Source organism: Taudactylus pleione, unplaced genomic scaffold (genome assembly GCF_031769625.1).
Source record: "Taudactylus pleione unplaced genomic scaffold, aTauple2 ptg000040l, whole genome shotgun sequence".
In the NCBI taxonomy this organism is placed as follows: domain Eukaryota; kingdom Metazoa; phylum Chordata; class Amphibia; order Anura; family Myobatrachidae; genus Taudactylus; species Taudactylus pleione.
Window position 1 is genome coordinate 18,286,278 of NW_028284442.1, and position 72,089 is coordinate 18,358,366.

The window sequence follows — 72,089 nt, forward strand, 5'->3', positions numbered from 1 at the left end:
GGCTGAACTTTTCTCATGGGTGTGTTAATTATTATTTTTAAAATGTTGACAGTTACATCCAACTCATTGATAACTTAATAACTTGAAGATTTAAACCCGAGCAACACTGAGTACTTCAGCTAGTATGTTATAAATTATGTAAGATGGCACATGCAAGCCAGTAAATGAAAGTTGGGAAAGGGGTCCTTGACTGAACACCCTGAATATATATAATGGGAGCTGCTACCTGTTGAGACTGTTAATGCAGACACAAAAAAAGAAGACAAATCACATATGCACAACTCCAAATTACTAAATATACATTTTGCAATAAATAGAGGTTTTTAGCATAATCATGGTTATGGGCCTACCCACTGTATCCAGGTAACCTCTGTAGGGTAGGTCCCTAACATACAGGCTTCAAATCCAGGGCACAGGATACCCCCAAACCAGCTCAGTCGAGCTACCCCAGGGCATCGCTCTAATGAGAAAGGTGAAGTGAAAAGTAAGATAGATAAGAGCAGCTACAGCTGCATGTATAGAGTTGAAAAGTTAAATTACATATATAATAAACAAACAGTAAAGTATTAAAATGTGCAAAAAAGGAGAAATGTGTTATAATGCGATGCCCTGAAGCAGACCAAAGCAATCCAGGGGACACACGCCCCAAAAATCAACCCAAAGGTGCACTACAGTATATAAAATATAAATTGTAGGACTTGCCTTCATTGTGCCTAATACAAGTGTGCATTCACAATGCCAGACTCCATGCGCTAAACCAATGGGGGTGGGGTGCTAGTCCAGGCTGAAGGTGTCTCATGCCTTCAGGTGTGCAAAGAAACACACTAAATGGAATATATGGGAAAGGGGTCCTAGACTGCACACCCTGAATATATATAATGGGAGGTGCTACTTGTTGAGACTGTTAATGCAGACACAAAAAAAAGACAAATCAGAGATGCACAACTCCGAATGAAAAAAAAAAAATAAATATATATATTATACAGTTTGCAAACAATAGAGGTTTTTAGCATAATCATGGCCAAGGTTATGGGCCTGCCCACCATATCCAGGTAACCTCTGTAAGGTAGGTCCCTAACATACAGGCGTTCAAATTCAGCGCACAGGACACCTCCAAACCAGCTCAGCCGAATGGAGTGGTTGGGGTACTGGTAGGAGGTGTGTTAGAAGAGCTGCTAAGATGCTAACTATTTTTAAAATGTTGACCGTTACATCCAACTCATTGATAACTTAATACCTTGAAGATTTAAACCTGGGCAACACCTAGTATGTTATAAATTATGCAAGATGGCACGTACAAGCCAGTAAATGAAAGTTATCTGACTAAAAAGACCCCTTTTAATAGATAACACCCCCTTTGGATGATGTATCTGCGTGTCACTCTTAGAGTAATATAATATTAATGGCATCACCTCCTGAGGTTGACTTACAGTATGTGTTGTGGTGAGACAGAACCATTGAAAATTATGCCTCCAATACCTGGGAAGAAATAGCCTTTTAGTTCAGACCAAAACTATGATCTGAGTTAGATTTAGTAATATGCAGAACAGGATAAAGGGGATAGATGATATCAAGGGAATGGAATAGACCGTGATGCATAGTGATAATCCTAGAATTAGAGAGTGTCAGCACTTGGCCCTTATGCAAAGCCTTTACCGAGGATTGTTTAACCAAGTGTTGTGTTAGGAAAAAACAATGCAATAAAATGTATGCTTTATTTTATGAGAGATGGTCAGACACCCCTCCCTACATCTAATACGTTACATTTCCCCCTTCATCTCCTGTGTGCTATGCTACAATGTGTGGTATATCACGGTGTGCTGTAATAGTCTTTGTCTCAGTCACATTACTGCAGTACCTTTTGTGTATTGCACTTCAGTATTCCAAGTTGCACCACCCTGTGCTGTTCTCCTGAGACTTTGTTAAACACCTCTGTGCTGTGCTCAAGAATCCTGTGCTGCCTACTCAGTCCACCAAGCCATTCCTTAGTACCTCCATACTGCATCAGTGCCATTCTTCCCGTCTCCCTAATTCACTTCTTTTGCTCACCCAGGGGCCATTTCTTGAGTAATATCTGCAGCGAGTCCATACCTCCCTGCAAAGGTCCCTGTCGAAGGCCAGTGTTTCGTTAGACTCTGCGAAAGCAATGTCAAACTAGAACTGACCAAAAGGGTCCCCACATTCCAGTGTGGTTTCACTTGTGTCATTTTTGCCTCCATGCAATAAGTGATGAATCATAAGGGCTGCACTTCACATTTCAATAGTTCCCTGGCATCTGGATGTAGACATTTCTGTTGTTAAAAGTGACATTATTTCTTACTTTAAAAAACATCATAAATTGGAAACAATGATGACATCACTTTTATTCCATATAATTGGTGTTCATTTGAATTTTTTTAATTATTTATTTAAAATATATTTATTTTTCAATACCCCACTAGACCACAAGGCAAGATTTCCAGAAGTTGCAGATGATGATAGGACATACAACAGCCTAGTACTGCCAGCGAAGATGAATTTGGGTGCTGCACAGATACAGCTCACCTCTCTAACAACACCAACCATAGGATCTGATGACCAATTCTGAAGTTGATTCTCTATTAAACAGTCTCAGTGGGGAAGGACCCGACAGTAACCGCACAAAAGGAGTTGGGGATCCTGTCACTCTGGTTACATGTTACATCGTCTCCAAGAACAGCATCACTGCGTGTGCGACCACATTTCTGTAGCTACAGTATGATGAGACCATTTTGAAAATGTTACTAGACTGGAAATGAAGCGGTCCTGCTGATGCTTTGATGACTGTTACTGAGCACCATAATCTGACTAATGCTGTTTCTCATTTGACCAATTGTATATTATTAAAATGCAATATCTTATGAAAACAGCAAGGTAAAATTTGTGTGGGAAATGCATAAAAAATGACTATTAGTGGAAAAATGGGGTAAGCACAGGCATGAGTAAATCCTAAACAACGAAGACATTTACATTGTATAATATTTCAGCAATATATTAATGAAAGTATTATACCTCTTTGTCTGAATATGGGTTCTCTTTATTGAGGACATGAAGATCTGAATACATTTAAAGTTACATTTAAATGAAATTCTAAAGGTTTCACAAACTTTTTAGCACCACTGTAGGCTTAAATTAATTATCAATAGTCTTTGATAAATGGAGTATGGAGTTTTATGAGATGTTTGGGAAAGTAGTAGAATAAGACTGAGCAGGAAATGTGCAATTTTATGCTTCCTAATTAAAATTGCCTGTTCTGTGACCAACTACATATCTGTAGAGGACGTAGTTGACATCCTGGCGGTCGGGATGCCAGCGCTCACAATACCAGCGCCGGTATTCCGGCAGCAGTCAGAATCCCGGCAACACAATCCCTGACCAGTGTTAGGGTGAGGCTGTTGGGGAGGGTTAGGGTTTAGAATTAGGCAACTTACCTTTTGAGCGTCGTGATTCTGACTGTCGGAATACCGCTGTGGGTATTCTGATCACCGGCATCCCAGCTGCCAGGATCCTGTACCCAACACAGCTGGACCTGGCAGCACATGAACAGAGGTAGAACACCAGCAGATCATTAATAGCAGGTTACTGAGGGTAAGAGAAATGCCAGACCACTGTAAACCTCCCTCTGACTGGTATGTGGTATATTAATTTGTTATGGAATGCTTACGTAGTATGGGGGCAATGTTAGTATAATATATGGGTAATGTTGGTGTAGTTAAAATATGGCAATAAAGTGTGGGGAACTGCTTGTGTAATATATGGTGGATCTGTTGAGATCGGTGGAGAGAGTCATGTCTATGGTCTATTTGTCTTCATTCTAGTTCTGCTATCCAGTGATCTCTTCTCAAACTAGTTCCTTTATAAGATTCAAACCAGGAAGCAGACTTTGAAAAGAATCTGAAGCACATAGTAATCTCTGTGAATGGAAGCTAGATGCAGAAGCCGGTTGCACAAATGTGACACATGGGAGAATTGATTAAAGGGTGGCGCATCTAGTTGCACCACACTGTGGGGACTACTATACAGATTCTGGGCTGGGTGGCTGGGTTTTTTGCCCTAATGATTAGAAAGAAAATTATATACATATGACTGTGTGTATATGTATATATATATATATATATATATCATTTGAGTTAATAAGAAAGGTTAGTATGCATTAATGCAAAAGGTTAAAATACTCATCTACATAAATCAACATATTGGAATATAATGCCTCAAAGACATTACTGACATGCCCAAAGTGCTACATTTATATTATATGTAATTAGCCTATGTAACTGGAGAAATATCTGAATATGATTGTAAAGTATGTGAGTGGAGATCCTTTAGTGATCTTTTATCTCTTGCTGGACAGTCCATCTGTTCAGCGTTCTAGTTTGATCTGTATGCCAGAGTGATGCTTTTTTCTTTGATTTGAGGAGAGCTCAGCCCAGCCCAGACATTCCCAGCTGCTTTCTCATTCATTTCAGTGAGGTTTCTGCATGTAGCGAACACACTGGAAACCCCATTGAAATTAATGGAGTATTGAAATGAACTGAATGCTTAAATGAATAGGAAAAGCTTAGTACCACTGGTCTTCTGGCTGCAAATACACTGCTTGTATGCGGTGTTGTAAGAAAACAAATATGTCTTGCATAGAATGGAGCATAGCACTATGCAATAGTGAAGTAAGGGCCTGATTCAGACGCTCTCGCAAGCGGGTTGATGTTGCCCAAGTGCGCATGCGCACGACGGAGGCGGCTCCGTCGTGTGCATGCGCAAGACCCAATTAACGATGGCCAAGCCGTCGTTGTGGGTCTCGCACCAAAGGGGGCGTGCTGTCGATGGTGATTAACAATACGCCGCCTTTGGTGGGCGTGCCGGGGGCGTGGCTGCCCAGACGGAGGCGTTCCCATGGGAACGCCTACCGTCTGGGGCCGGCCCCACTGACATCACTAGTGATGTCAGTGGGAGTGCTTTTGGCTCTGATAGAGCCAAAAGCACTCCAGGGCTTGCGGCAGCGAGACCCTACCGCAAGGGTCTCGTCGCAAGCCCGATGGTCGCGATGGTCTTGACCATCGCAACCATCATTTTGGCTGCTCGCTATAGCTATAGGTGGTCACCCACAGCTATGCGAGCAGCCAGGAGGCCGCTCCAAAAGGTAGGAGGGACGGCTCTGATTCAGAGCGAGCGCTCTGTCAGAGCGTCCGGCTCTGAATCAGGGCCTAAGACCGAAGGCTGACATTTAAGCATGAGGAACATTAAACCACAAGTGTTTTGAGTGTTGCCAGTTTAATAACGTGTTGGCTATTGCCCCGTTAAGTTTAGCTGGTCTTTAATGGAATGATGTATGTAAATCTGTCTCTTTGTTCCAGTTTTTCCCACCCTCCCTCTTTTTTGTTTGTTGACTGTCTGATGGTGGTTGTGGTTGCGGAAAAGAACGACACTTGGAGTTAGTTTATGTTAATAGGCTTAGTGGGTGCGCTCTCATTGAAGTGGAGTAAGGCGACAGCCAATTGTCCTGGACGGGAAATGGCTATACCACCTGGACCGGTGGTTGTAGTTAAAGGAGAGTTGATCACGTGTGTGTTTAAGATGTTGGTTGTTATTGTTCTGTGCGTTCTTTTTGTGCCATCACCATTATTAGTATTAACTTATAGTCTAAAAATTTAATGACTTGTCAAAAAGTAAATTTGACAAAAATATTTAAATGCCAACACTGTTGTCTGTATCTTTATTTTAGAATTGAAGTTACATTGTATCTAAGAAGGTATTATATGGTAACACGATAATACACGTTAGTGAGTTTATACACGCATGTTACTGTACTAGTGTGTCTTGCATAGCACATTGCCGTGTGATAAATAAAGTAATACTCCACACACAGTAGGGCAAAATAGGATTACTGTCCATACAACCCCTGTGCTTAAAATATACCAATGCTTATGATATAAAGCACATTGCCACCATTCTGTATATAGCCCAGTGGTATTGTACGCAGCAAGATGTGCTATGCTAAGTAATATGCACAGGATTCCCAACAAGATGTAACATGCCAAGTAATATTTCATGCATGATATGATCTATATAACAAGATGAAATATACCCAACACATATATAATATGTCCTCTAATTTATACACAATATTATATGCAGCATGGTGCCCAATAATATGTAATAATCCATGTAACTTGCCCAGAAAGAAGTCCTGATTTGCCAGGTACATTACAAATCTATCCAGAAAGATGCATAGGAACATCAGTAAAATGCCCACTACTCACTCCCTTCAGCTAGTGCCTTATGGTGCATACAAACGGTCAGATTTGTCAGATGAACGAATTGAACGATTTACCAACGATTTGAACGATTTTTGCCTGTATTAAAATGAATGGAATCGTCCAAATCTGACTGCAAACACATCAGATGTCAGATATCGTTATCTAACAAACTGGAACGAGTATCGTTCAACTGACAAACATGTCAGATTTTCTTTCAGATATGAACGATTTTTAAAATCGTTATTGTACAGATCTGAAGGAAAATCTGACTGTGTATGCACCATTAAGGTGCATACACACGTAACGATTTTGTAACCAACGATTATCTGTCAGATTTTCTGTCAGATTTTCCCTTGAAAAGTGAACGATTTTTTGAAGTGTAACGAACGTTTTTTACAATGATGAACGAAAAATGTTCCTTCCCTTAATGAAAATCATTGTTAGACAGTCTGAAATTAACTACAAATGGGAGCGCGCTTGAACGATATTCGTTCATTGTTATAACTCAGAAACTGAACGATTTTTTGAACGATAACGACGTTGTTATAGTTAAACCGTTCAAAAAATCGTTACATGTGTACGCACCTTACAGGTGCATACACACAACGATTTTTTCAACGATTTAACTATAACGACGTTTATCGTTTAATCGTTGAAAAACTCGTTCAAGTTTCTGAGTTATAACGATGAACGATTATTGTTCATGCGCGTTCCCTTTTGTAGTTCATTCTGACTGACCAACTGAACGATTTTCATTAAGGGAAGTTACAAAAATTGTTTGTAGTTCAAAAAATCGTTCATTACACTCTAAAAAATCTGACAGATAATCTGACAGAAAAACGTTCATAAAATCGTCGGTAACAAAATCGTGTGTGTGTGTGTGTGTATGCAGCTCTAAGCTGAGTACACACCTAAAGATTTTTTATCCAACTAGTTGATTGGAAGGAATGAAAATCTGGTAACGTATGGGAGTAAATGATGATCAGCAATTTGCTCCTAAATGCCAGAAAATAGATGAAACTGGTCGTAAGACAAGTCCGTTAAATGTTTCATCTAAACAATTTGTTCAAACAACAGTTTTTGTCCAATTTTCGGCGTTTGGGAGCAAATTGCTGATTGTCATTTGCCTTCATACCTTACCAGACTTTCATTCCAACCAATCAACTAGTTGGCTGGTTGGACAGAAAATCTTTAAGTGTGTACCCAGCCTTAAGGGCCTATCCATTAGCAGATAAATTGAACGATATATCGTTCAATTTATCTGCTAATGGATAGGCCCTGAACGATGACATATGCGCACTCCCGCGGCCGATAAATTTTATCTTTAGTCTCTCCAATATGTTGGTGAATTATCGCATATTGCTGCCAGATATTAGAAATATCTGGCAGTTTATATGCGGTGAACGACTAACGATATTAACAGCACCTACAAAGCGCTGCAGAGAAAAAAATCCACTCCCTGAATGATGTCATGCGATATCGTTCGTCTTTTGCAAAAATCTGTCATGTAAATGACAGATATCTTTCAGCACAGCCACCGGAAATGTTCAATAGATATCTTTTGTCTTTCATCGTTCATAAAAACATCTGCTAATGGATACATCACAAGTAATACGATTGTCATTAGCTACTGGTTGCTCATTGGGGGTTTTAGAAAAAAAATGTGTAACATTTGCCATGTACATCAATCTAATAGAGGAGAGAGATGTCCAGGTATAGAAACAAAGCTGACCATTAGCTGTGTGTCAAACATGTCTGCTATATATTTATCTTCTCTGTTTCTACTTACCTTTTGGTATCCTGTTTCTGGTGGGACAGTCCTGAATTTGGGAGACTTTCACTATCCATAGTGACAAAGTGGGTTTCAAGTAGACCCCAGTTTCCCACAGCTCACATCAAGCGGTTAGTCATTCAGTCATCTGCTAGGCATGCTTTGATATCGGCCGGAGAGTGAAAGTACACGACAACAGTTTTGTGTGTTACCAAGATCACTCTGAAGTTTATTTCCATGTGCAAGGGGTCGTATAGCCTTCTTATTTGGTCATCTAACTTCATTATGAATATGCATTAGTGATTTTCAAGCAAAATTTATATACATTGTCAGTAGGTGGCAGTGTTACCTGAATTATTACTGAACAAAGGCCCTCATTCAGACCCACTCGCAAGCGGGCGCACGTACGTTAGGCGTACGTACAAAAATATTTAAATTCAATGGCTCGCTCGTATTTTCGTTCGCATCTAAAATTCCTCCCTAAACTCTGACGACCCCTCCTCTAACTAACGAGCGTACGAAATAGCGAGCGTACATCCCCGAAATGGCTTGAAAGGAACGCACGCACAAGTATAAACAGGAAGTGGCCTTGTCAGATGTCGATTACCTGCTCCTTTATTCTGCCTACCTCCATCAATCGTATCATGCCAATCAATGTATCAATTAGCTTAATTGTTTGTTTTTTTTCAACACAATGCAAGAAACTTTACTCTTGTCCGTGTTTGTGTTTACCCGCAGAATACGTACGGATGAAACATTCGCTTTTATTGTTCAAAAAACATGTGAACCACAATTAATCAATTGTTCTATTGCTGTGGATCGCCGCATATTTCCCTGGGTTCATTTCTTTATTTAAATTTGCTTACGCATGTCACTGCATCAAGCCTATCATAACTCTCAAGAGATTTCTGGCCCTGTCGAACACATGACTCATACACTAACCAATCAAATTGCTCCTGTTAATTTCCAAAATACATTAGCCAATCAGAAAATTTTTACACACTTTATCAAAAATGATTTTTAAGAAAAACACCATTGCCATCATGAGAGCCTCCGCATTCACCAGGCGCGAGCTGCTGGTGCTTACGGAGGTCATGGATCGCCGGATCACCAGCCAACCTCAACCCATGACCAACCGGCAGAAGCGCTCCGCGTATGCGGAGGCACGGTCCCGCCTGCGGTCCTTCGGCTCACGCTGCAACATCGGGCAGCTGGAGCGCAGGTGGTCCGACCTGCAACGGCGAACGCCCCGCTTGCTGGCATGCTTTCGCATGCAGATCCTGGAAAGTAAGTGTTATGTATTGTGGTTTTAATGTTTGTGTTTGTGGGGCAAACTGCGTGTGCATGTTTTCCTGTCTGTCCTATTTCTTATTTGTACTCATATCTGCGTGTGCATGTTTTCCTGTCTGTCCTATTTATTATTTGTACTCATATCTGCGTGTGCATGTTTTCCTGTCTGTCCTATTTCTTATTTGTACTCATATCTGCGTGTGCATGTTTTCCTGTCTGTCCTATTTCTTATTTGTACTCATATCTGCGTGTGCATGTTTTCCTGTCTGTCCTATTTCTTATTTGTACTCATATCTGCGTGTGCATGTTTTCCCTCTATTTCTGATTTATTCATTCTACTCCTATTTGGCTTCTTTTTTGGGTTTTTTTTTTTTTTTTAGTTTTGGTCCCCGGATTTGTCCATAAACTAACCGCAATTTCTTGGACATATTTTAGGGGGACAGCCAAGACTCCGCCGTCACCGTCCGTCCAGACGGCGTTCCCGGCCACTATCCCCAACCCCCAGCCAACACTCCACCCCAAATCTTTCCCCTATTCCCCACTCCTCCCCATCCTTCCCAGACCCTCTCCCGGAAATATCGGGCCTCCTTCCCCTCCGTCCCACTTCCCCCTCTCCTCCACCCACCCCTCTTCCAATTACCCCCTCCCCGGAGTCCATCATAACTCCTCCCCATTCTTTGGGGAATGACGGATCCTCCGAGGAGGATCATGGAGGCATTTCCGGAGCTCCCGTTTTGGCTCCCGGTATGTTTTTTTTTTTTTTTTAAAGCACAAACTGTTTGTATGTAATCATGTGTCGTGCCTTTCTTCGTGTTTTTGTGGCTTGACTTTTGGTGATTTTGCAGGTTGCCTTTACCTCTTCCTGGTGATTTCAACATACACATATCACACCTGTGGGAATTTGTACATAGGCCTTGTATTTTTGCCAGCACCCCCTTTTTTTTTTTTTTTTTTAGGTTTAGGAGTGATTTCGTTGTGTTTTTGTTTTTTTAATGTGGATTCCCTATTGTTGTATTAACCCACACACTTTTCTCACCCACAGAGGAACAGAGGCGTCGGCAAGAGGTGGCGGATTGTGTTGGCCAGATGCGCCAACATGTAATTGGCATTCTGGTGGCCCTCGACCGGCTGTCTGGCCTCCTTCGCCAGTAGTTTTTTTATTTTTGTTAACGTTTCAAAATAAATTTATTCAGACAAATATACGTTCTGGCTCATTTTTTAAATCCAAAACCAAGATAGTTTAGCATGACATAAGTAGACTGTTCCTGCTTGGATTTCCCTTTTTTAAAAGTTAGATTGTGTTTTGTCTTTGTATGTCAAGCAGACACAAGAAACACATAACAGTAACAATGTCATTTCCCTTTTTGGGTGTAGTGTCAATTACATATTTCTACATTTTACAGGTTCCTAGTTGGTGCGCAAGCTGCTTAGGCCAATCTTACAAATCCCAAGGTTGGCCCAGGCTTCCTTTTGGTGTGGGTTGGGAAGCTGAAAACATATTTCAGTTTAGCTCAACTGGCGTCAGTACTGGATTACCCCTTAGTCAAATGTAACTTGTGTTAACCTGGTTACACTTGCTGTTAACGTTCCAAAAAAGGAAGACCATTTCACTCTCCAAACATTTATTCACAACATAACAGAGAAAACAAAGTGGTCACTCCCAAAAAAAGAACACAGTGATAAATTCAAATACAACACATACCAAGAAATAATTAAATAAAAACAAAAAATCAAGAACTGGTTGACGAAGGACCATGCCAACATGATTCCACAAACATGGCGTTGCAATATGGGTTCCAGAATATATGCCCAAAAGGACCAGATCCAGGTTTGGTAAGGGTAGCAGGAAGTAGTGAGCGTTGGAGTGCCAAAGATTATGTGAACAAACAGAAGATGGTGAGAAAAAAAACACAAAATTAGATGTTCGCAAACAAACACAAACACATTAGGTATAAACACTGTAGTTTTGTTACAACTTACCTAAAAAATCTGGCCACCACATCATCGCGTATGGCCCCCCCACATACTGACCTCCGACCAACCTCGGGGGGGCCATCCTCAGGTAAGGCATCCTCTAGCTGCATTGGGACACCACTCCTTATGGCAATGTTGTGAAATATCCCACACAGGACCACAATTTTAGACACCATATCCGGCACATACATGAGCTCGCCACCAGAGCGGTGGAGGCATCTGAATCGGCCTTTTAAAAGGCCGATACAGCGCTCCACCACTTGCCTGGTGGCTGTAAGTGCGGAATTATACGCACTTTGTGGCCCTGGTGTGGGAGCCAAATAAGGAGTGAGCAGCCAGGACATGCAAGGGTATCCACTGTCTCCTGTGAAAAAAAATAGACAACATCAGGAACACTGTGTATCAAGCTTAACATTGTTATGTACTAAAGGTCTCCACTTACCCAGAAGCCACGCATCACCAGCTTGTAGGTTGGTTAATTTCTGCCATATCCCTGATTGCCGGATGACGAAGGAGTCATGAGCACTTCCTGGTAATTTAGCATTCAGGGACAGGATCTGGAGGGAGGCATCACATACCACCATTACATTCAGGGAGTGATAGTGTTTACGGTTTCTAAATATTGCCTCCAGCCGTGCTGGAGGCTGAAGTGGTATGTGAGTACCATCCACAACCCCTATGATGTGTGGGAAGCCAGCTATTTGGTAAAAATTAGCCTTGGCCACACTAAGGGCACCCATATCCAAAGGCATTTTAATAAAATGATGGAGGTGCTTGAAAAGTGCCTCCATCACTGCCCTCAGGATCCGGGAAAAGGAGGATTGGGAGATGCCCGCCACTATTCCCACCGTTGTTTGAAACGATCCTGAGGCACAGAAATGTAACACCGCCATAAATTGCGTCAGTGGTGGTATTGCTGTTGGACTGTCAATTTGCCGCTCAAGATCACTTTCTATTAATGAGAGAGTGTCTATGATGATTTTGGGAGGTAGACGGTAGCGTCTTAAAACCTCATCATCGGGCATTCCAAAAAGGGTGACACGTGTTCGAAATATCTGGGGCCTTGCATGCCTACGATGCATACGCCTGGGACGAGTTTGAGGTTGGTCGTCTTCCGGGAGCAGGGCCAGAACAATTCGCCCCAGATCTACCTGAAATTCAAAGTTTACAATGTAAGGCTTTTGAGCCACCCCAAAAGTAACATAAAACAACTTAGCTTTATGATACCATCCATAGCTGCTTACATGCCGGGGTATTGTCATGATACGTATAAACTGTAAAAAAGCCAAAAATGAGACATCAAAAATTTAGAGGGTGATTTTATGTTTGTCAAATTGGTGCAAGCCAACACATAAAATAGGCGAAACACACATTTGGCCATCGATGAAAACGACATTGCACACCGTACGTCAAATAGGGGTCAAATGGACCCCGAAAAGGGAAAAGCAAAACTGGTTTACATGATGAATAAGCCTCGAAAAATGCGTTAATTAGTTCGCAAATGCAAGTCACTACACCAACAGTCAAAAATGCGTTAATTAGTTCGCAAATGCAAGTCACTACACCAACAGTCTAAAATGCGTTAATTAGTTCGCAAATGCAAGTCACTACACCAACAGTCTAAAATGCTTTAATTAGTTCGCAAATGCAAGTCACTACACTAACAGTCAAAAATGCGTTAATTAGTTCGCAAATGCAAGTCACTACACCAACAGTCAAAAATGCGTTAATTAGTTCGCAAATGCAAGTCACTACACCAACAGTCAAAAATGCGTTAATTTGTTCGCAAATGCAAGAAAAATAATGGACTTACCAAAATCGAATATATAAGATTTCCAACAAAAAGGTCTTTGGGTCCGAAAGCCAAAACAAACTAAAATAGATGAAATTAGTGTAAAAAAAAATATATAAAACAAAAAACAAGAAGTAGACACCAATTGGCCACAAATTAGACTGCACAAAACTTACCAAATCAGGAAACGATGGCAAAAAATAAACCAAAAAAATGCGAACGGAAAACCAAAACAACTGTAGCAAAACAAAAAAAATACAAACACCGCCAAATCCTCCAACCGCAAACAACCAAATCCAACCAACTTAACCGCCAACAATCCAACAACGCAACCTCTACTCCACACACACCAAGCCATAAATAGTGTTTATTTTCCCGCACAAATTAAGGATGAATCATAGGGACGCACAATCAATGATGCGGCCGCAAACTAAGGACGCATGTATAAATACGTCACGAAATCACATTTAATTTCTGGTTGATTTCATTCTGGAAGCAGAGACATGGCTTCAGACCAGGGAAACAATGGCCAAAAATCCGGCGGTAAGGCCTTCATGCATTTTGTCTCAATGATTCTTTTAAAACATAATATTGTGCAAGTTGTGAAGTGGCTAAAACTGCATATTTACCCAAATAGGTGAGGAGGATGACATGGAAGAGACTGCTGGCCCCAGTCAACCCGCCAAAGCTGCCAAAAAAAAAAGGCAGCCACATTTCACAAGCAAGGAGATGGAGGTTTTGATCCAGAAGTGCGTTGACATCCTGCCCCAGGCAGCCAGGAATATGAGCCAAAGCCAGAAGTGGAGAATGTGGGAGGAGGTCGCCGTTGCTGTCAATAGGGTGGGTGATTATGTCCGTCTAGCCCGGGATGTCAAACGGCGGTAAGTAAACACTTTCCCATCCTATAAACAAACCCCATTGTAAAAAAAAGGATAATGGTTCCAATTTCATTCCACAGATGGGCAGACTTCAAATATCGTCTCAAGCAAAAACTTGCCGACAGGGCTAGGCATGCAAGGGGGACAGGTGGGGGTCCCACCCCTGTGTCATTGGAGTTGACAGACTTAGAAGAGCTGGCACAGGGGTGTGTGCAGGCTGTGGAGGTGTTTGGCGTGTCCAACATGGATACGGACATGCCAGACTTTGCGGCTCCTCATGTTGGCCAAGGTAAGTCTTGTGATGTCACCAACTCTGAAATGCTATTGTGCCAATATGTAGATTCTAATGTGAGTCTTTTTGCATTTTTCCTAACAGAGACAGAGGCGGATGAGTCTGCTCCAGAGGGGAGCCTTGGCCGCAGAATTTCTGCTGGCTCTGCAGGGGAGGAACCAGTACATCCGGCTGAGGACCCTGCAGAAGCCAGTCCAGGGCGTGCCCCCTCGCAGGCAGTGGGCCTCCTCACAGAACTCAATTTTAAATCGGATTTCCATACGGAGATTCTGCAGAGGATGGACGCCAGTCTGATACGGGTGGCTGAGGCCCTGGAGCAAAATGCTGCGGCCAACGTGACCATTGCTCAGGCCCTGGCGGAAAATACCAAGGCCAACATCCGCATCGCCGATGCCCTGGAGCAGCTCGTTCGCCAGCACATGGTGGAGCCGACCTCCCTTCCTGCCGGAACATCCGGATCCTCCACCTCTGGCACAACATCAGCCAATCCTCCAAATGTGCCTAGCCCTGTGCCTAGTCCAGAGGCCACAACATCTGCCTCTGGACAGGCCAGCCCGATGGCATCCCGGACCCGGTCTGGCGCCCACCCTCACCCAGCCAAACGGGCGAGAAAACGGTGACAGCAATGGCGACTTTTCCCACACTCCTTCTGTGCTTGGCTCATATTCCTTTCTGGTCAAAACTTCCCTCTCCTTTCTTGTGAATTTTTTTTAAATTTGGTATTTACGTTTATGTTACCAGTTATGGCTTTTTTTTTTTTTAACAAATATCTTTGCCACAAAAAAAAGCCAACAAAATATTAGGCCAATTTGTTTGTGTTTAAACAATAAATTTAAAACAAAAAACAGACATTGTATTGTGACATTATTGTACAAATGGGTTACATTTAATCCTGGCCCTAAAGGCAAAAACTGACCCTCTTAAAAAAAAAAAAAGGCCTCTTTAAGGAACGTTTAAAAAATCACATAGCGATGCAAATTCCACAGTAAACCAAAAAAAAGGGGAGCTAATTAAAACATGATGACATTATTGTTACAATAGGCCATAACCAACAAATTGTGGCCAAAATAAAACACCAAAAATGTACGCTAATTGATTGTGTAATCATGACATTAGCCGCTCTGATTTCCACCTGCGTACGCTTTTGTGCTATCCCAATAAACTGCTTTCCAAACACATACCAAGCCGGTTTTCAATCCAACACTAATTACTTTACTGACCAGCCGCGATTAATCGCAGCACCATCCTTGAGTCCCGGGACGGAGGAGAAGGCCATCGCCAATGTGGTCGAGTAATCCTGACCCTAAGCTGTGCGAGCATTTTGAAGGGAAAGCGGATGTTCCAGTGACGTATGAGACGGTCCGAACACATTTGACGTTCGCATCTGCTAATGTATGTACGCCCCAAAAACGCCTCGCCACGCCTGCGTTTTTTCATCTCCACCCCTGTCAACACCCAAAAACGCCCTGTTCTGTCAATCACATTTGACATGTCACTTCCTGTACGCTATTTTAGGAACGAGAGAAAAAAAACTCGCAATCTGCCGTATGCACATGCGCAGTGTAACACCGACGCATGCGCGGTTAGTCAACATCGGAACGCAATGAGCGTACTGTTGTTAACGTGCGGCTCTGAATGAGGGCCAAAATCTCTAGTGAATTTAAAACTTGCTAATTAACAAGAAGTCATAATTTATTACCTACAAGGACATTCATTCGGCCTTGGACAAGGTAAGTCGCAACAAAGCACAACTGTGAAATATAATTAGTTTACATACTTCTAAATACTTCTTATCTAGTGTGTATAAATCAAACATAATCAGTCTATACATTCCTGACTGGAATTTAACCTTCAATAAAACAGAACTTATCATATATGTACCTTTTTGTTATCAATTGAACAACACAAAATGGAGTCATGTACGTTCAGTGTCGGAACTAGAGAGTGGTGGGCCCAGGTGCAAGAATATGCTTTGTGTCCCGTCCCCCCCCACCACCCCACCCATTCCTGGCACCCCAACATTTTTTCACCACTCCTCCCCACTAGTTAAATACAGTGTCTGCCCTGCTGCCCAGCCTTATTTTTTCACCACCCCTCACTGCCCCCCCAGTCAGTAAATTCAGTCTGTCCAGCCCGAGTGTGTCAGCCTCGTTCTCCCGCCAGTGTGTCCCAACCCCAGTGTGTCAGCCTCGTTCTCCCCCCAAGCCACAGCGTGTCTCTGCCTCGTTCTTCCCGCCAGTGTTTGTCCCAACCCCAGTGTGTCAGCCTCTTTCCCCCCCAGCGCCAGCATGTCAGCCTCTTTTCCCCCAGCCCCAGTGTGTGTGTGTCAGCCTCTTTCCCCCCCAGCCCCAGCTTGTGTGTCAGCCCCTTTCCCCCCCAGCCCCAGCATGTGTGTCAGCCTCTTTCCCCCCCCAGTGTGTGTCAGCCTCTTTCCCCCCCCAGTGTGTCTCAGCCTCTTTTCCCCCCAGCCCCAGTGTGTCTCAGCCTCTTCCCCCCCCCAGCCCCAGCGTGTCAGCCTCTTCCCCCCCCCAGCCCCAGCATGTATCAGCCTCTTTTCTCCCCCAGCCCCAGTGTGTCAGCCTTTTCCCCCCCAGCCCCAGTGTGTGTCAGCCTCTTTCCCCCCCAGCCCCAGCATGTATCAGCCTCTTTTCTCCCCCAGCCCCAGTGTGTCAGCCTTTTCCCCCCCAGCCCCAGCATGTCTGCGCCTCTTCCCACCCCCCCCAGCCCCAGTGTGTGTCAACCTCTACCCTCCCCCAGCGTGTCTCACCCTCTTCCTCCCCCCAGTGTGTCTCAGCTTCTTCCCCCCCAGCCCCAGTGTGTGTCTCAACCTCTCCCCCCCCCCCAGCATGTGTGTCAGCCTCTTTCACCCCCCCCCTCCATACCACCTCCACTTACCTTATTTCTTCCTCTTCTGCTCCTCTCGATCCGCGGCTCCTCTCGATCTTCTTGCTCCGGCAGCCCTTATTATGACATGGCGCACATGACGTCATGACATCATGCGCCGTGTCATAACAGGGGGCCGGGCCGTGGCGGGTGTCTCTCATGTTGGTGCCGGAGCAGCCAAAGTGGGCCCGCTCCAGCTCCAACCATTTAGGTAATGGGGACCAGGTCGGCGGGCAGCGGGCCCCGGTGCAAGGCACCGGCTGCACCGCCGCTAGTTCTGCCCCTGTGTACGTTACATGGCTCTCGGCTTTATCAATAGAAATAGCGGTGCCCCTTCCATGCTGGCCATGGTGTCTTTACTAGCAGCACAATGTGTGGCACTGTTTCTTGACAATATTGTCCAATCTTATAATATGAGGCCATTTCAAAACCAATTTAGATTCCAAAGCATGTACAAGATGTATATTGCTATAGAAATGTCTGTTTTCAACTGCATAATGAAATAATATTAATTTAAAAAATGTAGATATAATGCCCTAAAAAATCTTTATGAAGATGCATTCAGAATAAACATTTAAAATAATATGGATAATTACATAAAGTTGATGTATTTTCTTCAGTCACAGAATCTACTTGCAGATCATGTGAATTGAACATGCCAAGAGTTTATTTTATAATGTTTTAATGTTGAGGAATTTAAAGAGCCACTTGTCTGACCATTTATTTTCAGAACCTACCACTAGATGGCCCTCTCAGACAATGCCTAAATAGAAAAAGTCAGTTATGTTATTGTTATAACTAGAAATGAGAATTATGCAATGAGTATGGTAGCTACAAAAGACTGTTCTCTGAGATAAAATGCAATATTCAGGAAGACTTGAACAACTACATTGGGTAATGCATTCAGTATTTTGTTCTTGTAGCTTCTATTACAACATGTATGCATATGTAAAGGTGTTTCCAGTACTTGGGGCCTGATTTAGAGATGCATATTATGTTGATGTTTATTGTCGGCAATCTGTGCATGCGTCTGAGTCACACACTGCAAATGCATCAAGTTACATTACCGTCGGCAGGCGCAGTGAGGATTTATTCGCAAGTGATTGGCAGGGACCGTTTGGGGGAATGGTGACAAAAACGCATGCATGTTGCAGACCCCCAAAAGGTGTAGATTATAGTTAGATACTTGTACGGTGTACAAACAAAATTGTGACAGCAAAAAAATAGCAGTAGTTGCAAATATATTTTAATAGCATTACAATAGCAATTACATTACAATTTTATTTTGTTGGGAAAAAAGAAGAAACTTTATCCTTGGAAATGCACCATTGGCTGTGATAATGGCGATTACCTTCTTCAGTGTATGTGAAAGTGTATAGTATTTTAATACTGCTACCAAAGAAAGAGGAGGCAGGATGTATCAAATTTTGCAAGGAAATTCTGATACATCCCGCTCTTATTGGCCCCCGCATGCCGGCATTTTGGATAACCGATATGCAGGATTCTTACTTTCTGGGACAGCTCATTCAATAAGAATTGTCCCAGCGTTGAGGAGACTTTCAGGGCAACTTGTGATAAGAGGCCCATAAACTTCTATAGGCAACGGCATCTATTGATGGCATTGCCTTTGAGGGGCAAGCTATGGAAAGTTACACTGTCCGGAGCTTGCAGCATTCGGGCACATCGCACCCCCATAGAATCCTGTGGGGACTGCTGTGTTGTTGGTCTGCAGCGGATATCTCCTATAGCTGCTGTAGACCCTTTTTATTACATATGGGGAAATGCAGTAAATTTATTGTGGTAAACTGACGTTTTCTGAGGTTTGGCCACAATTTTTAAATAGATACTACATCCCATCCTAAGAAATTACATGCATTTCAGAGCATCACCAATTACTAATATGCATTTTTATTTGTTTCTGATTATATAGTACAAAAAAATACAAATTTAGCTCCCAGCTGTAGTGGCCATCTTATTTGTGAGAAACATAGTTATTTTTTTGTTTCCACAGCACTGTACAAAGAATATACAGTGTAATATGACATCATAAGTGCAATAGAGTGAACATTGATATATCTAGGAACAACATAAAGCAATTAAATGACAAACTAGGTGCACAAGGGCACAATGCAAGGGTAGGGCAACTCACTATCTTGTAGAGCAAACTTTGGTAAGTGGTGTGGAGGGTAGGCAGTTAGGCTCTTGATAAGCTTGTACAGAATGTAAGGGCGAGAATACAATATTGGTCTCACTGAATGGACTTTGAGACAAAGTATAAGGAGCACAGGTGGCATGGAGGCAGTGCTAAGGAGAGTACAAGAGGAAAGAAGTCCCTGTCCATGAGAGCTTACATACTAAGGCAGATGTTCCTAAACTTCGCCATCACAGTCCCTGTTTTCAAGATATTCATGCTTGAGTCCAGATGGCTAAATCAAATTGACTGATTACTAATTAAGACAACGGAAGGAAAGACAAACTGTTGAGGTGGCTGGAGATCACAATATAAAACCTACAGATGGAAGGGAAAGGCGAGGTGCAGCACATACAGCAGTGCAGAGAGAGGGGGGATACTACTTACCAAGGCCGGTTGGAGGGAGCGGTTCAGCAATCACCCCCACCGCTCTGCCCACTACCACTGGCCGCGCCTGTTGATCAGCGCAGATGCAGCGGCACATCAGGCAGTAAGAGAATGGAGACTGCTGCTGCAGGCACCGCCAGTGGTAGTGGGGCGAAAGCAGAAGTGTTAAGGTGCGTACACATGTAAAGATTTTCTGAATTAATTTTCGTTAACGACGCCGTTATCGTTAAGTTGTTCAAAAAATCGGCCAGTTTGAGAGTTATAACAATGAACGAAAACTACCAATGTGCGCTCCCATTTGTAGTTGGTAGTTTTCATTTATCATCCCTTCTGACTGTCCTGCATGACGATTTTCATTAAGCAAAGGAGTTCTTCGTTCATCGTTGTTAAAATCGTTGATAAAATCGTTCATTACACTTCAAAAAATCGTTATATTTTTCAAGGGAAAATCTGAACAAAAATCGTTGGTTACAGAAATCGTTACATGTGTATGCACCTTAAGAGATGGGAGCGATTACAGTGACCTGCCCCACCTTTCCCCTGCACATGCTCAGAACGGGTCATGCGCAGTCTCCTCGCCATTGGAAATGTACTCAAACCATTAGGTTTGTGTACATCTCTGAAAAGGCCCAATGTCAGTATAAAGGCACTATCCAAATATTTAAATATCAAATAATTTATAGAGAAGGTAAATTAGGACTGTAGACAGAATAAATGGTTGACAATTATTATTACTTGACCCGATTTATACTCTCTATAAGATGTTTTGAGGTTTATATATTTAGATAGATGGCCTTCTTCATACTAACATTATAATTGCAATCATAATAAAGGTTGAGTCTCCCACATCCAATATGCTTGGGACAAGGGGTACTTTGGATATTGGAATATTCCGTATTTTGAAATATGTGCTTACGATAATTAAATATCTTGGGAATGAAACCCAAATCTAAACACAGAATGCATTTATGTTTTATATACACCTTTATACACAAAGGGCCTGATTCAGAGCCACTCGCTAGATGCGATCGCTCGCACGATGTGTATACTAATCGTATAGGCAGTGCTACTGCACATCATTGCATTAGCACGCCCAGTATTTCTCAGAGAGCGATCACATAGTGTATGCAGACACCCACCCGCCTGTTTTAAGACACCCACTTCTGCACGTCATGTCCAGGAAGTGTATGCAACCATTGGTACATCGGATGCTATCGCATCGCTTGAGGTTAACCATACCCTGCAGCAAGCACTGCAAGCACCTCAGTGTAAAAACAAGCCAGGTGACGTGTACTATGATGCTGTCTTATAATTATGCACACCTCTAAAACGCCATTGAGATGCTCAGGCACGCCTGCGTTTGCACCTCCACTCCCCCGTTTTAAATGGCCAGCCCCTGTTATCACCTACAAACGGCTTCCCCTGTCACTCACTATGCTGGGCTGTCTATGCGCAGTGAGCCAACTTTCGCTAAGATATGCGCATGTGCACAATGCATACACAATGCATACCATTGATAGCAGCGAGAGTATGCATCTTAGCGAGCAGTCTGAATCAGGCCCACAGTTTGCAGGTAATTTTATACAATAAGTTTGTGGCACAAACACAGTTTGTGTACATACATGAAATTTCTTTGTTTCATATACACCTTATACACAAAGCCTGAAGGTAATCTTATACAATATTTTTAATTTGTGCATTAAACAAAGTTTGTGTACATTGAGCCATCAAAAAACAAAGATTTACTATCTCAGTCATGCTCAAAAAATTCCATATTTCGGAATATATGGATATGGGACTCTCAACCTGTATACATTCTATTTACGTGTGTGTGTATATATATTATATATATATATATTGTGATAGGATCACTGGTAAAGTGGTCTGTGGCAGGTACATTTGTCCCAGATTCCTGTCTTATGTGTTTTAAACCCCCAGGAGAAAGTCTGCAGTGTAGCAGGCTTGAGTCTCGGCTTTTTGAAAAGCCGGTTTGGGACCTGGGGGTTGTGGGTGAGAGGAGAGGGAGGGCTCCACCCACGGCCACTCCAGGTTTTGGGCCTTGCAGCCTGGTGACAGGCTTGTTAGGGTTTCCACCTGAGAGTGGCCAATATAAGCCTAGTTTGTTTAAGGCTGAGTGTCTCACCTGGGAGAGCAGGCAGGGAGTTTGCTCAGAGACACTTGAAAAACCTATCTGTAAGTGATGTGCTGTGCCTTTGTTGCTGGTGAGGGCATTAGGCCCTGCCAGGTTCTTGTAGTGAGGGAACCACCTGTAAAGTTAGAGCCCAGCCAGGGCTAGGATTTATGTTTATGGTTTCTTTTTGTTTCTGTTTTGCACAATAAAGACTGGCGCCGACCAGCTTGTACTCGAATCCAGTCTGGTGTACTGTTTCCTGGCTGCTGTGTGTGTGTAAGGAAGGAGTCCCCTACCCAGGAGAGGGACCCCCTAATCTGACTGTGTCACAATTTGGTGGAGAATGCGGGCAACCACACACACTGAAGTTGCAGCAAGAGGAAAACTTTCCATTTAAAAATTAAAGGGACAGACACCCAATTTGTGAGTGTGGAAATAACACTGTGTCCTTGGAGTCCCATAGAGGAGGCGTCAGCCAATGCTCAGAGAGGCAAGGTTCAGCTTCCAACCTACACCCCAGGACAAAATGGAGGAAATTATTAAGGCCTTGCTCCAAGCTAGAGCAGCTCATCAGGAAGCTACAGCAGCTCAGCAGGAGACTAACAAACTTCAACAGGTCTCCATCGCGGAAAACAGCCAGGCCATAAAAGAGGTGATACAGCACCTGGTCGCCCGACCCAGAGATGTTAATACTGGTCCTCCCACCCCCACTCACTCCGTACGAGCCAGTCACTTCCTCCAAAAGATGACTTCGGGCGATGATGTGGAGGCCTATCTCACCGCATTTGAAAGAACGGCCGAAAGGGAGAGTTGGCCCAAGGAGCAGTGGGCAAGTCTGGTGGCACCTTTTCTGTCTGGGGAGCCACAAAAGGCCTATTTCGACTTATGCCTGGCTGATGCCAAGGACTATAAAAAACTAAAACAGGAGATCCTAACTCGCTAGGGAGTCACCACCTTTGTTCGTGCCCAACGGGTCCACCGCTGGGAGTTCCATATGGACAAGCCTCCACATTCACAGATGCATGACCTCATCCATCTGTCCTCAAAATGGCTACAGCCCGAGACACTGACGGGACCACAGATCGTGGAAATTGTCATGATGGACCGGTACCTGCGATCGTTACCTGCGACTCTGCGCAAGTGGGTGAGCCATGCAGACCCTAAGTCCGCGGACCAGTTGGTCGAGCTGGTGGAGAGGTACGTGGCGGCTGAGGAGCTGATGAGTATGCCCCACCGAGCCCTGATGGCGCACCGGCGAACTCCCACAGACACTGGTAAGACTGTTCCAGGGGAGAAGGGTGCTGGGCGGTGGAATGTACCTAAGACTGAGGGTGTAGAACCTGGAGACAGGCCTGCCAGGCCAGGAAGGTTCTTGCCCCATAAACGACTAGACATTAATATGACTCAGTGTTTCCGATGTGGTGGCTTCGGCCATATTGCCGCTAATTGTTCACTTACAACTGAACTTATGCAATGTGATACTGCTCATGTCTACCGCAGGGGGTCTTTCTTTGCACAGACAGCCTGTACGGCTGACCGGCAGGCTGAGACTGATAAGCACATGTGTGTACTCACTGTAGATGGCAACCGAGTAGAGGCACTGTTAGACTCTGGTAGCTTGGTGACACTTATGAAAGCTGAGCTGGTGAACCCCTTGAGGCATAAGGGGAAAACTGTTGGTGTGACCTGCATACATGGGGATACTCGATATTATGTTACTGCCGAGGTGAACATCGAGACACCATGTGGTTCTGCTATAGTTTCTGTGGGTTTGGTGCATGGTCTGATGTACGATGCAATATTGGGGAGAGACTTTGCTCACTTCTGGAAGTTGTGGGAAAGCCGTTTTGTTCCAGAAGTGAACAACCCCGACCCATATGAGAAGGTTGTCGATGTAGTGGAGGAGGGAGTTTCTTCTGAGTCAGAGTTATTCCCTTTTTCTACTATGATTGGCGAACTAGAGAATGCGGAGCGTGACTGTGGCCCGCCAACTGATGTGCCTCCCATTGAAGTAGGAAGTGTTGTTGGGCCAGTTGATCATCTGCCTGATTTAGAGGTCAGAAGAGAGGTCTTTGCCGTGGAGCAGTTGAATGACCCTACTTTGGTAAAAGCCAGGGAGAATGTAAAAGTAGTTGATGGTAAACCCGTAGACCCTGATAGTCCTTTGTCCTATCCCCACATGGCAATGTGTCAGGATTTGTTATATCAGGTGACTAAGAAGGGGGAAGATATTGTGGAACAACTAATAGTTCCCAAAGCCTACAGAAGAACAGTGTTGGATCTGGCCCATGGTCATATAACGGCAGGCCATCTAGGGGTAGAGAAAACCACTGAGCGAATAATGCAGAGGTTTTTCTGGCCCGGGCTCCATAAAGAGGTATCTGACTTTTGCGCATCCTGCCCTGAGTGTCAGTATCATGCTCCCAGACCACATTTTAAAAGTCCACTAGTCCCATTGCCTATTATAGAGGTGCCGTTTGAGAGAATAGCGATGGATTTGGTTGGACCCTTAATGAAGTCTGCCAGGGGACACCAGTATATTCTGGTCATAATGGATTACGCTACCAGGTACCCGGAAGCGATCCCGTTGCGCAATACGTCAACCAAGACCATTGCCAGAGAGCTAGTTCATGTCTTTAGCAGGCTGGGTATACCTAAGGAGATTCTAACTGACCAGGGTACACCGTTTATGTCAAAAGTCATGAAAGAGTTATGCCGCCTGTTCAAAATTGAACAGTTAAGAACTTCGGTTTATCACCCCCAAACTGATGGGCTGGTCGAGAGGTTTAACAAGACGTTAAAACACATGCTTAAGAAAGTGGTCGACAAGGATGGTAGGGATTGGGATTACTTATTGCCGTATTTATTGTTGGCCATAAGGGAGGTTCCCCAGTCCTCCACCGGGTTTTCACCCTTCGACTTGTTGTATGGGAGACACCCAAGGGGGTTACTAGACATTGCCAAAGAGACATGGGAGGGGCAGTCTAGTCCTTACAAAACGGTGATTGAGCATGTTTCTCAAATACAGGAGAGAATTGCTGCGGTAGTGCCGATAGTGAGAGAGCACCTGGAACAGGCTCAACAGGCACAGCAGAGAGTATACAACCGCAATGCTCGGTTACGCAGCTTTGCTCCTGGGGACAGAGTGTTAGTGTTGGTTCCCACTGTGGAAAATAAACTTTTGGCTAAATGGCAAGGGCCCTTTGAAATCTTAGAGTGGGACAGGTCAATTACAAAGTTTACCAGCCGGGGAAAAGAAAGCTGGAACAGATATACCATATAAATCTATTAAAGCCCTGGAAAGATAGAACGGTACTGTCGGCCGTCCGAGCCCCTCCAGTAAATCCAGGGCCCTTAGTTCCCGTAGTGACAGTGGCAAAAACCCTGTCAGCAATTCAACAACGAGAGGTCAAGGAGTTTCTGATCAGAAATAGGGTGCTGTTCTCTGACGTACCTGGGAAAACCTCGGTCATTAAACATGACATAATCACTGACCCCGGGGTTAAACTTAATCTAAAGCCCTATAGGTTACCAGAAGCACAAAGAGAATCGGTGTCGAAAGAAATTAAAAATATGCTAGAGTTAGGGATTATTGAAGAATCACATAGCGAATGGTCAAGTCCCATTGTGTTGATTCCAAAGCCCGACGGGAGTGTGCGTTTTTGCAATGACTTCCGAAAGTTGAACAGTGTTTCAAAATTCGATGCCTACCTGATGCCAAGAGTGGATGAACTGATTGAGAGACTAGGGACGGCGAGGTATTTAACCACTCTTGACCTAACCAAAGGGTATTGGCAAGTACCGTTAACCGAGAGCGCCAAACAAAAGACAGCTTTTTCAGCGCCAGAAGGCTTGTTTCAGTACAAGATGTTGCCCTTCGGGCTACATGGGGCACCTGCTACCTTCCAAAGAATGATGGACAGGATTCTAAGGCCCCATAGACGGTATGCGGCTGCTTATCTGGATGACGTGGTCATTCATAGTCCTGATTGGCAGTCTCACTTACCCAGGGTACAAGCAGTGTTGGACTCCATCTATAAGGCAGGTTTGACAGCCAACCCAAAAAAGTGTTGTCTAGGCATGGAGGAAGTAAAATATCTGGGATACACCATTGGCAGAGGCCTGATAAAGCCTCAGCTCAATAAGGTTGATGCCATACAAAACTGGCCACGGCCTCTGAATAAGAAGCAGGTGAGAGCCTTCTTGGGAATTACGGGGTACTACAGGAGGTTTATACCCAACTTTGCCACCATGGCAGTCCCACTGACTGACCTGACCAAAGGCAAACAAAAAGTCATGGTAGAATGGAGTCCTGAGGCAGAGAAAGCTTTTCAGGAGTTGAAAGTAGCGTTGTGTTCCCAACCAGTCCTGATGACTCCTAATTTTGACAGGGAATTCATAGTACAAACCGATGCATCAGAAGTAGGTATAGGAGCGGTCCTGTCCCAGAACAAGGAGGGTGAGGAACACCCTATTTTCTATCTAAGCAGAAAGTTGAATGTACATGAGAGAAACTATGCCACAGTGGAGAAGGAGGCGTTGGCCATAAAGTGGGCGTTAGAGGCTCTCAGGTACTACTTGGTTGGAAGAAAGTTCAAATTGATCACTGATCATACCCCTTTGAAGTGGATGTCCGAAAATAAGGACAGTAATGCGAGAATTACGAGATGGTTCTTGGCGTTACAAACTTTTAAATTTTCAGTGGAACACAGGCCAGGAAGCCAGCTGGCCAATGCAGACGCGTTGTCACGCGTTCATTGTTTGGGGGCTTCAGTTGTTCCGCCCCACAGGTCGAAACAAAGGGGGGGGATATGTGATAGGATCACTGGTAAAGTGGTCTGTGGCAGGTACATTTGTCCCAGATTCCTGTCTTATGTGTTTTAAACCCCCAGGAGAAAGTCTGCAGTGTAGCAGGCTTGAGTCTCGGCTTTTTGAAAAGCCGGGTTTGGGACCTGGGGGTTGTGGGTGAGAGGAGAGGGAGGGCTCCACCCACGGCCACTCCAGGTTTTGGGCCTTGCAGCCTGGTGACAGGCTTGTTAGGGTTTCCACCTGAGAGTGGCCAATATAAGCCTAGTTTGTTTAAGGCTGAGTGTCTCACCTGGGAGAGCAGGCAGGGAGTTTGCTCAGAGACACTTGAAAAACCTATCTGTAAGTGCTGTGCTGTGCCTTTGTTGCTGGTGAGGGCATTAGGCCCTGCCAGGTTCTTGTAGTGAGGGAATCACCTGTAAAGTTAGAGCCCAGCCAGGGCTAGGATTTATGTTTATGGTTTCTTTTTGTTGTTTCTGTTTTGCACAATAAAGACTGGCGCCGACCAGCTTGTACTCGAATCCAGTCTGGCGTACTGTTTCCTGGCTGCTGTGTGTGTGTAAGGAAGGAGTCCCCTACCCAGGAGAGGGACCCCCTAATCTGACTGTGTCACAATATAAATATATATATATATATATATATATATATATAATATACTGAGGAGAAGCTTCTGACTGATGTAGTCGGCCAGAGGAGGAATGTATCCATTGAGCTGTAGGACACTTATTAGTGCGATATCATAGGAAATGTGACTTTTATGCACCCTGACCACTAATGCATTAAACAACCAAGTCCATATTGTATATTATTTTGTACCTCTGGAATAAGATTGCAGTTGCTCATAACTCCTGTCGAAGCTGGTTTAGTGGCAGAGACAGAATCAGTGTAAAATTAGCTTGGAGTGACGCCATCTTGCGAATGGCAGCCAGACTCCATCTTAAAAATAAGAATCTCCACGACGACATTTTGCGAATGGCCGTCCAGCGCCATTTTAGAGAAACTCACACTTAAGTACATACAGTGATGCTGTTATTAGCATCATGCGATCGCATATTTCACCATACCCCATACACACATTAAAAATACGCACCTTAGCAAATGCATAATATCCTGCACGCGAATGCTGTTTATTAGCTGCATGCGAATGCATCTGCCCCAAGTTAAAAGTCCTCACTACATAAATCTAACTAGCGTCTTTTCCCAAACCCCTAATACTTACACACTGCACACTCACATAAAAGGTTCCATAGCTTCAAAGTGTAATATTCAACGTTTATTGATTTATTATTAACATTGTGAAATAAAGATTATTTAATATCTAAGATTTAGTATATGATAAGTAAACCTTTGTGCGTTAGAAACACATTTCAAAGTCTGAAGTTTAGAAGGTATAGGCAGGACTTAGAAGGTATAGGAAGGATTGTACCAGAGGTTTAATCACGTTATAACACTCCCTACATTACTTTCATCTACTTCTTACTCCCCACTAGGGCACCTAACACTTGGTGCTTATGCTCTGTTGCTTATCTGGGTGTTATGGTCGCTAATGTAGCAATGTATATTATCCATGTCCTGTATTGTATTGTTCTGTAAGTCTCTTGTCTACAACTTGTTTATGTACTTTGTAAGGCGCTGCTGAACATTTGTGGCGCCATATATATAAATAAATAATAATAATAATAACTTTTTGTTTGTATTTCCCAATTTGATATTCATCTTCATCCATCTCACTCACAATAGCTTCCCATTTACAGGGTATATACTGTACGTACATAAATAAATGCACGATACCATTTGTCTCAAATGTTATCTTTAGCATAAGCAGATTCTGCTATGACTTCTGTACATTAAATAGTTTAGTAGTACATAAATATACTTAACATACATAAATTGAGAAATTGGGAGGGCTGCATGACAGATCTCACCATTTCTGTTAGTTACTTCTTACTCACGGTCCGCTGGGTTTCACTGAAATTTTGCCTCCAATCCTTAGATAATTCAAGATGTTTTCTGAACTCCACTGTGTAAGGACTTCATAGAAATATTCTTGCTAGATTTTCTTAAGTGGCAGTTTCCCAACACTAACAAGCATTTCTTAGAAAGAAAACATTTATATTAACACAGCAAGTCATATTTATTCATTCTGCTAATTCAATGCTCAAAATAAGTGATGTTATCATAGGCCTGCCTACGTATCTGGCCAACATATGTCTTAATTGTATGGGTGTGAGTTCCTAGAAGAGCGGAGACTGAACTGCTGTTTATGTACAGCTGCAATTTAGTCAAGAATTACGGGGATCTAGTACAGCATGGATTGAGTCAGTCTCTGCCAAGAACAAATGCATAGCTCACAGTAAATTACATCATATTAGGTCAATGGAACAGCCCAGGTGGAATGAGAAAATTATTGTCCAGTAGCTACCATTTTTTCAAGCACATTTTGCTTCTCAACATAATTTAAATTAAAAGTCATATTTCTAAAGTGACATTTTCAAATAATGAACAAAAGGCAACGTGTCTGTAAAGTATATGATGCTATAAAACATAAAAAGAAAATTGAAATGTTTTTATGAGTTTCTTAAGCAAATATGCTAATATAGCTAAGTGCTTTCACATTGCTATCTAAAGCTGCCCATCCACTAGCAGACTATAGAAACGACAGCACGATTACGACATTGTAATCGTGCAGTCGTTTCTATGTCTGTGATAAGCCTACACTGAATGAGCAGTCGTTCAGTGCAGGCTCATCAAACATCTGGCAACATATTGAACCTGACGTTATCGTCAGGTTGACCAACATGTTTGCCCGATGATAGATGTCGGAAACGACCAGCGGACGCGCGCATCGCTGGTCGTTTCTTACTTTAAAGTGCCCGATTTGCAAGCGATTTGCAACGTCTGTCAAAATCATCTAGTGGATGGGCAGCTTAAATGTTTTTCAAAGTGCACAGATCTAGCTTATTTCCTTATTCATAGCCTTATTCTCACAACCAGCATCCCTGGCCATAGCCTATCCTTAGAAATGGGCCTCAGTGAATTACATGCAATAAAGTGCCCCCATGCTCAGTAATGCTCTTCCAATCCTTGCAGTGCTGAGCAATGTCACTCTACCAAACATTGGTAGGAGCAAAGCAGAGGATCTGAATTTGGTATACGTCACACATATCTGCAGTGGTGCCTGATTATTGAAAGGAGCAGCAGTGAGAGTGTACTGTTAGGCTAATTAACATCCTGTCAATAATAAGATATTGCTGGGCTTGATCTGCACTGCAGTTACTCTGATCACAGCAATATCACTGTTGGGACCAGCTCTTGGGAGTTCAGCAGTAATGGTGAAATGAAACTGAAGTCATTACTAGATTACCCCTGGGGTCATTTCCCAAAAACAATTTCAGTATGTGTTCATAATCTATGATTGAAATCTCATGACAGGCTAAAGCAGGGGTTCCCAACCACGGTCCTCAAGGCACACTAACAGTCCAGGTTTTAGGGATAGCCATACTTGAGCAAAAGTGACTTAATTAGTACCTCAATTATTTTGATTTAACCATCTGGTCACAATCATGGATATCACTAAAACCAGGACTGTTAGTGTGCCTTGAGGACTGAGGTTGGGAATCACTGGGCTAAAGTTTATCCACCTAAAATGGTGGCAATAGATTGGCCTCTGGGCTTTGTGGGCTTGCAAAACTTAGTATAACAATAAGCATAATTTGTGTGTTATGTTTGTGGGGCATGATGGCACAGTAGTTAGCATTACTTTATCCTTGCAGCTCTTAAGCCATGGCTTTAACTACACTCTAGGATATTGTCTATGTGGACCCAGAGTTTGTATCTTTTCACCTTGTTCGTGTCGGTGTCCTCCATGGGCTCTGGTTTCCTACAATGGTTCAAAGACATACGAGTAGATTATGCGATTTATGACTAACCTAAACTATTGGAGTATTAAGGGCTGATTCATCACAGATCGCAACAGCGCACGCACACCCAATGGTGCGTACTGCGCATGCTTCACAGTGTGAATGCATGAGTTAGCATTGCGATCACTTACACAGATACAAAGTCATCGCAGACAGACGGAAGGGACGTCAGCATTTGGGGGTGGTGACATGGGAGTGGTCGGAGAAACGCAGGCGTGCCAGTCCGTTTGAATGCCGTTGCATGGGCGTATATAAATTAGCCACTGCAACGGTATATGTAGCTTGTGTACTCACTGCATGCGACAAGGTTTGCAATTTCTGAGTAAGGTCAGACCTGCGGTAGTTGTGTGTGAGGGGCCGATGTTCCCGATGTATACGCAGGACTGCAAGGTATTATGGATGTTAGGAAGTGGGCGTCTTTATGCTGGTTGTGCGACAGCTTTGCGATTGCATTTATTAGCATATTTTCGCAGCAGGCATAATCGCAGCTGTGATAGCGATCCCTAGTGAATCAGGCCCTAAGAACTGAAAGGGGCAGGAACTTATGTGCTGGAATAAAAAGATATTTGATAATACAGTGTTGTGTGTTATATTGGCCAAGTATACATAAAGAATACTACTAATAATGTGTGTAACATTTCTTTTCTACTTCCCATTTGTCAGCAACAACATTTTAGTAAATATATTTTCTACGTTTTACACGAATATCTGATTTATCTGATTCACAGTTCTGTTCCACCTTTTGTACTGGAAGTTGGATTACTTAGGTCTTCAGTATTCACACTCATAGTGCATATTAATGAACAGGATAAATGGGAATAGATTCCTATAACTACCTTGAAAATGCCCAGAGAATATGTATTTACTGAAAATGATTGAAAGTCTCCCATGTAATAATGACATCATTCAGTTTCTGTCATCTCCCAGCAATGATTGTATCATTTAACATAAATTGTGATGTATACAATTCTTGGGATTTCACTAAAATGATGGCTGAAAATCAATATAAATATTTACCACCAGAGGCCTTTTCATCAGAAATATTTATAACTCTTTCTAGGAATTCACTACAGGTAGTGCTAGAAGATGGAACATTCTGTTCAAAGCACATTCGTACATTTTTAAACTGTCACGCCAGACATGTAATCGATTAAAATGACCATGCTGTTATTTTTTGAGATAAACGCCAGTGTTTATTTAGAGGTTTCCCTAATACAGTGCAGTGGCTCATATATACATAAGTTACTTAAAATTTGTTACGCAATGAAAACGATTATTGCTACATGTAATGTAATTACTTCATCTCTCAGTCTCAGCTAAGAATGTCAAACCTTATTTTATTTTTCTGGTTGTTAGAGATTTCGAACAGCAAATCTCATTATTTCTTTAAACTTTTCCTTTTTTCCTAGATTTCTTTTTTTATTATTTATTTAGATTACAGCTAGCAATTTACTGGCAGTCAATAGCTACGGTCTGATGTTGAAGGATATTCTTGAAAATGGAAGAACAATAAAATAAAGTCTTTTATACCTTATTTTCAAATGTTAAACTTTATTTTTTACTATAAGGTGACATTATTTGACAAGTTCTATTTTGTAAAACACAGAAAAGATTTATGAATCGATTTGATAATACAGGATAAAAAAAAACAGGAGAAGGAGGGAGGAGGGAGGAGGGAGGAGGAACATGGATGAGAGATTTGTATTGCAGCTACCGTAAGCATTATTAGCAGCATGTCTCCGGGGCTGGGGCACCTGTGCATGTTTCCGCAGCCTCCATGCGCACCACGCCCTGGCTGCCAGACATGGTGATGAGCAATGTCCTCTTTGCACAATGTAAACTGTATTTCCTGTTCTTCCTGTTGAGCTTTCTAGCCATGGTGCCCCATTCCGAGAACAGCGCTGGCTTCCATGGGAGGCGCCTACTGTTCACCGAGGGTATGTGGCTGAGTGGGAACATCATGCTGGGGAGGGAGCACTTCACCGTGGAGAAGTGTAGCAGGAGTCTGCCTGCCTGCAGGTTAAGCATAGGGATGGACTTCGGAATCTGATGGCTACTAACCATTGATGTTTTTGTTCCGATGGTAGTGTTTTTACCATTTGATGGTGGTGGTACGAGGTTTGCCACCATCAAATTGAAATAATTTGATGGTGTTCCGACGAATTTTTTTCGTTTAACTTCTAATAGCTATGTCTCCCCTAGCTCCTGTGCCTGCATCAGGGCATCTTCCTGGGTTTGTTGGAAGCTGTCTCCCACTCTCTGTCTGCCTCAGATGTAACCCTGCTTAGTCCCTGACTCTCTCCACTCCCTAGGCTGCTGCTAGGCAACAGGGCACATTGCTATCTCTTACTCTCAGGGGGTAAATTTACTAAGATGAGAGTTTTTAGAATTGGTGATGTTGCCCATAGCAACCAATCAGATTCTACTTAACATTGACCTACCACCTTCTAGAAGATAATAGCTAGAATCTGATTGGTTGCTATGGGCAACATCTCCATTTCTAAAAACTCATCTTAGTAAATTTACCCCTTAGGGAGCCTATCAGAGTGCAGCCCTCAGCTCTGCAACAGACACACACACACAACAGTTTTTTCTGTGACTTGCTCCAGTAAAATCGACACTGCATGGCTCCCTTTTGTCACAGATGAATGGTTTACACCTAAACCTTCCCCGACCAATGCTGTATAGAATATTGAAAACCCCATCAAACTCTGTCCAGTGGTTCAAGAGATTAGCCCAAACAAACAGACCCCTGAACATGAGAGAGATATTTGGAATGATAAGATATCAAATTAGGTATTTTGATAAAATAAAAATAAAAAAGTCAGAGGTTACTAAAGGTGCTGGTGCACGGAGTGGCGCTTTGGAGGAGGTGAATAAGGTGGACCCGGTGTGTGGTCTAGGATACCCCAAGCCAATTGAACTACAGTACTATTTACTGGTTGTCTGACATTGGATACAATACCTCCAGGATTAAGACTGGACTTTAAAAGACTGTGGGACTGCAAAAGGGTAATTCACAGGACTATTTGGAACAACATTACAGTGCTAGGTGGAGACAGTGAGGAATGTGGAAGTTGTACATCTCCTGGGTCTTTTTCCATCCGCATCCCAATTCCTTTAATATTTGTGTTTCTAATACTATTTTAATTTTATCTATTCTATACTTGTTCTTATTTTGTTTTTCTATATAATATTTTTTCTTCAGACTTATACAACGCAGTGATTAATTGTGTGCAAATAACATAATCGCACAGACTGGATGAGCGCCGCAATTTTCTGATATTGTATATGTGTTTGTCGAGGGGTTGTTGGGATACCCTCTATTTCGCAGGCTGCTGTCTGGTGATTCTACAGTATTGCGGCACAGAGCGCTGATATAGTGTATTGAACCATAGAGAAGGAACTTTATTTTATTTCTACGTAGTCTTAAAAAAAAAAAAAAATTAACAGAATTGACAACTTCTGTTTATTGCTAGGTCCAAACAGTAGCCCTCATAGGCTCTTTTTGGGACCCCGAACATCCCAAATTTATTTCATAGACTTTCCTGCTTGATATTTGTAAAAGTATTTATCCTATGAAGGCATAATTGAATGATATACATATAGAGAACTTAGTACAGCTGTACTACCTAGATCCCAGAGGGGTTGTAGTTAAATTGCTGGCGGACGGGATGCTGGCCGCCGGAATCCTGACACTCGGCAAAATGCTGAAGCAGATATCCCGAAGGAGATCAGGATACCGGCATTGGCATCCCGAACGTCCAGACACCAGTAAGTATTGCAGTTTCCCCAGGGATGGGGGGGGGGGGGGGTTAGGTTTATGGTGTGGTAAGGGGGGTGGAGGGTTAGGTTTATGGTGTGGTAAGGGGGGGGGTTAGGGTTAGTGTTAGTGTTAGGCACCAAAGAGGGAGGGGTAGGGATAGTATACTTACCACCCCTGTCGGGATCTTCAGCGCTCGGACTTCCGGCATTGGGATTTCAACTGCCAGTGTTTCATACCGATTCCTCCCAGAGTTCATTAAGTGTGTATAGAGATGATAAATCATCATGCTGACATTCTCACTATAGTAACCTGGACTGCACCAAATGTAAACTGGATTCTAATGAATTGCGGGCTGGTGCTAGTCATAGGGGATTCACTTTATTGGATAGCATATTCCATGAATACCAGTTTGTGGTCTCATTGGTGCTTAGGTGCACAATATTGTTGTCAGCAGCCACAGCTCAGTGGCATTCAAGAAGCTTGTAATGGTGCTTTGTGGAGTCAAAGTGCCACACTGGAGACCATATTCGATTGGACGTGGGAGCTACACCTGGAAGTATGGCATCACTTTGGAAAATTGGTTAACACCACTATCACAATCTGGCAGTGCATAGATCGGGAGGAAGAACACATCTCCTTCCCTGCCCCTGAGATCAAAGGTAAAATTGTGAAAACCAGGCTGATTCACATGCAAGATATGTGCATCCAGCTATGACAACAGATCCCCATGTATAGTGTGTCCAGTCTTGTTCATCACATAGCTCACACTGATGTGTAACATTTCTTTCAGAAGCTACGTATAAGAAAAAATACCACTCTTTCTATAAAAGTAAAAAAAATTGAAGGGCAAAGTTTGATCAGCCAAGAGAAACACTGGAGCTTGTGGTTTGGGGACGTGTCCACTTAAATAAAAATGTAGAGCCCAAAATGGGAATTTTAAATTACTGTTCCAAGTACATAACTTCCTTTTACAGAAAATAGTATGGTTAGATCTAACCAAGATTAACATTAGGACATTCACCCATCTGTGATAAAGGTTCAGTACTTATGTTCATGGACTCCCCCATAAGAATGAGTACCACATCTACAGTAATTTTTGAAAGGGACAAAAATGAGATCAAGAAATTATAAAACTACAGTATGAGCCATTATTCTGATGTAGATAAGTTCTTTGCAGGGACTCTAAATGAGGCAATTCAAAAATCTAAGGCATAAAATAATTTGATAATAGTGTCAGCATTGTTCCATGACGAAACAGTCATATCTAATAGATTCATTTTGTTGTACATAGAAAAAGAACACTCAAGCTGGGCCATGCTTTTTTGTGATACTCCACAAATTACTAGTATTGTGTCCTTTTTTTTTTTTTATATGTAAACAGACATTTTAGCTACCCTAAAATATACTGTAAAAAAGGGAGGTTAACTATAAAGTGTATTTTACAAACCTGGGAGATCTTTCTTAACACACTCCCCTCCACGCTTCAGGAACATCTTTGGACAAGTTTCCAGGGTACTCTCTGGAATGAGAACCGTATGTGTGCCCTGGACCACCCCGATTCAACTTCCAACCACACTACCCCCTAGAACATGCTGTAGATTGCAAGTTAATTGTCATTCTTTATACTTGGAGGTGGTCTATAGAAGTTGTGACCTCTATCCCTATTTTGTTTTGGATCCAGGGCTACCTTCACTTTTCTTCTTCGTCTTGCGTTTTATATATCTCTACTGTAATTCATATAGGTCATTCATTCTGTTCTGTATCTACATTTTATTATTCACATTACATGTTTGTATTGCACATTTCAATTATGTTTCCATGCTTCAATAAAAAAAAAGTTTTTGAATAAAAAAAATAAAATAAAAAAATAAATAGGGCTGTGTAACTAGGCTGTTATATTGGAATGCGTTCACTATCCTGGTGTGCAGGATCCCGGCGCCAGTATCCTGGAAGTGAGTAGTGGGGGTAGCAGTTAGTAGTAGTACCTAACCCATAACCTCTTCCTGGTGCCTAAGGGGTTATGGTTAGATTCAGGGTGTGGGTAGGGGGAGGTTAGGGGTAGGGTGTCTATATCCAAACCCTGTCGGGATGCCGGCATCAGGATTTTGATTGCCGGCATACCGTACCCAACCCATTAGAACAATACTGGTCAGTGGCTGCAAATGCCAAAATAATCATGTAAGGCTTAAAAAGTGGGTAAAACATAATATTACTTTTGTTAAAGTCAGACTACGTCTTGACTAAAATGAACAGTTCACTGTAAAGACAGGAAAACTAGAGAAAGTACAGAGGTAAGTGACTGAATAACCTAAATAGTAGAGAGTAGAACAGGTTAAATTAAATTATTGAAACATTTAGAAAAAGTGAATCTTAGAGGTAACCTAACATATATAGGGATATATGTAATAGCTTGCAGACATCGGCGAGTTCTGTGCGAGACTGCCTGATGTTTTAAAGTAGCAGTCATTTAAAAGGCACACTCAATCTGGTTTTGCCTTTTAAATAACTGCTACTCTAAAACATTGGGCAGTCTTGCCGATGCCTGCAGTCCGCAGATTATTACATTTACAAGGGGTTATTAATATCCTATATATGAAATATCGTTTAACCACTAGCATAGATGATCTGTACTACAAGGCTGGCAAAGCTGTGGAATTCCTGACTGCAGTGCTGCGTTTGCAAATTTACAAACCAAATTTAAAAATGCATTAGATGCCTTCTTATTAGAATATAAGGTTAAATGACAAATTGAGGCAGGATATTCATTGAAATACCATTGAGGGTTATCAGGAAGGGTTTTTTACCAAGAGGATAATTTGGATACATTGTCAGACTTTGTTTAATTTCCCTTGGATAAACGCAATCCCAATTTGGTATGCAGTCAGGAAGCAGACGGTCGAAATGCCGACCGCCGGCTTCCCGACTGTGCAATCCCGACGGGACTAATGATAGGTGTCAAAATCCTGGAGCCTATCATTATCCGTACACCGGGAGCCTCACGCCCGGCGTACCGAACAAAGGTAAGCCGGGTGGCGGGCGCGGACAGCCGTGGGGGGGAGGGTTGGGTTAGGGGCTCCCAGTGGGGGACTTAGGGTAAGGTACCCCCCCGGGAAGGTTAGGATTAGGCTAGGGGAAGGGGGGAGTTAGGGTCAGCCACCCCCCTTGGGGGTTAGGTTTTGGCTGTGGGGATGGGGGGGGGGTTAGGTTTAGGCACTATGGGGGGAGGTTAGGGGGAGGAGAGGGTTAATTATACTTACCTTAATTACCTGTCGGGATCTTCACTGCTGCTGGTCTTCCGGCGTCGGGATTTGAACTGCCGCACATAGGTCCGACGGTCATTCATACCGATCTCTTTGTATGTGCTTTGTTCTTATACTGAATTGCCATTTCAAAATAAAATTTCACAACTGTTTGGACCTGGAAACTTTGCCAACCAGGAGAGTGTTTATTTTACTGATCACCTTCACACACCCTTTTATTTACACTTACAAATGTAATATTCACCTCCATTTTTCTATAAAAGCCATCAGCTGATAGTTGTAGTTCAATTGGTTAGGATGGAAGAAAACACCAGTCCAGCCTTCTCATAAACTTAGAGGGATCAGTTCCTGGTTGGCAAAGTTTCCAGGTCCAATCAGTTGTGAAATTTTATTTTGAAATGCTAATTCAGTACAAGAACAGTAAAAGCACATACAATATATACTCTTCTACATTGTAGACATTAAAAGCAACTGCTAATAATACAGAAGATGTCAAAATATTGACATTTTCTAGATACATTTAGGATCGGTTCTGATAAATTAAGGAGTTATATATGGATTTAGAGGGCAGTGAAGCAGGCCTCTTGCCAACATTTGAGGAGCTCTAAGTGTTTTGTGTTAAATCACAATAAGACCCTATTGACATAATTTTGTTTGCCTCTTTTACCAGGTATACAGTGAGACTATAATAACTTGCAGTCAAATCTATAGACCACTACGACAGAGTTGGGTGAATCGTCCAGCGAAGGAATAGTGAAAGGAATTATCTTGTTAAAGAGGATGTTGTACAGATGTATCCTGCTACATCTTTGCTGCGTATGTGGCAAATTGTGCCACGCATGGCGCGAGGCGTGCTCTGGCGAGTGGATACATTCACACCCGTGTCTCCATAGGATTGCATGGTGTGATCGCAGTGCGCGCCATAGCGTATGCTGCTTTGGGTAATCACATGGCACAATTTGTGTGTGCGTTTGTAGCGCGATCAGCAAGGATGTCAGAGGACACGTCTGTATGTAGCAGATACAACATAAGTTAAATTTTGAGATGTACCTTCATTGTTACTATATATACTTTTTAGGAAATCGTGGTTTAAAGATTGTAGTAAGAGTAAAAATTTTACAACCACCAAAAAACAGGAGAGGTGCAGAAATGACCAATGATTGAACGCACAAAGCCAGCAAAGAACAGACAAGACCAGTGAATGCACAATGTAACTTACTTTAATAAAACAAAGACAACAGGTCAACTTACTTAGAAGGTATGTTAAATCCAAGTACAGGCAGATTTATAATAATTGAAGAAAAAAATAATTTGATTGCTAAATGCTTTCTACCTGTAATTAATTATTTTTCGAACACTGTATACTCAATATCCCCTTGAACCAGTTTTACTTGGAGCAATTGTTTTTTTCCTTCACCATGTTACTGTTGGGATACAGTCCCGGCTTTCAGAGGTCAGAATGGCGGTACTGGAATCCCCTACGTCAGTCAGAATCCCGGCGCCGGCATCCTGACGGTAAGTAGTGGGGTTAGGGTTAGACACTGGGGGGAGGGATAGGTTAGAAACTAGGAGAGGAGGGTTAGGTTTAGGCAGCGGGGAGGGTTAAGGTTAGGGGTAGGGAGATGGGGAGGATTAAGATACTTACCGACAGGTGACTGTGACCTACCCTCACATACCCAACCTGTTACGGTTATACCATATCCGGTCCTCTTTCTCAGGCCATTTCCAAGAAGTCAGACCTGACATGGTCATAGTGCTTATGCCTACTTGGTTATGGATTTTATCTTTCACTATTCCTGGATAAAACTCTCCCTCATCCTATAAGAACAGTCATTAATATATAAAGTTTTAACCATGTGTTGGCCTCCATCTATATTCTCTCCATTAGCATTCCCGTTTGAATTATCAGTGTCACTACTTGACTCTGCAAGTGAAAATTCATCAGTCAGTTGATGTTTCAGGTTCAATAATTTTATGTCTCTTAGATGTCTTCACTTGAATTTTTGAACTCACGTCAGTTTTGCCTTCACTTGTTTTTCTAGTTTCCTCTTTCCTTTTAGCTGCATCAATGCTATTCTTCTTTGCTTGTTCAACCTGTCGTTTCGAGTTGGGTACTGCAAACCATTCTCACGGAGAACTCACACCGTAAATTTCAGTTGCAATCCAATTCCAAACTCGCAATGATTTATCAGAGGAAATTCACATTTTTTTGTGCACACTTTCCCTGAGCAGGTGAAAAGGTAGGAAAATCTTTATTCTAAATGTCAGGACACAATGCAGAATCTCTGGTACACCCCTCCCAATGTATAATCACACAGTTGGAGTGGTTTAAATAGCATAATTAGTCCAAAATAACGACATATCAATTTTCTGGTGAATTTCTATTTAAAGCTCAATAATGGGTTAAATGATGTGGGACAGGTAAGTGGAGATGTAGGTGATATAGGACAGGCAAGTGGAGGAGTAGATGAGGTGGGACAGGTATGTGGAGGAGTGACGTGGGACAGGTATGTGGAGGAAGAAGTGATGTGGGACAGGTATATGGAGGTGTAAAATGTATGTGGAGGAGTAAGTGACATGGGACAGGCATGTGGAGGAGTAAGTGATGTTGGACAGGTATGTGGAGGTGTAAATGTTGTAGGACAAGTATGTGATGTATGACAGGTATGTGGAGGTGTAAATGATGTGGGGCAGGTATGTGGAGGTGTAAATGACGTGGGACAGGTATGTGGAGGTGTAAATGATGTGGGACAGGTATGTGGAGGTGTAAATGGTGTATGACAGATATGAGGAGTTATTAATGATGTGGGACAGGTATGTGGGGGTCTTTATTCCAGCTTTTCACAAAGTTGTTTAAAAACACTGTACAAGCATTTTCTTGTACTCCAAATGCTAGAAAAGCTTTAATATGATGAAAAACACTTGCTTGCTATCATTTTTCAACCATTATTAAAAAGTGCAAAAAACAGATTATAGAATTACACCATTATTCTAAATTACACCATTTAGAAACCTCTACTAGTTAACTTGGTCACTAACAGCATTCTATATGGTCCTGCTATCTTTGTTGCCAATATTTGGGGTCCAGGACGGTTTACCCACTTTTTCATGTTCTCACAGTTCGCTTTTTGTACAAAATTTGTGCAACCGCAAAGTGGGCAGCACAAATTGGTATTTCTAATTGAATTGTGCATTTCTCAGGAGCTTGCATTAGTGTGAAATGTGCGAGTTTCATTAAACAGGCTCACATTTGCAATGTCATACCTAATGGGATTGACCCCTTAGAGTACCACTGACACCAATAGCTACTAAAGCAGCAGACAGTGCTTCTTTGCTGTACCTAAACCACTTGTAGACTCTGGCCAAATAGTGGTCCCCAAAACCCAACTGTTTGTAAAAAAGAAATAGGCCAAATAGAATTTAAAGCTTCTGGGAAAACACAACCCAGTAAATGAACAGATATTAACCAGTAATGAAAAACTGTGTTCAATTACTGGATATATTAAATATTATGTTATGTAGTTACTTTTTCCCATTTGGTATAAATGAACCTAAATTGACCTTGATTTTAAGGAATAAACAGCAATACTCTGTAAAAAAAAAAAAAAAAAAAAAAAAATTAAAAATTTGTTCATTTACTGAAAAAAGCTGCTGATCCAGCAGTAAATGAACACCTCCTCTGACCTTATCCAAGGCTATCTACTTAGTTTTCCAGCTCAGGGAATAAACTTCTAAGGCTGCCCATCCACTAGGCGATTATACCTAGCGATGGAGCGATAACGACGGTCGTTATCGCTCCATCGCTTGGTAATCGCCCGCAAATCGGGCAGTAAAAGGTTGAAAACGACCAGCGATGCGCGTGCCCGCTGGTCATTTTTAACATCAATCATCGCCCAAACACGACGGTCAACCTGACGACCGCTGTCAGGTTGCCATGTTCGGGGATGATTGATCTGCATACACTGAACATCTGAACGTTCAGTGTATGTAGTTCACCCCGCGGGAGACTACGGTGTCGTAATCCTGCCATCGTCCCCCGCATCGTTAAATGGATGGGCAGCATAACCCTTTTGAAGCCTTTATTAAGCATTGAGGTATAAACACTGTACATTGTTATTGTATAAAGTGTTTAGTACAAATTTAGCATCACATTACCTTAGTTTTGTGAGAGAAAAGCAACTTATACTCTATCAAACATGACTAAGTCAGGGTTGCCGACATTCTGGCTGCCTCTTTCCGGGAGGGAGCAGTCAGATCGGCATAGCAGGGGGGCGTGGCGAAACAAGGGGGCGGGTCAGACAGATTAACCAGAATTTGTGGGCGTAGCGGGGGCATGGCCACATGATTGCGTCATTTTGGCCCCCGTCCCCACTACACAATGCCAAAGTTACTGATATTGTGAAGCAGGGGGCGAGGCCAAAATTATGCGGTTCAGTGTGAATTGCTTCTCCTTCCTATTGGCCGGGAGTGGCACACAATTTTCGTGATGCTCCCAGCCGAATCTGGAGGGTAGGTAAGTATGGACTAGGTTGCAAATGGATTTCTGTTTCCTGTGACTTAAGGATCCAATCAGAATCCACCCATCACAAGAAGGCTTCAAAGCATAAAATTATGCACTTGTCATGATTACCTGAGAAAATTAAATCTGGTTTTAATCCCTTAAACCTTAATATATTAATTAACTGGTAGTGTTCTTTCGCTGGCAGATTCACCCTATGTCCATACTGGTGAGCACACAAGGAGTTTTGGATATTTGGAATAAAGTGTATTCTATTTAAGTAATCATTTATTTAATGAATTTCACAGAACTGCAGGCAGAAACTACTTTTAAGCAGTTTTATTATCAGGAGAATTTAAACACCATTTAAGGCACCTCAAGTAGCCACCCATTTGTTAACACTCCTAATAGATTTAAAAACTACACATGAGAGAGTTTCATGGGGCAAGGAGAAGGGTTGGTGGATATTTTCATTAACAAAACACTGTTTGCAGAGCAGAATATTTTATCAACATTACAGCAATCATGTAATACAGAGAATGTGTAGTACAATGCCTCAGAACTTTTACACTATTATCTTAAAATAATATTATGTAAAGAACAGCCAAACAGTTGGCTACAGACAGTAAATGCTTTGAAGTGGATGCACACTTACAGATGTCAAAATAAGCTGGCACAAACTATGGCAAACCTACTGGGTACTTGCAAGAATGGTACCAACATAGTTATAGTTTGTGATGCGAGTTTTATAAAGTTGCATCACAACTTGGCAAATGTTCTATTCTCCATGGGGAATATAGTTAAAGATCTAAAACATAATTTACATAAAGCAGGGGCGTATCTATATTGGGTGCAGGCTGTGCGGGGCACACGGGCCCCTGGGTCCAGAGGGGCCCCGCACCACACACCCTGCACCCATAGTATACTTACCTCTCCGGAGTCCCACGCCGGTGCGGAGGGTGGCGTTGTAAAAACAGCTGGAAAATGGCCGTGGCGACCATTTGCCCGCCGTTTGTGCCTGCACAGTACAGGAAAAATGGCCACCGCAGCCATTTTCCCGGTGATTTGCGCATGTGCTATAGACTCCGGGCACTCTAGTATCCTGAGTCTATAAGTGTGGCGCTGGCCGCGCACAGCTCAGTGCGCTGCCGGGCGCCGGAGGGAGAGGAGGGGGCCCGTGTCAGAGACTGCACACGAGCCCCCTCCTCTGTAGAAACGCCCCTGACATAAAGGTTTTCTTACACATATGAATATCCCACCTTAACAGTATTAAGCACTACAAAGAATTGATTTTGTGGCGAGACCAGATAAATGTATTGGTGTACCTTCAACTTCTTCCTTAGTCTAATTTTAAAAAGCCCACAGACATTACCTGAAGTAACAAATACAACTATATTATAAATCAATATATTGGATGGCTTCTGTAAATGGGTTAATCTATTTGCAACCTGTGCACCTAAAGGAGTAGTTCCACGAGGTGGCAGAATTAAGGGAGGCAGCATGGCACAGGATGAACAATCTAAAGGTTTCTTGTTATCCTTTAACCCACTTATCTATTAGATGTGCATACTGTTGATCCTCTATATATGGATATAACTGAGGCATGTGCCAGTGTAAGATAGGAGAAAAGGAAAGACCAGGCTAAAAACCTCAAACTTCCACACACCTCAATACACTAATGCAGGGGGCACAATGACTATCATATGCTTGCAATCACCATCCTGATAGCCATCTATTGAAGGGCAGCTGTGGTAATGTGCAAGGGATGAAAGGGAGAAGGACATACTGGAGTTGTATGGCTAAACACACCCTGCAGGTGTTTTAATAGTTGTCGTTTTATGACTTGTTGTCAAATTCCTGCCATGTCCAATCCTGGTCCTCTGCATTTCAGATCAACTTAGCACTTGGAAGCCAGTGTTTCCTAAGCAGTTCGGATGGCAGTGCCGCGAGTTGCAGTGACCCTATATTCCAGTTTCGCACAAAATATGAAAGACAAAATGACACCATATTCTTGATCCCTATAAATAATGTTTGATCCCATAAATTGTAATTTCTGTAAGAGAATTTTAAAATAATTTAGATAAATATGGCCAAAGAGAAGAATTTTGTCAAATATTGCAAAGGATTCATACACACCAGCATTTTAAACAGTCATCTGATGTTCCTACATGGTAGATCATTAGTCTCCAAGGGGGTAAATGTAAGGACAGCATACACTGGAGTCTCATAATGTAGTTGGATACTTACCATAGAGATTATCTCAATTATTAGATCAAATCAAACCGCATTGCACCATGTGGTGAACATAGCATAACTCTAGTTTGTCTCCCATGGACAACTGATTGACAATAATAAAAAAGTTTATCTCCATAGGCAGTGACAACATTTAGAAAACAAAATAAATAAAATACCATTTTGATTATAAGGATTTACAAATTGAGTTATTAAAATTTAATTTTGGTAAGAATAAAAGTCAGTGCACTAAATATTTATGTATAAAACATACTGTACCCAACATGATCCAACTCCCTAAGACAGTCACTTTGAAATGAAACGACAAAAGGTTTTAGCACTTGTCTGGGTTTGGAAGTTGCTTGCAGTTTCATTTTCCCATGCTGCAGACAAATATCTACACGTGGTAACGGTATTCAGTTATATATTCCTTCAATCGCATTGGTAATGGCAGTTCATGGATTTTGTTAGTACATTTGTTGACAGCCATTCTACAAAGGTGCTGCAAGGACGGGGTGGATGTGTAAAGTGGCTTAACGAGCCAAAGGTGAACTGTCCTGTTGGAAACATTTTCAGTCTCTGTCTCTATTTTCTTGTTTTTAGAAAGTAGGACATAATACTCAATAAGATTGACAACACTATCAAATTGTTTTAGTCTGGAGCGTACACATACAACAGAGTCCAACCTGAACTTCCCCTCTCGATACTCAATGCGCAGGTTTGTTGGCCCTGCAGAGGTCTTTACAGAGATGGTCAAGAGGTAGTCTGTGTGTGAGCTGTCTCTTACAAGGAAAGTGCCTTCTGGTTCATTTTGCAATCGTTCCTTAGCCTCGTTGACAGTCATGTGTCCCCAGTACCAACCTGTAACATGAAGACAGGTTAGATTTTGAAATTATATTTAAAAAATAAAAATCGATGTAATTTCAATCAATTCCAATGCAATATTTTGTCTAAAAACAAACAAAGCACTAAATAGAAGTTTGTTATAATTAAACATTCTTGTAATGAACATAATATACATTAAATATGACAGACATTAAAAATTCCACAATCTCATTGTATTGGATAAGAGTATGTTTCACTGTAAGTGTATACCTTTTAAACAATACTAACCTTTGATTTAAAAGTCAATAAAAGTGTTTACAATACATTAACTACTACTAATGTATTTGCCTCAACTATACAGCCAGGAAAGAACACTTAACGAAAAAAACCACACACTTTAAAAGGTGCACACCCAGTATGCAAATCTCCTGTCACACACCGGAGTCTGGAACAATGTTACCGGGCAGGACCGTAACTAGGGTAGTGCGGCCGGTGCCATAGCACAAGGCACCGCAGGGCAGGAGCACTGTTTGGGCCTGTCAATTTTCTGTTTATTATCATTCTCACTTGTAGCTTCCACTTATTTCATCCCCAGCATCTCCTGGCCTCTCCTATCTCTTCCCCATGAGGCCATTCCCCTTTTTTGGGTGCGTTATGTCCCTTTGAAAAATGGGGATGGGGGCGCCAATGCTCTTTCTGGCACAGGGCACCAAAAAGTCTAGTTACGGCTCTGTTACCGCGTCTGGTGCTGTTGCTTTGTGGCCATCCATGTCCCCGCTGGCTACCTATGTCACCCCCAAAGTGTTTAGTCACTTATCTGTACACGTGGCTGGCATTCCACTACCAGCATTTTCCACTGTTCAGCAACCTGGGCGGCAACATCTTGGATTGTATCATGATCCGTTCTGTCTAACCAGCTCCCAGCAACTCCGGGCAATTTTTTCACCCAGCCTATCAGTGCTTAGATCAGGAACTGCTGACAACACATTGCCAGTTGCAACGTCTCTCTCAGAGGATCAGTACCCACCCTTGTTACTGGTTTAATACCTGCTCCAGATTTGCTTCTCAGCCAGTGGCTATTATTTTTAAGATGCCTGACTGAGCAATTCCATTGTTTCTCCATCTGAGCGCGATAGCCGCCGTCGCTGTCATTTCTGCTCACACCCTCAGGAGGGTGCGAGCAAAAATGTGCAAGAAACCCGTGGTTAGGGCGCCCTACCCAGGACTTTAGACGGGTTTAGCCATTTTACATGGCTAAACCCTATTCTAATAGGGTGTGAAGAGGGTGATAATTAATGAGTGCCCAGAACAATTGAATTGCAAAACTGGGCACTCATTAATTATCGCCACCCACGCAACAACTGCATCGCCCCCACTGCGCTCCAATAAACCTGCTTCAGTATTTGCTTCACAGCATTCTGCCTCAGTGTGCTCCAGTACACCTTCTTCAGTATTGCTTCACAGAATCTAGCTCCAGTGTAATTCTGCAAACCTGCTCCTGTATTGCTTAGCCTGCTCCATTAGTGCTCCAACACTCGGTTCCAGTGTTTCCTCCAGTTTGCTTCAGTTGTGCTTCTGGCATCAAGTTCCAGTGTATTTTTGCAGTCTGCTTCATTCGTACTGCAGCACTCAGATCCAGTGTTTCCTGAAGCCTGCCTCAGTTGCACTCCTGGGACCCAGTTCCAACGTATTGCAGTCTGCACAAGATATCCTACATATTGGAAATTTAAATACTAGGTATATGTTTGCCCGATACATCTGAGTCCACAATACCTTTATCAATTCGACACACCTTTACCACCTTGCAGTCTTGTGAAAATAAAATAATTTGTTGAGTAAATTAGGGACAACTACTTAGAGGCATTTTGAATGGACTTCAGGATTAAAGCACAACAACATGAATGTTAGGTAGTTCTCGTTCACAAAAGAGTGTGTTACATCTAATAAGATCCTTAGAGTGAGGAACAGCATATCAGAATCCAGAACGCCATAATTAAATGTATAATAACCAGTGATGCATAAGTTATACGTATACATCAAGCCAGGAGAAAATAATAATCACCTAGAACACATAGATATATGTTTATTTCATCAACAGATTTTTAAATCTAGAGACAATCTGCTGCTTGGTGCATACAAGGACACCCACTGGAGGCCGACATAGGGTACTACCAACATAATATGCATATTTGCAAGTTAATTAGAACAAAATTAGGACCAGGAATATGGCTATAAGGACTATGGGCCTGATTCAATGGTGGACGCAGCGTCGACATTGAACGTAAGCAGCCCGTGTTTTCAGTTTGCACATGCGTCCGAGTTCCACTGTGCATACATTCCAATGGTTTCCGTCGAAAGCCACAGAACAAATTTGGACGCAAAGAGAGGCAATTTCAGAGGGTGTTCTTGGGCGGTAACAGGGGTGGCTAGCCAGACGTGGTCATGTCGTGGTCAGTGACTGCATCTTCAGATACAGTTGCAGGGACCCCTACGGCCATGTTCAGAAGGAGAAATTGCACCTGCCATAGGTCTGGTGCAATCTCCAATGGGGGTCCGATGGTGTAGCCAATGCGTCAGATAGTGCATCTTGACACGCAGAATGGCAGATTAGCACCGCAGTTGATACAAATCTCATCAGCTGTGGCATTAGCATGGCTGCAATACCGTCCACCTCTAAATCAGGACCTATATGTCAGAGTTACATGTTCAATTTCCTGCATGCACTGACCACCTCCATGTGTTAAATACTTTGTTGCATTTCATCCCCTACAGCACATACTTTAGCCCCAATCTTTGTTCTACTTCAGCCCCCCTTTATTTTTTCCCTCCCCACCTTTCCTCTTCTCTGCTTCCATTCCAGGGACACGATACATACTTAGCCTATGGTGACACTCAAACACTTTCCACCTGGGCACCCCTACCACAATGCTTAATCCCCCATAAACTTTTAGACTATAGGTTTTTCCCTAAATTTCAAAGGCTAGGAACTCCCCCCACAATAGACGCCAAGCTCTATTTTCATATCACTGCAATAGAGCGGATGAAGTCACATTACAAGAGACACACTGCTATTCACAGGCCCCTCTAGTGTTTAAGGACAATCTATCTCCCGTGACCTACTTTGTCAATGGCCCATTTTAATGAAATGGTTTAGTAATTTTGTTTCATAAATCAACTTTAGATGTTTATGAAAAGAAAATAGAAGACAAGTGGGGCAATATTTAATATTGATTGGTCAACTGGAAAACAGAACTGTCAGACTATCTTTATGTACTCACCCAAGTCTTGCCAGGTCCCTTTTCTTATGACTAATTTTTCATTGAATACTTCTGGTTCACGCCAGTATGTCACAGGTCTATTGCTGGCACTGACTGAATAAACACTTTGTGGAATACAATTTCTACGATATATGGCTGGGCAGCGCCCATTTTTCTCTTTATCACATTCTTACGGATAAGTGGATATTACAACACACTTGCCAACTCAAATTCTTCCAGTTACATGGTCTGATCATGCCCCATGATCTTGATCTGTGATATATAGCAGCTTCGTATACCCCTAGAACCTGGAGACTCCCTCACTATATATTTACTTCCACTGAAGCCATCATGGCCTATCCAAAGTTTTTGCGTCCTTCCAGCTAGTAAACTAGGCAGAGGAGACCTCCATATTTAATGATTGTTGTGACATTAAGGCTTTCAGAAGTGTACTAGCTGTACAAATGGGCTGTAGATTTGAGAAACAAAGCCTGACTACGATCATCTAGTCCAGGCCTATTAAATACGTGACCCTCCAGCTGCTGTGGAACTACAAATTCCAGCATGCCTTGCCAGTTTTGCTATTACGGCATGCTAAAACTGTCCCAGGGCATGCTGGGATGTGTAGTTCCACAACAGCCGAAAGCCAAATGCCCTTGATCTAACTGCCTTTTGCTAGTCCAGATTAGCATTAGGGTTACCAGTTGTCTGATGCCCACAGAGTGATTTGTGGTAAACAAAATTTTTAAAAAAAGGCAAGATTGACCATCCAAATTGCTGCCTATATGGGCAGGTGAAGATGGCAAAACTAATAAAATTAAATGTTACCCTTCAATGAGTCTTAACTCAACAATGAGCAACAAATCATAAAAGATGTGTGACCATACAATTACACTAAATGCAGGTAATCATATGGTTTCCATAAGAAAACTCAATTTCCTGTTCAATATGCTTAAAGAGAAATAAAAATGAAGCATGTACCATGGAATTCAATAGATTACTTAGCATATGCAGCCTGTATTTACTGCATACAGATCTAAATTTCTTACTGCTGAACATATCTTTTTTTAATATCTCAAAAACAATTTAAAAAGGACACTTAAAAAAGTCAAATATTAGGCGTTTTACTGCTGCAATAACATGGAAAAGCAGACACCCAATATTTAGCATCTTTTATACAAATGTAACAGTTAAAGAAAATGATAAAATGAATTACAACGAAGAAAGGCCTAGATTTCCAGGTAGTGAGTCTAAAGTGCTTTCATATGTCAGCAGTACTTGGAAAAAAAAGGGATTACCTTTAGTAGTATGTTCTCCCAGTACTAAGTATTGCAGACTAATTCCAGACATTTGATTTTCCTAAGGGCAAACATGACCTCGACCTTTAATACATTGAAGCAGACTCTTTGACAGAACGATTATATACTACTTCCCTGGTGAATATTTTAAACACTTCACAGAATTCTTATAACTAGCTTAGTAAATAGACAAGAGATCTGGTGCTTTAATTTAAAAATGGAACATAATTATGTAGAGAATAACGTGCAGTAAAATGCATAACAAAACCTAAAAAAGAAAACATTTACAGATGGTTTAGCTTTTGTAAACATGTTTGTGTGTTGTTTATTTTAAAACTACTGGCATACTGAGAATATCACTTACATTTTCAGAACTGCAAAATATCTTAAAATCTTGTTATTCAAAATAGAGTCACATAACAATATGAACTGTTCTGTGCATTTAAATAAATAAAGGTTTGCCCCCATGTGATCCCCTTATGCAACAAAATTAGTTTACCACACCCTCTGTTCCGATTACCAGTCGTCATACTTGAGCACTTCCCAGAATTGCAGATATGCAACCTGTACTAGCATACTGTATATTTTACTTTCATTTTCAAGCAGCGGGCACATTAAGTATTAAAAGTATTTATCATAGCTTGGAAAGAGATAAAATTGTGAGAGAAAAAGTACCAACAGTTTGTAAAATTTAAGGTAGAAGCCGATTGATAAAATTGTGAGAGATAAAGTACCAACCACTCTCCAATACCCCACTCAATTAGATATGAACAGGTGTGTGTGTGTGTGCGTGTTAGTAGCATATCGAGAATAGCAGCAAAAAATATTAGCAGAAAATATTTTCTGCTAATATCTTTTCTGCTATTCTCGATATGCTGCTGATAGTGGGAACCTTTGTGCTTAGGAACTAATCTTCCTGTGTGTTGTTGTCCAGGGTTATATAGGTGTGCACACAGGGTCACTATGGCAACGGGGTTAGGGCTTAGCGCATGCTGTTCCGGAAGTTTCTGGAGATGTGGGCGAGTGCCACAGATGGAGACGGTGGTGATCCGGGTGCTGGGGTATTTAAGGTATGATGCATTCACTTTTATTGTATATGTGTCCTGATGACAGGTTGAAATAAACCCGAAACGTTGAACTGATGGAGCTTGTTTCAAGTCTTCTTTTTATTTCATGTAACCTATTGAGTGGCACGTCCTCGATCTATAGAGATAATGTGTGTGTTGTGATATACCAAAACAATAAATAAAGTGAGAATATATGTAAATCTCTTAGCACCCCCCCACAACAACAGGGTGTCAGCTCAACCTGATATAAATGAAGTGGTGGTTAGCAACTTATAGTGAAATTTATAAACAATAGAATCAGATTAGAGCACCCTAAAGTGCCATATAGTGTAAAGTGATCATGTGCAAATAGGTTTTAAATCAGATATGTATTGTTTGCACTATCAATTGCAAAGAAATACAACAAACCTCTCTTCAGGGCCCAAGAACAAATGATATATATATATTTACACATAAGACATAAAAACACATAAATAGGAATAAAAAACGGTAAATTTCAGTATTGTTAGATGAAATAAATACAATGCATGAAAATAGATAGGATGCTTATCTTATTTCATGTGTAGAGGATAGTAATGTCAGGTAGGGTACAAGCTCCCAACGCATTTAGTCACCAGTGGATTTCAAGGGAATAGACTATACCCTTGAAGAAGTCCGCTGGTGACAAAACACGTTGGAAGCCTGTACTCTAACCTGACATTACTATCCTTACACTTGTGAAAAGAGGTAAACTTGTCAGGTAAAAGATAGAGATTCTCCAAATGGAGCACCAAAGCTTATGTCATAATATTTTATTGTAGGGGCCAACAGAAAATAAACCTACTTAAAATTAGAGAATATATTTCCTTTTTTTAATTATATACAATGCAGAGAATACAAATATGTTTGGTTATGAAAAGTCTATTAGTTTCTGCAATAAGACAATGCCTATGGGCCCTAGTATTCATTATCACAGCAGTGCTGCAATTATGATCTGTCCGGGATGCAGTTAAGATACCGACACTCGTCGCAATCCCGATGCTGGAAGCTCGACCAGGGACTAAATCCAGACGCCTATCTTTAGCCCCACGCCGAAATCCCGACGCCTGACATCCCGAACGAAGGTAAGCTGGGGCTTTCTAGCTGTTAGCCATGGGAAGGTGGGGTTGTTTAGGTTTAGGCACCCCTGGGGGAACTTAGGGTTAGGCACCCCCGGGGAAGATTAGGGTTAGGCTAGGGGAAGGGGGTTTAGGGACCACTGGGGGGAGGTTAAGGTTTGGCACCCCCCGGGATGGTTAGGTTTAGGGAGCGGGAAGGGGGGGGTTAAGTACCACTGGAGGGCGGTTATGGTTAGACACCCCCCCCTCCTCCCCGGAAATGTGAGGGTTAGGGGGGGGTTAGGGAGGGTACTTACCAGCAGATCAGGCCTCTTTCACATTTTTGAAAGACTCCTCCAGTGAATATGACACTGCATTTGCGCACAGTGTCCAATTTGGGAGCCAGAGGGAGGATGTGGGAGAATCGTAAGATTCTTCTCCTGCGAGAATGCCTCCATAGGCTTAAAGCAGTTTACACCATCTGATGGCATTTACCAGTGGGGCCAAACTCTTAAAGACCTACACTTTTTGAAATTTGTTACACAGGGGTAAGACCTTAGTAAAAGTTTGCAGCACGAATAAGCATTTTGTAGGAGATTTCTGTGAAATATCCTGCATTAGGCTATTAGCACATAGCAGTGATACATAAAATTATGTAGAAGCTGCAGTTTGTATATAATTTTAGGGGGGTGAAATGCTTGAAAAATAGGCCCCTATATCTCAGTTAAAAGGGGTACTTAAACTTCATATGCTTAATAGCGCAGACCCACTAGACCAAATGTTAAAGCCTCCAATTTTGAAAATTGTTGATTTTTATGCGATTTTGCCACAGAATTTAAAGTAGCAAATTTTGCCATTAGAAATATTGGGGCAAAAATCAACGAAAAATCAACACTTTTGGCAAATCAGAGGCTATTACATTTGGCCTACTGGCATTTCTTTTAATGAGTTTTACATGAGTAAAATGCATTAAATATTGACATTTACATGAATAAAACACATTTTACATGAGTTGCACAACTTATAAATAGATATTATCCTAAAACAAGAATTAGTTCTGGCATTCCACTTGTGGACTTTTCCTACTGTTAGTAATTATTATGTCATCTGATATAAGACCTTGATAAATATGATGTCAGGTGGCTCCTGGATAACTACTATAAAGCTGGCTGTATACCTAAAGATTATATTTAACCATTTGCTCCCTGACACTGGGAAACGGACACAAACAGTTAAGCAAGTTTGTTAAATCAAACAGATTTTGCCCTTTTAATTTCAGGCAGGGTGCGGTGCCCCGCTAAAACAGCCTAGCAGGAACACTACACACACACATATACGAGATACACACACTAGTTTTTTTTTTTAATTTAAGGTGTTCTAGTTGTATTGCTTTGCATAGGGACCCTGTCGAGGTAGTGGCCCACGTCACCAGCAGTGCTATACAAACTGGTGGCAGCAGCGCATTCACCCACCACTCGCACCAATGTCACTGTATGCCCTGTGCACAGACTGCTATGTAGCCTATCCTATTCCCCCCACCCTTACCGGCCGCATGCATGGAGCCACACCTATCTCTTGCATTAATGATATCAATACATTTTGTTTTTGTTATTGTTCAGCTTTAACTTTATGGATCGAGATGAAAAAAGTGCAGGGTATTTCTATGAGTTTCCACTACAAAATGATGCAGATTTCATGAAATTCAGTTCAGTAGTTTTTGCGCTACCTTGGAACAAACAGATAGGTGCAATGCTCTTATTATATTAGTATAGATAGAGATTTAACATTCATGACATCACTAAGTGACATTTTTCTTTTTTGTCATATTATGGTCACCTTAACAAGGGGAGTTCTCTGTTTAAAGACTCTCACAATACACTATTAATATATCCCCTATGCAGACTACACCCCCGATAACACTGGTCACACCTTCCACATCACTAATCCCATCCCCTGCATCGGTACACAATAGGCCCTTCGAAAATGTCAGATCCATGCCCACGTGGACCTTTATCTGGTACTGCTCACGTGCACACAGTGGGCCTGATTCAGACCTGCTCGCGAGTGCTGAGCACTCGCAAGCGGGTTGATGTTGGCCCAGTGCGCATGCATGTCACCCTCAGGTATACGAGCGGCCAGGAGGCTGCTCTAAAAATTAAGAAGGACGGCCCTGATTCAGAGCGAGCGCTCTGTCAGAGCGTCCGGCTCTGAATCAGGGCCAGTGTCAGTTTATGAAAATACTCGGCCCTAGACAGAGGCTGCGGGAGAGAAATTGCAATATCCCTCTCCTCCGAAAATGCCTCCATAGGCATAAAGCTACACTTTTTGTAGAATGGTACACAGATATCGGATTGCAGTCCCCGTTGACAATAATGGGGATTGCGGTCTGCAGCACTAGTTAGCCTTTTTCAGGAGCATTCTGTGATATTTCCTGCATTAGACTGACACATAAAATTATGCAGAACTGTATTACCAGCAGCGGCTCCTGCCTCTTACCTGAGGGGGGGCTGCCGCTGCTGCTGGTCGGGTCCATGGCCAGTCGGGTCCCAATGCCTGCGCAATAGATCTGACAGGCGCCGGGACCGGCTTCTGGGGACTGCATTCACTGTAACCCAAAGAAGCCATGTAGGGCTGCCCAAAAGGCAGAGCAGCGGCTTCCACTGGAAGCCGCTCTCTGCTAATCGCAGACTGGACAGGCAGTCCAAGGGGCCCTTGGGGCTGCCTGTCCTGTGAGTGACTGGCAGGTGGCACTTCCAATGGGAAGCCACCTTCAGTCACAGTGTAGCCAGTGCAGTCACGGACTGCACTGACTCACTGAAGTGGAGAATTTTACTGGGGGGGGGGGGCCTGCAGCCCTGCAGACCCTAGGTAAAATCCATCACTGGTAGTTACTGTATAATTTTATTTAAAAAAAAAAAAACAGCTTGATAAATACACCCTTTAGTAACTGAGTAGACTAATAAGTTGTGTACTGACTTTTAAAAGGCAAAATATCCTGTGAAAAATTAGACATTTAAGAACAGTCCCGTCCCATCCTTACAAAAAAAAAGGGTTTAATATAACTATGGTTTACAGTTTTAGTTACTTGTCATTGACACTGTCCATCCCTCTCCGATGTGGCCCGTACTAGTGCCTGTGTGCCAACATATCCACTGTTCCCCACCCACCACAGCTGTACTTCATCCTGGCTCCTTTATATGCTGCTCCCTTCCATACTTGCTGGTACTTGCTGGACCCTGCATTCTGACCCTCTCTGTACTCACTGTTTGCCAAAGAAGAATCTAAGGGAGAGGTTAGCTTTAGGCTATAACATTATAGTTGGACATGTGGAATAGTGGTTGTAAAATGTCCAACGCTTAAATTTGCTATATTACAACTTTCAGAAATTGCTCTACAAGCAATTGTTCCCCCTCTTGCAACCAACAAACCATTATACTCCAATACAAGAGCAAACTTTCTGCTTTCATATGTTTATGCACTTTGTCAGATATATGGATTACAAAAGTAGGAGAGAATTGGCACAAAAATGGAGGTGTAGTAATTGTGTGACCACACATGTGGCGCAAGCTGTTTATCTTGTGGGGCACTGAGGGGATACACAAAATCTGTACAGTACTTGTATATTCCTCTGTACCCCATGAGTCCAACACCTTGTCCCACTAAGGTTACACATCCATTTTTGTGCTAGTTTCCTTCTGCTTTTGTAGATCATTTCAGGGTATCCTTGGCATCAAACTGCAAACCTTTCCGAACCCTGGTCCCAACCCAAAGGAACGCAGTTTCCTATACTGCTGAACCTTAATCAAATATATATGACCATATTATATACCAAAATGCTTAAAAATAACAAATTAATGCAACACAGGAAATAATGCTAAGCAAAATAGAGAGTTTGCTTGCCACTATATTAAAGCTTTTAGTAGGTAGCTTTCTATTCCTAAATACTACACACTGCCTCACCTTTAGACTAAATGGCACTGGAGAACAGAGGTTATAGTTATCACATCTAGAGGAGTTAGTGGTGTTAAATTGTTTAGTGTAAAAATAAATTTAAAAGTGCAAGATATACGTAAAAATATTCAAAATGTGAATGATATACCCCATTTATTAAAATAAAATAACCTCAACATTCTTATTTTAGATTACTTTTGGCGTCGCACAGATAATATGCCAATTTGTAATACTAATCAATAACAGTATTTGCTATTGTGAGATTAAGGGATAGATTTACTAATCAGGAGGTTTGCCAAAGCTGCTGTTGATCGGCAGATTTAAAGTAGCAGCAGAAATAAAATGCTAAACCAGGCTGGTTTAGCATTTATTTCTGTTGCCACTTCAAATCCATTATTTAAAGGCTCCAATCATTGGCGGCTTTGACAAACCTCTGTACAGTAAATCTACACCTAAGTGGCTTGTAAATAGTAAGATTTGATAGGATAAATAGCTCCATATTTAAAATTAGATCCTCCAAATAAAACCATTTATGTTATCATACATAATTACTTTATATTCTGTATGAAACTATGTATTCAAACATTTCCAGATCCAGTTCCCCTCATCTGCAAGAGATCCAAATATCTATACAGTGAGGACTTCTGATGGGTGACGAAATCTCAAAAGTATAGTGCAGTTGGCGACAGGTTTCTAATCTAATAATTGTTTGCCTTTGAGATACAGGGGCAGTTACTTGAGAAACCGAATCTCTGCATTTCAACAGGTCTTTGATTCACATCGGCAATCCATGTGCGAGTCTGTTCACTGCTAATTTAGAACGTTTTTTTTCCTACATAAAACAGCAAAGAGCACTGCTCAGATTTTTCTGGCAATGGGGGAGATGTACTAAGATCTGGAACGTGATAAAGTGAAGAGTGATAAACCAGTATCCACTCAGCTCCCAACTGTCATGTTACAGGCTGTTTGAAAAAATTACAGTTGGGAGCTTATTGGCTGGTGGTTTATCACTCTCCACTTTATCACTTTTAAGAGCTTAGTACATCTGGCTCAATGTGTGTGGTAGTGGGTATGTATATGTAATACACCTGACCTGCTGAAATGCAGAGATGCAGTTTCCTCAATGTCATTGTCCTTGCTGCCCATAAACTCAAGTTTGCCAGGACACAATAGGAAGCCAATGGCAAATATTTATCGGATTAGAAACAGGTTGCCAACTGCAATGTACTTGTACAAACTTCAATAACTCTAGATTCAATCTAACAGAAACTGCCACCATGTGTAGATCATTGGCATGGTCATTTGGTTTGCTTGCAGAGGAAGTGAAATAGATCTGCAAATGTCAATTACATTAAGATACATGTAACTAGCGCAAGAAAGTCACACATGGATAGGGATGGGCTGTATAAAGGAGCATAATATGTCAAATCTGCACATCCAGCCTTGAGCCATCAAATAATAGACCGAAAATAAATTATTTTTGTATCAAAGTTACAGGTTAGTTTTTTTCTTTTAAAATGTACATTTGATAGGGTAAATCTACTAAAGTGAAAGTTTCTAGAAGTGGAGATGTTGTTCAGAGCAACCAGTTAGATTCTAGCTATTATCTTCTAAAAGGGGCTAGTTAAATGTTCAGTAGAATCTTATTGACTGCTATGGGCAACATCTCCAACTCTAAAACTCTCACTTTAGTAAATATTGTGTTAGAAATCATGCAGTCCTTAGCAGAATCAAAGCTATATTATATATATATATATACACACATACACATATTCATACTGTATCAATGTTTTAAACAGCTCAGTACAAGCCAAATGCACAATAGCTAAAGTAAATGTACTATTTTGGTCACTATTACATTTATGTTAACATCATTAGATGATTAAAATCTATTTAACAGCTCTGGTCTACTACAAATAGATTCAGTCACTAACTTTTACTCTGAATTATCTTTAGTAAATATGTACAAACACATTCTATGCATTATTTAGTAGCTTTTCATGGTGGCATATTAAACAGCATACACTTCAGAAGTAATGTATAAATGCAATGCATTATCAACATTATGAATTGTAATGAGGAAAGCATAACATTTGCACAGTGACATTTATTGAAACAAATCAGCAGTTGACTTTTTCAGAGTTCCAAGTGCATGATGCAAAAACAAGAGAACATAAATAGGTCATATAACAGCCACATCTCTATATAGAAACCCCTTTTATAACATTATTTATTGAATAATGTGTCCAACAATTAATAAAATATATATATATATATATATATATATATATATATATATATATATATATACACAAAATTATGTATATTTCATTTGAAGAACACTTTCCACAAAGGTAAGGTACAAAATATATTCCATTAAAACTAAGTAAGGTATAGGGTGGAGCCTGAGTGCCAGTAAAATGATGACCCAGACATGGGTAACTTTCTGTCAGACAGATGTATATGACAGGACCCAGCAGACTCCTCTCTGGCCACACAATATCATGTAAAAATCTTTTTTATAATAAATTGGCTAAGTTGAGTCACCAGACACAGATTGTAGTTAAATAAATATACACAAAGCTGGAAGGCTGACATTATCCCCTCTGACATTGGCAAAACGCAGCTGGAGAGGTGATGTTTTCCCATTACAGGACTCCTAATGGGATATAGATTGTGTGTGTGTGTGTATTACCCGAATTCATTGCAGCAAATAACCATATTAACAGCTTAGCTACAGTCATGAATCCCAAGCACTGCTGTATAACACACTACTGCTGGGTAACCTGCACCAGTGCCCATTATTCCATCAGTATTGGTGTCTGCGCCTAGTTCTATCCTCAGACACTGGTGTGCTCCTGGACAGCTGGGCGCTGGCTGCCGCTATCACATATCATTACACATGTGGAGAACAACTTGTACAATTGATGTAACACACACAATACTCCTTACCTGAGCGCTGGAGCTCTCCCATGGACACTGCGATGCGCTCGTTGCGGTCTGGGCTGGCCTGGGTGGCCCCCGGGGAGTTTCCCAGGTCCCCGGCTCCGCTGGGTATGGTGCCAGCATTGTCAGAGGTGTCGGGCGATCTGAGGGTCATTGGGCAGCACGCTGCGCACAGCAGCTGTGTAAGGGTGGCGAATGGGCAAAGCTCCGGGGGAACCAGTCACCTTCCCCGCATGCTGTCAGTCCGTGCAGCTGGACGTCCGGGTATAGCGGCTGGAAGATCGGGATCTATGCCTTCCCGGCTCTTCTCCCTGCCTGAAAGTCAGTAAAAGGGTGAGAAAGTGCTGGCAGTGAGAGCACAAACAGACACACATATATTATATACACATATATATGTCCATATGCATCTACACCTTGATCACATAATACACAATTACTTCAAGTACTGGTGCTGCTGAATATCTCATTTCATGGGCACTGAAGTGGGTGCTGGGACTATTATAAGATTATTCTTTGGAGCGTATAGTAATATACGAAGGATCATTCTTGCTAACTCTGTGCATCTAACCATGTACAGATCAAGACAATTGTATAAATACGACTTCTGTAAATACTATGAATACACCTGTATGTATTTATACAATATATGTTAAATGTAGATACATTTCTATTAAATCTTACGAATTATTAAATGAATGAGTTTATTAGAGAGGTGAAAAAAGAAAAATTGAGAAATCTTTACACATTTTTCGTGGACACAACTATGCAGCCCGAACACGCCCTAATGTACTGTCCCCTGCCCGACACCCACTGTAGGCTCTGCGTGACCTGCAGCGACAGTCTCCAGCAATGTTATACATCTACTATCAATGATACTATTATCTATCTTCCAGCAATGTTATACATCTATCAATGATACTATTATCTATCTTCCAGCACTCTTACTATTATTTATCTTCTAGTAATGTTATCCATCTTCTAGCAATCTTACTATTATCAATATTACCATTATCTACCTTCTAGCAGTGTATCCGTTACTATTTAGCTTCTAGCAATATTACTATTATGTTCTAGCAATGTTACTTTTATCTGTCTTCTAGTAAAGTTATCCATCTTCTAGCAATCTTGATCTATTATCAATATTACTATTATGTATATTTTAGCAATGTTACTATTATCTTCCTTCTAGCAGTGTATCCGTTACTATTTATCTTCTAACAATGTTACTATTATGTTCTAGCAATGTTACTTTTATCTGTCTTCTAGCAGTTATCCATCTTCTGGCAATCTTACGATTATCTATTATCAATATTACTATTATGTATATTTTAGCAATGTTACTATTATCTACCTTCTAGCAGTGTATCCGTTACTATTTATCTTCTAGCAATGTTACTATTATGTTCTAGCAATGTTACTATTATGTGCTAGCAATGTTACTTTTATCTGTCTTCTAGCAATGTTATCCATCTTCTAGCAATCATACGATTATCAATATTACTATTATGTATATTTTAGCAACGTTACTATTATCTACCTTCTAGCAGTGTATCCGTTACTATTTATCTTCTAGCAATGTTACTATTATGCTATAGCAATGTTACTATTATGTTCTAGCAATGTTACTTCTAGCAATGTTATTCTTTTCTATATACAGTCATCAGGCAGGAGGAATCTTGGGTTATAACCAGAGCGGTCAGATATGGATCTATTATATATTTTCTCATATCTATCTCCAAAGGAACCTTATTAGTTTCTGTCCATTTTAAATAATGACAGCTACGTGTATATATACCTTTATTCAAGAAAAAGGATCATATTTCGGCATTAATATGTATTTACATAGCTAAAAGTTACATTACTAGGGGCCCCCAGGAGTATATGCGGGCCACATAATTCCCCCATTGACAGTTGTCCCCTCACGTCTGGGTCTGCGCTTACCACGTTGCAAGAAAGACGCAGCCGCTCTGCACAATCCAAGTTACTCCGGGCTGTCTAGGAAACATGCTCGGGAATAACCCTGTAATAACACTGTACAGTGTCACCTACACACACACACCAGGCGCTGCACACCGTCACCTACACACACCAGGCGCTGCACTGTGTCACATACACACACCAAACTCTGCACTGTGTCACATACACACACCAAACTCTGCACTGTGTCACATACACACACCAAGCGCTGCACACCCGTCACACACCAGGCTCTGCACTGTGTCACATACACACAATACTGCCCTTTACCACATACATAATCATATACATATCTTTTCTAATCATTTACCTTCAGCTCTCCTGCGTTTTGTTCCTGATAGCAGATAATCCAGACTTCCGAACTGACTTCCCTTTATTAGCATTTAGTACAAAGGACCCCATGGATGTAACGTACACACTCATATGTGACTGGGGTGCAAGTCCTGAATCAACCCCTCTCCTTTCATTGGACTGCTTTTCCCTGAAGATCGTCTTATTGCTTGAACCCCCCAAAACCCCCAGCCCCACCTCAGTGAGACACTGATTGGCTGTATACCAGAGATGATGAGACGCTGTGGCGCCTGCCCGAGCCCCCCAGTGCAGCGCAGTCTGGCTGATTGCGGAGACACCGGCTGCATTGGCTTCTGCTGTAGTTTAGGATAAGGGACGGAAGGGTCTCATACACAGCACAGACCATGCAGGGTGTACCGGCTCCCTCCGCAGCAGCTTACTGCACTGGCTCCATCGCAGCACGCAAGGTGATCGGGGCTGTGCAGCATCTCAGCGCGTCAGCTGCACATCCATCTGCCGGGCAGCCGGTGCATGCAGCAGGGCTGGGCTTGCTGGGACCGAGACGTGGCTGTATTGGGGTGAGACTTGCGGTTTTGGTTAGGGAGCCTGATTTCATCCCCCCCTTGGCCGTCTATCCTTGTTGTGTGCGAGTGTTTGGGTCTCTCACTCTCACTCTCCCTCCCCCGCCCCTGACTCCTCGCCAGTCTCTCCCTCCCCATATCTGGTAAATGCAAAGGCCGCTTTCCAGGAACTTTCCAGGAATTGGCCCACGTGACCAGTGTCTCCGCACGATGCTCTCTGCTGCCACCTATGTGCTCTTCCCCTCACTGCAGGCTTACCTCGTACAGAAGGGTGAGACTGAGCAGCGCTTGCCCCGATCTGACACATTCCTCTGCCAGCCAGGTCACATTACACGTTGTCACCGGCATCCAGGTTATTTTGTCAGTACACTAACTGGATTGTAATCAGTGAGGGTGTGGTGAGAAGACACATGATGCATCGAGGTGAATATACAGTATAATACATGTTCCACTTGCCCGTGAAGCAATATGTTTGCAGACTGAGACTGGCGAAAGAGAGCGTGATTCCCCATAAACTCTTGAGCGTCTGATGCCCCTGCTCTCCTTACTCTTTTTCCCGACCCAGCACCACAATAAACAGACAGAGGCATGTGTATGGCGAATTAAAGGTCACAGTTTATTAATTTTGGATATAATTGTTACTACTATTGTTTGGTGGCATATATAGCATTGCAGGACACCAGCCCCTTATCGCAACTGAATCATGTCACCGACTTGGGGCCATCGGGACACGGCCTTAAACACCATATTAACCTGTAAACGACCGCGCGGTGCCCAGGACACACCCCTTCTGCAATAGCATTGCGTAACCGGGGCGTGTCCATTTGCCCCTGACGCACCTGCCTTGGAGAAATCACCCCGCCCCTAAATGACCACTTATCGGGAAGCGGGGTGTCTCCTCGGCTCCACCGGTGTCACACTATTGGCTGGCCCGCAGTGCTCCCGCCACCGCTGTGACCTGTTCTGCTGGATAAAAAACGTACTTAGTACAATTAACCTTAGCATTCAACCTTTTCATTCTGTGGTTATTTAGCACTGCAGGACACCAGCCCCTTATCGCAACTGAATCATGTAACCGACATGGGGGTATCGGGACACCGGCCCTAAACTCCATGTAAACCTGTAACCGACCGGGTGCAGTGGCAAACGCAGGATTTCCAGAGAGGGGTTTCCAAATGCTTAATTTTAGAGCGAGTGTGGCCTGTCAATGAAAAGGGCAGAATTAGTACTTAACCAGCTTTAATAAGCGTCATACAAAGTGTATTGTGTGTATTAATTCCAGCATATACAGGACCAGTGATTACAGTAAGCCATTAGATGCGCCAGTATGCCATCCTGCCTGAGCTGAACATATTTATTTTAGATGTGGGCACCATTCCAGACTATTGGGGCAAGCCCGGGAGCCTGGAGAAGCAGCAGAATAACCTAGCACTGCCCTGGACATACTGTACATGTAAATATTGGGCTCTATAGCAGTGTATCTCTAACTGCATGTTTTCCAGATCTTCTAGTTGGCACACATGTTATTTATTACTGGCTGATACATGTTAAAAGATCCACAGGTGGTGTTAATTATTTCATTTGTGATACTGAGAAGAACATGCAGCACTAGTAACAATCTATTATATTACTATTTCTATTGTGGTAATGGTGTGGGCTGGAGAGGGGGTTTCCAGGCAGACGGAAACCCCCCTGTGTTTGCCTATGGGGTGGTGCCCGGGACACACCCCTTCCGCAGGAGCATCACTTAACTGACTGGGGTGTGTCCATTTGCCCCCAACGCATATGTCTTGGAGAACTCACCCCGCCCCTTCCTGACACTTAGCGGGAACCGGGGCGTCTCCCCGGCTCCTCTGGAGTCACACTATTGGCTGGCCCACAGTGCTCCCGCCACCGCTGTGACCTGTTCTGCTGGATAAAAAACATGGTTAGTACAATTAACCTTAGCATTCAACCTTTTCATTCTGTGGTTACTGCCCCTGACGATCCTCCTGTGGATAAAAGTTGTGCGTTCACAACTACGCCCTGTTATGTGGCCCTTATTGTTGCTCTTGGGTCTTTTGCTTCCATGCCGCTCCGGGTTTGGGAGGGTGAGTTTTCCAAAATTCCAAAGTGCCTTGCTCCGCCTTGCTCCCTGCTCAAAAAGCACCAACTCTGTGGCAAGGGGCAGCCTCTGCCTTCCCCCCATATCCTCTTCCTGGCCCGCCTTTTGTCCCTTTGTTTGTTGACCTCTAACGAAACCCTTACCTTATCAACTCATCCCCTTCCCTCCATGATTTATCCGCCCTCGCGATTATGCATTGCTCTGTCTCCTTTCAAGTCAATTTGAGGTTTGATAACATAATACTCAGTGGTGCATTAAGAGAGGAGGGGGCCCTTGTGTATTCCCTGTTTTTGGGCCCCCTCCTCTCTCCCCGGTGGCAGGCAGTGCACTGACCGCAGCAGTAGACTCATCTTGGCATTAGTCTGTGCCCAGAGTCTACTGCACATGGGCAGGTCACCGTGAAAATGACACGACCGCAGTTTTCCTAATGATTTCTCTACTGTGCATGTGCAAAATGCAGGGAAAATCGCCATGGTGGCCATTTTCCAGAAGTTTTTTTATGCAATGCTGCTACAGCCGACGTGGGACTTCGGAGAGATAAGTATTAAAAAATATGGTTGCAGGGTGTGCGTTGTGGTCCCCCCTGGACCCAGGTGCCCGTGTGCACCATACACCCTACACCCATTATAGATTTGCCCTTGATAATGCTACTAACAGTAAAGGGCCTGATTATTTTTTCATATATTTATGTAGAAACTACAGTTTCTCTATAAATGTATGGTTTGTAGCTATGTACTAATAGCCTAATGCAGGAGATTTCCCAGAAATCGCTGTCAGAGTTCTAATTAATGCTGCAGATCGCAGTCCCTGTTATTATTCATGGGGACTACGATCTGACCCCTATGTACTCTTTTCGGAGTTTGGCTCCGTTAGTTTACACCAGGGATGTCAAACTCAAAATACCAACCGGGCTGAATATTCAAAGTCTAAGAGTGTGTGGGCCGCAACAAAAAAAAGTCTTGTATGCAATTTTCATGATGTTACCCGCACGCTGCATCACTGGGAACGCTGGACTCTGAAGCGATCACGTTTCGGGGCTCGCATGCCCCTTTGTCAAGGTGAAAAACAAAGAAGTAGAACCAAATGCTTACCTTAAATATGTGTAAGACTTAATACAGAGGAGTTTCTTTATAATTCTTTAACAATCACTTGTAATCTTGCACTAGTGTCAGAGCCGCCCCTAGGCAATTTGGTGCCCTAGGCAAAATTTTGACTGGTGCCTCCTAGCAGATAATCCCATCAACAATCTAAGTGTATATACGCGGATGTACTTATATTGCCGTTGGATGGATGCCAGCTGTCCATATACTGATGCCGGAATCCTGAACGTCCAGACCTGGGTAAGTATGTTAGTTTCCTCGGAATAGGGGGGTTAAATTTAGGCACTCCCTGGTGGAGATTAGGGATAGGCACCCCCCAGAAAGAATTAGGGTTAGGCTACGGGGAGGGGGGTTTAGGGTTAGGCACCACTGGGGGAGTTTAGAATTAGGCACCCCCTGGGAGGGTTAGGTTGGTTTAGGGTGCAGGAAGGGAGGGGGGGATTGGGTTAAGCACCACCAAGGGAGGGCAGGGTCAGGCACCACTAACAGAGGGTTAGAGGGGGGAGTGTTAGGGTTCTTATCTCCCCTGTCGGGATCTTCAGTGATCGAGCTTCCATCTATTCAGCTGCCAGAATATCATACTGATCCCACATACATATATACTGTATACATATATATATAATATATAGATTTTATATATACACATGTATATATGTATATGGTGTATTTGTGTGTATAATATATATATATATATATATATATATATATGGGAAACAGGAAGCCGGCGGACGCAATGCCGACCGCCGGCTTCCCTGCTAAATCCCGGCAAGGGTTAAATGACAGGCATCGAAATTTCGACGCCTGTTATTTTACCTACACGGGAGATCGGTGCCCAGCATCCCGATCGAAGGGATGCCGGGCGCGGACAGCCGTAGGGGGGGAGGGTTAGGTTTAGGGCTCCCGGGGGGGGGACTTAGGGTTAGACACCCCCCGGGAGGTTTGGGTCAGACTAGGGGAAGGGGGGTTTAGGTTTAGGCACTTAGAGAGGGGATTAGGGTTAGGCACTAGGGGGGGAGGTTAGGGTTAGGCACCCCTAAGGGAGGGTTAGGGGGTAGAAAAGGTTAGTTTATACTTACCTTCCGACGTTCGTGATTTCCACCTGTGTCGGGCTGCCGCTGCGTGGACTTGAACCGCCGGTCGGCGGTAAATCATACCAAATCCATATATATATATGTGTAAAAATATATAATGTATATATACATATATATTTACACATATATACAATACACACACACACACATTATATATATATATATATATATGTATATATATAATCTCCAAAAAATGAGGGTGCACTCACCAGGCTTCAAGAAATGTTCATAAAATATTGATTTTATTTAGATAATAATAAAACGTACAGCCATCGACGTTTCGGTCCAGTCCAGGGACCTTTGTCAAGATGCACACACATATATTGTACACATACATACATATACATCCTGTAAATATATATATATATATATATATATATATAATGGCAACAGCGGCCGTCACTCCTCCAAATGGCTACAATATTGGAAGGTGCCTGATACAGATTTCAATATAGGTGAGTAATCCCAATACGGCACTCTTCACTGTAACTGCGGTAAAGAATCCCCTGGGACCGGGTGGCTTCTTTACTGCAGTTACAGTGAAGAGTGCCGTATTGGGATTACTCACATATATATATATATATATATATATTAGTATACATGTTGATGGGCACTCCAGGTATATAAACTCATGCCACGGTGCCTTCCTAAATAAAATACACATCAAACCAATCTTCCATAGAGAAGGAGGCGGCACTCATCTGGACTTATATCAAAAAGTAAAGAGCATGATTTATTGAGCCGACGTTTCAAAGCCGGAACGGCTTTGAAACGTCGGCTCAATAAATCATGCTCTTTACTTTTTGATATAAGTCCAGATGAGTGCCGCCTCCTTCTCTATGGAAGATTGGTTTGATGTGTATATATATATATATATATATATATATATATAATATACGTACACAAATATATATATGTGTACAATGTACATATATGTACATTTATATATACAGTGACACAGTCGGGATAGGGGTCCCTCTCCTGGGATCCCTCTTTACACACACAGCAGCCGTAGAAACAAGACACAAGTCTGGGGTTCTCGTATAAACTGGTCGGCTCCCGTATTTATTGTACCAAATGCATAAACAAAATAAAGCACTAACTAGACAGTAGGTACCCTCACTACCAGAACACTTAAAAACAAGTTCACGTACCACAGTACTTACAGGTTTGTATTGACAGTGTCTCAGAGCAAACTATCCTGCAGGCCTGCTCTCCCAGGTGTGAGACACTCAACCACAAACAAACCCAGCTTATATTAGCCATTTCCAGGTGCAAACCCTTAGGAGCCTGCTGTCGGGCTGAAAGACCCAACACCTGGAGTGGCCTATGGATGGAGCCCTCCCTCTCCTCACATCCACACCCCAAGGACCCATTCCGGCTTTTCTCTAAAGCCGACATTTCTAGTCTGTTTTTCCCAAACAGACTTCTCCTGGTGGTTTCAGAACACATATGACAGCAACCTAGGACATACATAGAAGCCATTCCACACTTCTCCAGTGCTTCTATCACATATCCCGCCCCCTTTGTTTCGACCTGTGGGGCGGAACAATTGCAGCCCCCAAACAATGAACACGTGACAGAGCATCTGCATTGGCCATCTGGCTTCCAGGCCTTTGTTCTAGCATAAATTTAAAGGTTTGTAATGCCAAGAACTATCTTGTTATTCTCACATTACTGTTTTTGTTTTCTGACATCCACTTCAGAGGGGCATGGTCAGTGATCAATCTGAACTTCCTTCCCACCAAGTAGTATCTGAGAGTTTCTAATGCCCACTTTATGGCCAATGCTTCTTTCTCGACCGTAGCATAGTTTCTCTCATGTACATTTAATATCCGGCTTAAGAAAAAAATCGGATGTTCTTCACCCCCTTTGCTTTGGGACAGGACCGCTCCGATGCCTACATCTGACGCATCAGTTTGTACAACAAACTCTCTGTCAAAATCAGGGGTCATCAGAACTGGTTGGGTACATAACGCTATTTTTAACTCCTGGAAAGCCTTCTCTGCTTCAGGACCCAATTCCACCATGACTTTCTGTTTGCCCTTGGTAAGGTCAGTCAGTGGGACTGCAATTGTGACAAAATTGGGTATAAACCTCCTATAATACCCAGTGATCCCTAAGAAGGCTCTCACCTGCTTCTTATTCAGGGGTCGTGGCCAGTTTTGTATTGCTTCAATCTCATTGAGCTGTGGCTTTATCAAACCTCTGCCAATGGTGTACCCAAGATACTTCTTCCATCCCCAGACAACACTTTTTAGGGTTGGCTGTCAAACCTGCCTTATAGATGGAGTCCAACACTGCTTGTACTCTGGGCAAGTGAGACTGCCAATCAGGACTATGAATGACCACATCATATAGATAAGCAGCAGCATACTGTCTATGGGGCCTTAGAATCCTATCCATCATTCTTTGAAAGGTAGCAGGTGCCCCATGTAGTCCAAAGGGCAACATCTTGTATTGAAACAACCCCTCTGGTGCAGAAAAAGCTGTCTTTTCTTTGGTGTTCTCAGTTGACGGCGCTTGCCAATACCCTTTGGTTAAGTCAAGAGTAGTTAAATATCTGGCTGTCCCCAGCCTTTCAATTAGTTTGTCCACCCTAGGCATAGGGTAGGCACCGAACTTTGACACACTGTTCAATTTCCGGAAGTCATTGCTGAATCGCACACTCCCATTGGGTTTTGGAATGAGCACAATGGGACTTGACCACTCAGTATGCGATTCTTCAATTACACCCAACTCTAACATTTTTTTAATTTCCTTTGACACTGATTCTCTTTGGGCTTCTGGTAACCTATAGGGCTTTAGGTTAACCTTAATCCCTGGGTCAGTGATTATGTCATGTTTAATGACTGTGGTTTTACCTGGTAGGTCAGAAAACAACACCCTATTTCTGATCAGAAATTCCTTAACTTCCTGCTGTAGACTGGCTGACAGGGTTTTCGACAATGTCACTTTGGGTACCATGGGCGCTGGGTTTTCTGGAGGGGTTCGGACGGCTGACAGTGCTGCTCTATCCTTCCAGGGTTTTATAAGATTTACATGGTATATCTGTTCTGGCTTTCTTTTCCCCGGCTAGTAAACTTTAGAATTGACCTGACCCACTTTTTCTAAGATTTCAAAGGATCCTTGTCATTTAGCCAAAAGTTTACTTTCTACTGTGGGAACCAACACCAACACTCTGTCCCCAGGAGCAAAGTTGCATAAACGAGCATTGCAGTTGTTATCCCTCTGCTGTGCCTGTTGGGCCTGTTCCAAATGCTCTCTTACTATCGGCACCACAGCAGCAATTCTTTCTTGCATTTGAGAAACACGGTCAATAACTGTTTTATACGGACTGGACTGCCCCTCCCATGTCTCTTTGGCAATGTCAAGTAATCCCCTTGGATGTCTCCTGTACAATAAATCAAAAGGGGAAAACCCTGTGGAGGATTGGGGAACCTTTCTTATGGCCAACAGCAAATAAGGGAACAAGTAATCCCAATCTCTACCATCTTTGTCCACTACATTCCTTAGCATGTGTTTTAAAGTTTTATTAAACCTCTCCACTAACCCATTAGTCTGGGGATGGTACACAGAGGTTCTTGGGAAAGATTTAGAGTGCAGGACCCCCCAAAACTGCCCCAGCCAAGCTGCCCCAGGGCACCAGCATAGTAAGAAAAGTGCAGTATAAAGAGATAGTTAGGAGCAGCTGCAGCTGCATATAAAGAATGAAAATAAAAAAGTGAAGTACATATATATAAAATATATATAGCTGCTCCTAACTATCTCTTTACACTGCACTTTTCTTACTATGCTGGTGCCCTGGGGCGGCTTGGCTGGGGCAGTTTTGGGTGGTCCTGCGCTCTGGATTTGAACCCTAGTATGTTAGGGACCTACCTGAAAGAGGTTACCTGGATATGGTGGGTGGGCCCATAACCTTGGCCATGATTATGCTAAAAACCTCTATTGATTGCTAAATTTTATTGCATTTATATATATTATTAATAATTTGGAGTTGTGCACCTGGGATTTGTCTGTTTCTGTGCCTGCAATTAGTCTCATCAGGTAGCACCTCCCATTGTATATAAAGTCAGGTTGTGCAGTCCAGAAATCTTTCCCATATACTCCATTTAATGTGCCCCATTGCACTTCTGAGGGAAAGGAGATGCCCTCATTCTGGACTGGCTCCCTACCTTATTGGTTTAAAAGCATGGAGAATGGTAATGTATATGCACACTGTATTAGGCACAATTCTAGGTAAGTCCTAAAAGTTATATACTGTAGTGCAATTTTGGTTAATTTTTGGGGCATGGGTCCCCCTGGATTGCGTTGGCTGATTTGTCTCAGGGCACTGCATTATAACACATTTTCCATTATAACACATTTTAACCCTTCACTGTGTGTTTTATATATATGTACTTCACTTTTTTATTTTCATTCTTTAAATGCAGCTGCAGCTGCTCCTAACTATCTCTTTACACTGCACTTTTCTTACTATGCTGGTGCCCTGGGGCGGCTTGGCTGGGGCAGTTTTGGGGGGTCCTGCACTCTGGATTTGAACCCTAGTATGTTAGGGACCTACCCGAAAGAGGTTACCTGGATATGGTGGGTGGGCCCATAACCTTGGCCATGATTATGCTAAAAACCTCTGTTGATTGCAAAATTTTATTGCATTTATATATATTATTAATAATTTGGAGTTGTGCACCTGGGATTTGTCTGTTTCTGTGCACACAGAGGTTCTTAACTGGTCAATTTTAAACAGGCGTCATAACTCCTTCATGATTTTTGACATAAATGGGGTACCTTGGTCAGTCAGGATCTGCTTAGGTATTCCCAATCTGCTAAAGACATGGACTAATTCTCTAGCGATGGTCTTTGTAGAAGTGTTGCGCAATGGTATTGCTCCGGGTACCTGGTAGCGTAATCCATTATTACCAGAATATATTGATGGCCCCGGGCAGACTTCATTAAGGGTCCAACCAGATCCATAGATATTCTTTCAAATGGCACCTCAATAATGGGTAATGGGACTAGTGGACTTTTAAAATGTGGTTTTGGAGCATGATACTGACACTCAGGGCAGGATGCATAATAGTCAGATACCTCTTTATGGACCCCGGGCCAGAAAAATCTCTGCAAAATTCGCTCAGTGGTTTTCTCTACCCCTTGGTGACCTGCCGTTATATGACCATGAGCCAGATCTAACACTGTTCTTCTATATGCTTTGGGAACTACTAATTGTTCCCCGATATATTCCCCTTTCTTAGTCACCTGATACAAGAAATCCTGACATACTGCCATGCGAGGATATGACAATGGACTATCGGGGTCTATGGGTTTACCATCAATCACTTTGACATTCTCCCTGGCTTTTACCAGAGTAGGGCCATTTAACTGCTCCACGGCAAAGACCACTCTTCTGACCTCTAAATCAGGCAGACGATCAACTGGCTCAATAACTCTTCCCACCTCAGTGGGGGGCACATCACTTGGTGAGCCACCATCACGCTCCGCATTCTCTAGTTCACCAATCATACTAGAAAAAGGGAACATCTTTGACTATGAAGACACTTTCTCTGCTACTACGCCAGTAACCTTCTTAAACGAGTCAGGGTGATTTACCTCTGTGCAAAATCGGCTTTCCCACAACTTCCAGAAGTAAGCAAAATCTCTCCCCAATATTGCATCATACATTAAGCCATGTACCAGACCCACAGAGACTACCGCGGAACCGCATGGTGTTTCTATGTTCACTTCTGCAGTAACATAATACCGGGTATCCCCATGTATGCAGGTCACACAAACAATTTTCCCCTTATTCTTCAAGGGGTTCACCAGTTCAGCTTTCATAAGTGTAACCAGGCTACCAGAATCTAACAGAGCCTCTACTCCAGGGCTCTTCAAACTTGGCCCTCCAGCTGCTGTGGAACTACACATCCCAGCATGCACTGCCACCTTTTTGATATAACAGCATGCTAAAACTATGTGCAGTGCATGCTGGGATGTGTAGTTCCACAGCATCTGGAGGGCCAAGTTTGAAGACCCCTGCTCTACTTGGTTGCCTTCTACAGTGAGTACACACATGTGCTTATCTGTCTAGGACTGCTGGTCAGCAGTACAGGCTGGCTGTTAAAAGAAAGACATCCTGTTGTTGACATGAGCAGTATCACATTGCATAGGTTCAGAGGTAAGTGAAC

The 72,089-nt window shown here is 42.5% G+C and overlaps 1 protein-coding gene across 1 annotated transcript; it reads right to left on the reverse strand.

Moving 5' to 3' along the window:
• Positions 1 to 42,434: 42,434 nt before the first annotated feature.
• Positions 42,435 to 59,001, reverse strand: SOCS2 (suppressor of cytokine signaling 2). The gene is made up of 2 exons (XM_088454565.1): positions 58,770 to 59,001; positions 42,435 to 45,204 (listed from the first exon to the last, which is right to left on the reverse strand). Exons 1-2 carry the CDS (start codon positions 58,915 to 58,917, stop codon positions 44,741 to 44,743), a joined length of 612 nt encoding a protein of 203 aa, XP_088310691.1. The 5' UTR covers positions 58,918 to 59,001; the 3' UTR covers positions 42,435 to 44,740.
• Positions 59,002 to 72,089: the final 13,088 nt, after the last annotated feature.

Coding starts and splice junctions, on each gene's coding strand:
- SOCS2 (XM_088454565.1), bottom strand. CDS start 58,917: ATGACCCTCAGATCGCCCGACACCTCTGACAATGCTGGCACCATACCC. Junction 45,205..58,769: donor GGGAGAGCTCCAGCGCTCAG/GTAAGGAGTATT, acceptor TTCATGTTACAG/GTTGGTACTGGGGACACATG.